This window comes from Oryctolagus cuniculus, chromosome 3 (genome assembly GCF_051225735.1).
Source record: "Oryctolagus cuniculus isolate XC-2025 breed Fujian yellow rabbit chromosome 3, ASM5122573v1, whole genome shotgun sequence".
NCBI lineage: Eukaryota > Metazoa > Chordata > Mammalia > Lagomorpha > Leporidae > Oryctolagus > Oryctolagus cuniculus.
The window spans coordinates 8,245,187-8,314,588 of NC_142869.1; the positions used below are offsets into that span (position 1 = coordinate 8,245,187).

At 55.5% G+C, this 69,402-nt stretch overlaps 2 protein-coding genes across 3 annotated transcripts; one reads left to right on the top strand and one right to left on the bottom strand.

Annotated features, from left to right (window-relative positions):
- Positions 1 to 1,674: 1,674 nt before the first annotated feature.
- On the top strand, positions 1,675 to 30,550 carry GPR55 (G protein-coupled receptor 55). 2 transcript variants are annotated; one of them, XM_089328909.1, is made up of 2 exons: positions 1,675 to 2,147; positions 26,393 to 30,550. In XM_089328909.1, the coding sequence occupies exon 2, from the start codon at positions 26,401 to 26,403 to the stop codon at positions 27,349 to 27,351; it is 951 nt and encodes a 316-aa protein (XP_089185035.1). In that variant the 5' UTR covers positions 1,675 to 2,147; positions 26,393 to 26,400; the 3' UTR covers positions 27,352 to 30,550. The 2 variants fall into 2 exon arrangements, with proteins under 2 accessions (XP_089185035.1, XP_051704065.3); XM_051848105.3 differs by lacking the exon at positions 1,675 to 2,147 and adding an exon at positions 2,184 to 2,711 and having other exon boundaries at positions 26,393 to 30,549.
- A 21,490-nt stretch (positions 30,551 to 52,040) lies between these two features.
- Positions 52,041 to 63,969, bottom strand: ITM2C (integral membrane protein 2C). Its single transcript, XM_051848107.3, has 6 exons — positions 63,345 to 63,969; positions 56,147 to 56,284; positions 54,712 to 54,900; positions 53,890 to 54,000; positions 53,522 to 53,672; positions 52,041 to 53,002 (listed from the first exon to the last, which is right to left on the bottom strand). Exons 1-6 carry the CDS (start codon positions 63,468 to 63,470, stop codon positions 52,911 to 52,913), a joined length of 807 nt encoding a protein of 268 aa, XP_051704067.1. The 5' UTR covers positions 63,471 to 63,969; the 3' UTR covers positions 52,041 to 52,910.
- Positions 63,970 to 69,402: the final 5,433 nt, after the last annotated feature.

The following is a 69,402-nucleotide window of genomic DNA, read 5'->3' on the forward strand; positions in this document are numbered from 1 at the left end:
GACTGGATGCCTGGCCACCTCCCGCCCCTACGCCTGCCTTCAAGGAGGCGGGACATTCTGGGCCCCCACAGGTGGCTGTAGGGCCTCTATGGGTCTCTGGCACGCAGGGTGGGGGCCATCCTGAGGGATGCGGCAGGCGCTCTGGGAACAGTCTCACTTGTGCCCACAGGAGCCATCAGGCTCAGGTGCACAGCTGGAGCTTGAGGACAGGTGTGACCGAGCCTGGAGGTGTGGGGCAGCCACTGCTGCGTGGGCTCGCAGGGTGCTCAGCCCCTCTTCCTTCCTGCCTGCCTCAGTTTCCCCTGGCCACCCCTCTCTGTCAAGGCTTTCTCTTGTCTGGGATTCCTGCTCCCTTTGATCAGAGAGCCCCCATCATCCATGTGGCTCCTTTTGTTGTCTCCAAATAGAGCGTTAGGGGAGACAAAGGCACACATAAAGCCAGTGTCTAGGTGTGTATGGTGGGGCGGGGGGTCCACAGTCAGCCACAGAGACCAGGCACCTGCTGGACACAATGCCTACGCCTCCACCTGTTCCTCCCAGTTTCTGAGACAGGTGTCAAGTCCACCAGCCCGCTTGGAGGATGACCCTCAAGACTGGCTGAGCGCTCTTAAAATCAGGCTGCTGCAGGGGGCTCCCAACACCCCTTTCCTGTCCTGAGTCCCTTGTGTGACTGCTGCTTTCTCACTCCAACCTGACCCCGTGGGAGTCTGTCCAGAATCCAGCCTTGGAGCTACCCTACCCCACTGGAGCAGGTCTTGGTTTGGGTCCGAGGTTTCTTTTATGGGACAGTTTCCTGTATGCCATTGCTCTTCAGTGTGCATGTTCCTGGGGACCCCAGTGGCCCCTGCCCCTATTCCTGCTCCACCAGCTTGTAGCCCCAGCTCTTGCCATCCCTGGGCCCCGGCTGCCCAGGGAGACCTCTGAACCCCACAAGATGCCACATCCTGCGTGTGTCTACATTGCATATGTCCTCGTCCTCCGGCATCTTCCCCGTCACCTTGTCCTTGTGCCCCTGGCTGGCTGGTGGCATCTCATTCTGCAGCAGAGAACAGGGCCGGGCCTGCTGGACTCCCCAGCTGTGAGGCGGCAGGAACCTGCTGGCTGGTGGCATCTCATTCTGCAGCAGAGAACAGGGCCGGGCCTGCTGGGCTCCCCAGCTGTGAGGCGGCAGGAACCTGAAGGTAGCCAGCTAGGAGGGGAGCGAGGCACCGCCTGAGGAGGGGCTGAGCCGGCTGACACGGCTCCCTGCTGGCTTCTGGCCATGGGTGCCTTCCCCGGGGCAGGTGAGCCCAGACACCCATGAGCCCCCACAGTTCATGGCCCCCTGTGTCCAGGAGGCCCTGGTCCTGGCTGACCCCACACACAGCCCCTCTGACATCAGGAGCCTGCAGGGGCCTTGCTGGGAGAGGCCAGGTCTGCCAGGGCCCTGTCCCGGTGCCTACGCCCGCGGGGGGCCCTGTGGCCTGGTGCGGGGTGGACTTGGTACTGCCTGTGTCTTGCGCGTGGGTGTGATCGCGGGCTTGAAGCGCTGGCCCAGGCCGGGAGTGCACGTCTTGAGGGGAGCTCGGGGCTGGGGCCCCCGCAGCTTCCCCGCAGACACACATGAGCCGAGCCACTCTTCTGAGTCACCAGACCCACCTCAGGTGGTTTCTCTTCCTGTAGAGACCTGCGAGCCATGGCGCACACGCTTGGCAAAAATAGCCCCGGCCTTGTCCTGCGCCCGGGGCCCGGGAGCTCACTCTCCAGCCGCGTCTCAGCACCAGGTCTCTGGATGGCCAGGGATCCCAGCTGAGGGCCAAGTGGGAAGCGCGGGGGAGGCTCAGCAGTGCCAGCCCCTACAGAGGCCGAGAGGCCCCAGGGGAATCAGCAGCTGTGAGGTCCAGGCTGGCCCGGCTCGCTGTAGGGGTGCAGGGCGGTGCGTGGACCCAGCCACGCTGAGACGCGTGTGGGGCCTGCCGGGCATGGACACCTCCTGAGGGTGTGGGTGATCGGCACCAAATCCTAAACCCCAGGAGTCTGCAGACCACAGCCGCCTTCCTCTGCTTGCAGCGTGGTGCCCTCGTTAGACGTCAGGCCTACATCAGACACTTCCAGAAAGACTCCTAGGCCTTGTCGCTCCTGGAAACTCTTTTGAGTTTTGTTTCTGGGTGAGTGTGTGACCGCTCTTCTGGGACTTCTAGGAAACTTGCTCTCCCTGCCCCTTGGAGGGGAGGGGACCCCCCCCCCCCCGTCCCTTGGAGGGGAGGGACCCCCCTCTCCCAGAGCCCTGCTCCAGACCCCAGGGGAAGGGCCCTGGCCCTGAAGCGCCCTTCGCCTGTAGGCTGCCCTGGAGCTACTTGAAGAGCACCTGGTCCCACCCCCTCGGTTCACCAGCAAGAAAGTTGAGACCCAGAGAGGGGAAGCACCTCTCCCTGGAGCAGGCTGGCGGCCAGCGCTGCTGGAGGGGAAGCGGCAGCTCACAGTCGCTCAGCTGCACCAGACCCCCAGCATGTAACAGGCTCCGGGCCGGGGAGGGAAACCGAGGCATGGAGCCTCTGACCTGACCTTGCTCTCATGGGACACACAGCGAGACTCCCGTGGGCCTGCGTGCTGCCCGCACCTGACGCGGCTCCGTGGGCTGGGCCAGGTAGCGGGGCTGGCGGCAGTCCCGGGCTGGCGGCCTCTCAGACGCAGCAGCTGCAGCAGGCGGACCCGGTCTGTCTCGATGACGGGTGAGATTTTTCCACGAGCCCTCAGCTTCCTCCTGTTCTGAGTCAGCCCAGAGTCGGGTGGGGAAACCTCCCCGGAGCCTTCCCCGGTGGACCGGGCTTGCGTGCCACCACCCTCCACCAGGCCACGGCCGCTGCCCCAGCTTCCCATGGGGAAAGCACCGGGGGCCAGAGATGACGCACTGTTGGGAATCATCCCGTGGCCCCTGAGCAAGGCATGAGTGGCAGCCACGGGTGGGCGTGGGAACCCGTATTCCTAGCATCAGTTTACACCTCTGGGTCTCGTGCTGAGGGAGCTGCCGGCCCCTGGGGAGCACGGGGACCTCTGACTGCGCTCCGTAGTTTAACCGGATGGTTCTCCACCCAGCCTAGCGTCTCTTGGAGAGGCTGGGAGAGACGACACACTGAACATTCTCGACTCTTCTCTGAGCGAGAGATTACGAGGTCAGGAGCTGTCTGCAGGCCTGGCCTGGCCCGGGGCTGGGCTCTGGGCTGCCCCGGAGCAGTGGGGATGGAGGCAGGGTGGGAATGGGCTGCCTGATGACCCATGAAGGGCTGGGCTCTCCTCTGCCTCTTCAGCTTTGTCCCAGCCCCGGGGGGAGCACAGCTTTTCTGCAGCCGAAGCAGACTGAGCTATTCATTCATTCATCCATCCATCAATCCATTCATTCATTCATTCACTCCCTCTTTCATCCAACAAAAACTCTCCCAAGGACCTGTCTCATATGAGGCTCCGGAAACAGCATCTACAAGGCACCATCCTTGTCATGGGGTGCTCCGGACTTCAGGGACAATCCCCTGCTGCACACAGATGACCCCGAACGGCCCCCACTCTGCCACGCTGGCCAAATCCCATGGAGTGAAGCAGGCAGATCAGAGATCAGGGAAGGCACGGGTGGGATTTGCAGCAGTAAGGGAGCGTCTACGGGGAAAGAGGCGGCAGTTGGGTGGAGCAAGGCGGACCGAGGAGTGAGGAGGGGGCCGCATACTGCAGGTGGTCTTGCTGGTTTTGCTGGTGGGGGCTGGGCTGGGAGACCAGGAAGGAGAGGCTCAGATCAACTTCCAGCAAAATCCTACGGCTACATGCTCTGTCCCTGTCGTGTCTTGTCGCTCCTGGCACTGTGGCTCAGGCACAGACTGATGCCTGGGCACTGTGAGGGTGGACGTCCACGCCGCTCACTGTGGCCCACGGGGACTGGAGTTTCAGGCATGGAACCCAGGTAGGACGCCACTGGCCTTGGGGACATTCCAGGGCCTCCTGGAACCGCACCCCTGCAGACTGCTCCCCCCGGCGTCTGGCCCCGAGGTGGCTGGGACTCCAGGGCTCTGAGCAGAGGAGGAGGAGGAGGAGGAGGGCTTGCAGCAGGGGAAAAGGGACTCCCTTGGCGCCTGCAAACCTCCACCAGGCTGCGCTCTTCCTGCTGCCCGAGTGCTCTGGAAAATCCAGGCCGAGGCGGGAGGAAGGTTGGTTTGGTGTTGAGCCACACAGCTCCGTGTGGGCCCTCAGCTGTGCAGAGGCAGCTGCGGGGCTGCCCCACAGGGGCCGCTGGCTCCTGGAAGTTGTGGGCAGCTGGGGACACGCAGGGCACAGGAGCTGTAGGAATCTGCATCCAGGAGGAGGCAGACCTGGGGGCAGGAACCAGCACACAGAGGCCGGGCTGCAGGTGCCCAGGGCCGAGCCTGAAGAACTGAAACACGGCCTGGGGCTGGAGGGAGCTCCCAGGCCCTTTGCACACACCGGGGCATTCCCTCTTCCTTAAACCTGAGAAAGCAGTAATACTGAAAGAGGCGTTCATTTCAGGGTTTAAAACATACAAACCAACCACCTCCATAAGACATTGGGATGTGTGTGTGTGTGTGTGTGTGTGTGTGTGAGAGAGAGAGAGAGAGAGAGAATTGCCTCTACAGTGTTGTAGATAAGCACATCTCCTGCCTTGGCTTGCATACCTCTGGCGACAGAGGGCTCACTACCCAGCAAGGCCGCTTTGCCTGCTTTCGGACAATCCGGTTGCAGGATAGATCTCTTGGCAGCTCTGGGATCCGTGTGAAGTCACACCACGGACCTCAGGCTTGGGCAGGTGCGTCGCGGGTTCCCTCTGCGGCTTAGGAGCAGCTGTTCTTTCTATAATTCCTCCTGGTTGTGGCCCTGGCTGCCTGCCACGTGCAGCCCCTGCAGGCAACAGCCAGCAGCCCCTGCGGTGGGGGGGATCAGAGCCCAGCGATGGGAGAAGTCGTCACCCCACCGCACGCCCGTTCAGTGTCCCAGGTTCTCGGGAGAGGCTCTGAGGCCTCCCCTCATTTTCCACTGTCCTTTTTTTGGAAGGGTGGCCGATTTTGTTTCAGCCGTAACTGCATCTGTAGTTCCTGAATCCACATCTGTCCCTGCCGGTGCCTGGGCCGCCACCTCCCACCGCGTCTCTGACTCACGCGTTGTTTGAGAGACCATGTGCGGGAAGGCGCAGCGATGTCACTGACGCAGAAGCCCTGCGGCCCCCCGGGCAGCACCAAGCACCAGCTGTGTTCTTGGTGGCCGGAAGTGTGGCCCTGGCCTTTGCACACCTGTGTGGACAGGGGGGTGGCAGACTCTGGGAGAGACACTGCTCTTCTGAACCCAGCGTACCCCCCTACTGACCCGCCGAGTCTCCTCGTTTTGGGGGGCTGTTCAGAACTCTAATTTCTCCCTCACCCTCGCGAGTGATATTCTAAGAGGGGAGTCCTAGGGTCTTTGCCTCTTCCTCTCTGCTCGTGGCTTCCTGCATTCCCAGCAGGTCCCTGTTACAAACAACCGCTGTCTTACCCTCTCGGTTCTTTTTACTAAAAAAAAAAAAAAAAAGCACCAAAGTTATGCTCTTTCGTGTGTGTCATCCTCCTCTAAGTGTGCCTTTTGGTCTTCTCCTTGTTTCCGATGGACAAAAGGTGCGTGGGTTTTGTTTCTTCAAAGCAATGAGCGAGGCTGATGTTATCGTCGCTCAGAGCATGCGGGTGAGCCCCCGCGGACTTGGCTCTCTCTCTCTTCTATATTGAGACATTGCAGTGTTTCGCTTCCAGTTTCTATTGTAAATTGTCTTTCTTTCGTCCTTTTAAAATAGACAAGAAAATTGCATCAAATATCCAATTTGAAAAATATTGAAGTTTTAACCTCTGTGCTTGCTTCTGTTACTAGTTGGTCAAACTTTGGGGAAATCAAGTCTTAGCCATCTTCTGCTGCCCTCCCCCCTTCCTTGTTAAGGGGTGTTTCGAGTCTCTTTTACGTTGTTCCTCGAGCCTTGTGATCTGATGGCTGACCCATGCACAGATGAAACTTTTTGGTTTTTATGTAAAACAGAAGAAACCATAGATTGGCTGCCTATTTCTGCTCTCTCACCCATTTTTTGCCTCGACCCATTATCTGTGACTGCTGTCTATACAGTGTCTTCATAATGGAAATTTCCATGAACTTTCTGGAAGGTTCCGCACTTGTGTCAGTTTCCAATTTTTTTTTTTTACACCAAAACAAACTTATCTCTCAATTCCACTTCCATTAATCTTGTAGTCCCTTCGTGAAAAGGAAAGTCAAAAATTAGACCTGGCGAGTCTCCTTCCCCCCCTCCCCAGCATTTAATGTAATTTTTAAAAACTCCAGTTGTTTACATAGTAATAGTAAATAACTAGAAAAATACACCAAAGCCAACAAGAAGAGAGAGAGTGATAAAAAGAAAAGATTTGAAAACCCCCTGTGCTCTAACAGTAACTACTTTGACATATGGATATGTTGTTCTAGGTTTTTTTTTCCCCTCTATGCGTGGGTTTTTAATAACCATAGCTGAAATCATTCTGAATGCATAATTCTACACTTTGTGGGTTTCACCTAACCTAGTCAGCATAAACATGGCACAGACAGAAACATTTTCCATTGAGTAGATTCACCGCAGTGAAATTAAAACTCTTGCTGATGTTTGAATGTGTCTGTGTTGTTTGCTTTGAGGGAAAAAAAATGCCGAGGTGAATGTATTTCTGAACATGGTTTTTCCTTGTGTTGCATAATTTACTTAGGGCAAATTCTCAGAACCACCAGATAAACGAGTAATACGGTTTTTTTTAGTTTGTCATATAAATTACCGAACCCTGCAAATTGGCTGCGAATCTGTCTCCTCAGTGACTTTCTCACCCAAGCCTTGCCAGCTGCCTGTTAAGTTGCATAAGCAAAAATGTTATCTCTTGATAAAATAAACCTTCTTCTGGGAACTGTGTCCTTTGTCCGTTTATCGATTGTGCAGTCTTGAGAGCCTGCATTTTTGCATACTCTTCGTAAAGGATGGACGCCGTTTATCTCACCTACCGGTTACATTTTGTTCCCTCCAGTGTATTATTTGGTGTTATAATCTGTTTTAAAGGTTTATTTACTTATTTGAAATCTAGAGTGATAGAGAAGAGGCAGAGACAGAAAGAGAGAGCAAGTGATCTTCCATCTACTGGTTCACTCGCTGAATGCCCACAGTCGCCAGAGCTGGCCAGGCCAAAGCCGGGAGTGGGGAGCTATATCCAGATCTCCTACATGGGTAGCAGGGACCCAAGTATTTGGGTCATCAAATTCTGCCCCCAACAGCATCGCAGGAAGCTGGATCAGAACCAGTAGAGGGAGTTGAGCCCAGGCACTCGATGTAGGATACAGGCATCTCCAGTGGTGGCTTAACCTACAGTACTGTAACACCCACACCTGACATTTTTTAACAAAATGTTTTCTATTTTTGTGCTGTAAAACCTGTTCCATTTATTTTCCACTTCTGTTGCTTTTCAGTCATTCTAAGTTGACAAAGAGCGTTCCCCTCCAATGACTTTTGCTGGGTATCAAATTTTCATCTAGTTTTCCTATGGTTTCATTAAAAAAAAACTTATTTCCAGATTGAGTTTAGAATTTCTCTCTTGTCCTTTTCTTTTTTGGAATTTCTTTATCTATAGAGTGTGAGATGCAGATCTAAATTGGGGTTTGCCTGCAACATAAATTATTGGCTAAGCTCCCTTCTGGGTTGCTGATTTTGCTTTTCTTATTTCTCCTCTGTGTTTTAGTGCATTCTCTGGGATTTTGGGGGTGTTTAGCAAGTGTCTGACTTCAACAAGACCCCCTTTGCTACCTCACCATGGAAGACCAAGTGCAAAGACTTTTCTTAAAACCTATTGATGCAATCTGATGCCTTCTCATTTTTGCTTTACTGGTGTGTTGCAAAACATTCCTAGATTTCCTCCCATTTAAACCATCTTGCTTTTCCACAGGCAGTCCGATTTGGTCGTGATGGGTTATAATCTTAATATACTGAATTCTACCTGGGAATATTTTATGTATAATATATAATGTTTTATATAGAGATTTTCCTAAATGAACTTAAGCCGTTTTTTTTTTTTCTCTTGTGCTACATTTGCCAAGTTCTAGAATTTGGGCAAATTTAATAGTGGAAACTGATTAATATTGCTATACGTTGTGAAATAGTTTCTAGAGGGTGAGAATTGTCTGGTGCTTGGAAATCTGAAGTAAGCTCAAGCCTGTTTTCAGAACGGTTCTTGGATCACAGCCTCAGTTTCTTGCACAGTCACGGGTCTAATCAACACTTTGACCTCTTCCCTGTGCCAGTCACACAATTGTGGTTATTTATGTTCTGCCCCAAATCATCAGCTCCGCTGAGGCTTTCCGATGGATCTGCACACAAGTCATAGGACGGCTTCTGGCTCTTTCTGATCTCTTCGCCCTCCCAGCTTGATGTCTTCCTATTTCTGGTTATGATGTTAAGACCAGTTGAGGTCTTGCCTTGATCTTGGTTGTTCCAGAAGTACTGCTTCGTTTGCTGTTTATGGTCCCAGGGAACAACGGAGCCGATGGGTTCATTCTGGCATTTTCTCTTCTCCAATTCATTTGGTTCTGCTTGTATAGGATTTTTTTCTTCTGCTTCCCCTAAGGTTTTTTGCTCTGTTTTTTTCCCCTAAGTGTTCATGTTGAGTGCCTAATTCATTTATTTAGCACCCCCCCCCCTTTTTTTCCTCCTAAGAAACTGAATGAAAGCAGTTAGGGCAATGTGTTTCTCTCTGAATAGTTTTGGCTGCATCTTGAGAATTTTTTTTAACACCCAATCCAAAAAGTTCTTCCAGGCTTAATTACATCTCACACGTTTTGTTTTGTAGTTTTGCTTTATTTTTCAATAGCCAATTATATCTCTTTTATTTCCCAGACTTTTGTGCTTGTGGTCAGAGGATATAGCCACATAACTTCTGTCTTTTCTTTATTTTTTAATGGAAGATTTTGTTTTTACTGGGCTAGATAACTCACTCTGCCAAATGTTTCTCAGACGCATGAGAAAAAAATGGATTACCTGTTAGCAAACTCAAGTAAACTATAATAATTAGATTATTTTTATAATTCTAGGTTCTAAGCTATATTTTGTCTACTTGATCTGCCCTAGTCTACAATGAATTGATGTCCACAATTAGGATTTACCTTTGCCGGTGTTATTTTGAATTCTAACACATATACTTTCATGCTGTGTCATCCAGAACGCTGTACCATGTTTGCATCACAGCTACGTGTTTATTTTACTAAAATAAAGTTACCTTCTTAATCCCTCGGCTGTCTTGCACCTTGCTAGTTAGGACTATTGACACTGATTTGCTTCTGTGTCTACACTATCATCTAACCACTCGATGGAAGTGTGCCCTTGATGAGAACGGAGTGGAATTTTATTTCTCAGTTGAACTGAAGGTCGGGGAGAACGATGCTTCACACTGACTGCTGTAATTTCTACGCTGAGCTGCTTTTTCCGTTGTGTTTCTCCTTTGCTTTGTTTCTTTTTATCTTTCTTAGTGACTTTGAAGACAGCCATCCTATATTTAGTAGTCGGTGGTTCCTTAAAAGTTTTCAAAAAAAAAAAAAAAACTTACCCATGTATTTCTGTAATTATCAAAGCAAAAGAACAAAGCCATAACTTGGGTTCACCTTGTGAACCCGTTCGCTCGGCCTCACGGATGCTGCTCCTCATCGTCCTCGCCCCCTTCGGCCGGCTTCCCGCGGGCTCACTTGTCCGAGGATTACGGCAGTCCCTCTTCACCGCCATTACGGTAGCGAGGGTGGGACAGGAGGCAGGACCCTCCTGAAACCGCGGGTGGTGCCGCGCCCGGCGCGGGCCGCCTTTCTGGTGGACGGCGTCCTGTTTCGCCTGTGCGTTTAAGGGCACAGGTGCTGGTCTCTTTCAGAGAGCCCGTTCTGGGCTCTTCCACCTGCAGGCGCCATGGCCGTTGTCTTGGGGGCTCCAAACCTTGGAGACGTCTCTCCCGCGCCGGCCAGGCTTCTGCGCGCTCCGCCCGGGAGAGGAACGTAGTGCGTGATCCCGCGATTCTGGCCAGGTTTCCTCCCTCAAACCACTTCCCGTGTGGGTGATCGCTCAGAGGGGCTTCCCAGGGACTTGGTTCCTTCGTGGGCGCCAGGCTCTGCGGGAATGGGGCTTCCAGACGGAAGCAGAGCGTCTGGGAGTGGCTTTTCCCACGCCTCTGACCAGGAGCGCGGCTCCTCTCTTCCCCGAGGCAGCCGCACCTCCTGGGCACCTCGCTGCTGGTGAGCCGCCAAGTCGCCGAGGGTCACATCTGCTTGCCCTTCCCCCATTCCGTTCTGTTTCTTTCCTGGCTGCAGGTTCGAATCCTCCAAGGAGGCAGAGGCGCCTCCTGCAGAAAAGTAGCTGTTTGTTGTGGCTGGCGGCGCCCCTGCCACAGGGCAGAGCCGCGGGGGGCGGGGGCGGAAGGCCCTCCCGGTGCACGGGGCACTCGGGGTCCTCTCCCAAATCTCATGGACGCTCGACACTGCCTTAGCTTCTCAGAGGACCTGAAGGGACGCAGCCCCCACCCAGCCCCCTGCAGCAGCAGCTGCCTCTGGCCCCGGGTGGCCCCAGGATGAGCCCTGCACGGACTGGCTTTTGTTAGCAGCTCCTCTTGGAGCAAGTTGGCTGTTGCATCTCCTGCTGCAGCCTGGAGCGTGTTTATGTCTTTTAATCTTATTCCGGTGAAGTGTCTGATCATCATTTTTCTGAAAGTTCTTAAGAAGATGGCTTCCTTGAACTTCCAGATTAACTTTTCAGATGTTCTGCTCACTCTGCCATTAGCTGAGAGTTTTTGCAAACTAATCTCTCTCCCCCCCCCCCCTTCCTTCCTTCTTTCCTTCCTTCCTGCCATCCTTTCTCTGGCTTCAAAGGTTTCCATTGGAGAACTGTCTCAGGTCTCTGGTAACTCCAATGTGCCCTTGGTGAACTAGGCAGGTATATAAGCTAAAACTGATTAGATTTGTGAGCTGGAAGACCACGCCTTCGCCACGCCCCTGTGTGACCCATGCCCCTACCTGATACCTTCACCACACCTCTGGTGGCCTCATGACCTTACCTGGCCACACCTGGGTGCCCACCAGCCAATCAGGTTAATTAACCACTCCCCTTTGGAAGTGGGTTAAAAGCTGGGACACGGTGTGGCCTGGCCCTTCTCTTTTCCCTGGCCTCTTGCCAGGAGGGGTCTTGCTGTAGCCCTGCGCCTCCAGGGAGCATGGCCTTTGGGCCACCTGCCCTAGACTTCCTGGCCTAGATGCTCCTCCACGTGGCTGGTTCCTGCTGCTCGGTATGAACCCAGATTCACCTCTCTCTTAAATAAAGCTCTCTGCCTCTGCTTTGCTGCCGGTGATAAGCAGTGGACAGCAGCTCAAGGCACTGGCTGCACGTGGCTTTGGCCTGCTCTCTGCTTGGTATGGACGCTACCCCGGTTCCCAGACTTTCCCCTCTCTCCAACCTGAACTAAAGCCCTCACTTTCCTAGATACTAAATAAAAGTCTAAACTGTACCATGCTGCCTCGTTTATCTGTGCCGGTATTTAGAATTCTTCTCTAAATATTAGACAAGAACCCTCTTGGGCTGATTAACATTGGGGATTTATTAATAAGCATATGGTGAAATCGAATGGCACCCCAAATTCCAGTAGCACATGTGGCACTCCAGATAGCACTTCTGGGGAACTTTAAAGGACCACATTTTTATATAAATTTTAGGGGGTCATGTCGATTTCATTGGGACGGTCCTGCCGGACCTGCTGAGAGCCGAGCCCTGTGTGGACTCTGCGGTGTACCTGTCAACTCAACGGCTGCCGCCACACGCCAGCACCTTCGGTTGTGTGCTGCTTTTGAGATTAGTTTTTTCCTTTGCTAACTAAATTTTAAACAATTCAGCCAGAGTTTGAGTTCATTTCTGTGCTAGTCTTAGACCCACCAGCAATAGGGTGGACTCAATCTGTGAAATCTGAGCATGACTCAGCAAAATCACTGTGCGGTGTGTCTGAGCATGACTCAGCAAGATCACACCCTGACCTTTTTTTTTTTTTTTTTTTTGCAGTCTTGTTGGATCGCTTGATTTTATTTGAATTTTTTACTATCTATTTTCATTTATTTGAGAGACATGGAGAAAGAGAGAGACAGAGAAAGCCACAGATCTCTCATCCCCTGGTTCATAGACCCCTATGCCCACAAGAGCTGAGGCTGAAGCCAGGAGCCTGGAACTCAATCCAACTCTCCCATGTGGGTGGCAGGGACCCAACTACTTGAGCCATCCTTGCTGCTTCCCAGGGTGTGCATGAGCTGGGACCGGAACCCAGGCGCTCCAATATGGGATTCTGTGTCAAATACCACCCCTTGTTGGAGCTCTTTGAACACCGGCTTGTGTTTGTCTGCGTGGGTCTTGGTTTTCCGCTGCCTCTGCTCTGCCGTCTTTCTCGCCCTTTGGAGTTGCAGCTCTTCTCATTCAGACCTGGCCTGGGCTTTGGCCCACTTTCCTATCACTTTTGGAATTTTTCGTATTGGTTCCAGATTACGTGAGCCTTTTTAAAGAGAGGCCTGTGGCTGTGACTCATGGCACGTGAGTCAGGGGCAGGCTGCCCGCCAGCTGGCACTGATTTGGGGAAAGCATAGAATCTGTAAGGCCACCAAATCAGGTCATCTAGAGTCCAATGGATGACATGTCTACCTATCTATGAATATATATATATAGTATTCCATATGGGATCCTTTTTTAAAAAATGTATTTTACTTACTTACTTTTATCTAGTTGAAAGGCAGAGCAAGAGAGAGAGATTGAGTGAGAGAGAGACAGAGACAGAGAGACCCTCTAATCCACTAGTTCAGTACCCAAATGGCTGCAACAGCTAGGGCTGGACCAGGCCAAAGTCAGAAGCCAGAAGCTCCATCGGGGTCTCCTACATGGACGGCAGGGGCTCAAGCACTCTGAGCCATCCTCTGCTTCCTGCCAGGTGTGCATTAGGAGAGAGCTGGATCAGAAGTGGAGCAGCAAGGACTTGAACTGAGGCTCCGATGTGCGATGCAGGCATCCCCAGAGTCAGCAGGATCCACCGTGCCACAATGCCTGCCCTCCCATAGGGTCTTAACAATATCCAAACCGTGGGGGCGGCCGTTGTGTTGCAGCCGGTTACGCCTCAGTTCAGAACTCCCACGTCCCATGTCCAGGTTCCAGTACCAGCCAGTACACGATGGCCTGTCGGGGACCAGCCAGCGACAGTAGGAGAAGAGAAAGAATGACAGGAAACACAAAGTAAAAAGAACAGCAGGATCCCCGAGTCTTCCCTATCTTGGTATCTTTGTGCTTCTTGTCTTTTTATTTGGCTCAGAGTGGTTCATCAGTAACTCATGGTGTCGTGGGTGACAATAACATCACAGCTACAAATCTACAAACATGCTAGCACAGAACGTTCTGTGTGTAAACACGAGTGACAAGCTTGTGGCCAACCACGGGGTGCTGTGGTGCCCGTGCAGAGGACGCAGGTGTGCCTAGTGCCCAAGACCGCGGCACGCGGGCCACCATAAACTTGGTTTCTCTGAAGACTTTCCAGAACCGTCTAGGAGGTCAGCCCAGGGCAGTCACAGCCTGTCTCAGACACTCGCAATGTTCCACAGAACAAGGAGAACCCAACAGTTCCCCCTTTTTCTTTGTTCATCTTTTTAATCTTATGCTTTTCTTTCAAGATTTATTTATTTACTTGAAACTCAGAGTTAACAGAGAGAGGAGGAGAGGCAAAGAGAGAGAGAGATTGTCCATCCACTGGTTCACTCCCCAGATGGCCTCAACGACAGGAACCAGGAGCTTCCACGTGGGTGCAGGGGCCCAAGGATTTGGGCCATCTCTACTGCTTTCCCAGGCCATAGCAGAGAGCTGGATTGGAAGTGGAGCAGCCAGGACTTGAACTGGTGCCCATATGAGATGCCGGCACAGCAGGGAGCGGCTCTGCCTGCTACGCCGCAGCACCGACCCCTTAATTTTACATTTTTGATATCTGAGTGCATATCCTTTGCCCACATTAGGTTTTGCCTTAGCATTCAGATGAATCTGAATTTGCTTTATATTCAGCCTAACAATCTAGAAAGGCAGGACAGAATGCAAGGTCCAAACAATAAGTGTAAGATAATAATCAGAATAGGTCCTAGGAACATAAGAGCCACACCAACAACGAACTCTTTACATTCCAAGTTTCGGTAGATTTATGTGGATTACTAACCTTATTTTAATCTATCGATTTCCTTTTGTGTTACATGGGAATTATCGGTTATGTTAAAACAATACGGGCCAGGAAATTTCCAACATCCGATATTTTCTTTTAGCAATGAATAATCTGTTAGGTAGGAAGTCAGAAATTAGCTCATGTGTGTGTGACAAAGGCCTGAGGAATTGATATCTACAGGGGTCCAGCATCCGCATCTCAGAGTCATCCCGATAACCTTCCAGGTGCAGCCCAGTATCTGCACTTCAAAGTCCCGCCTGGACCCTGAGGACCTTCCAGGGGGTCCTGCCCCTTCTACCTGGCCTGACAAGCATCCTTCCTCTAAGGTGGGCACCCTGGAGAGAAGCCCCCTTGGCGGATGCCAGCCAGGCTTCCCCTGTCTGACAACTTCAGGGGGGAAACTCAGAAAGGAATGTTTCGTATTTACACCCAACAAGTCCTTTGTTGCAGGAGGAGAACAAGGAGAGGGGGAGGGAAGGCAAGACCCACCCCCTTAAAAGCCCCAGCCTAAATGTGAATTGCGCACGCTCTCTCAGGTCCTGTCTGGAGAGGTGCCCATCGGTTCTTAGGATGTCCCTACCCTAAGAAACCTTTGCTATGTTGCTTTCCCCTGCTCTCTGTCTCATGCCTGAATTCTTTCTTGAGTGAAAACAAGGACCCTTTGCTTCTCCGGCAACAAATCTATGGCAGTCCTATTTGGTAATACTCCTTCTTGAATCTGAGTCATTTCAGTGTTGAGATAAGATAATGCCGTAGCCATAACATTAGCGGTTTTTGATAGAATACAAGCCAATTGTCCCAGTGCTCTGTGAACTCCCGCCACCATACCTGGTACAGGCAAAATACAGGTTTCCCTAATAACTGCAGTGGAGATGCTCATTAAGTTAAAGTGATCATCGTATCTGGGGGACAGAGATCGGGAGCTCCGAACTCTGTTTATGGGAGATGCTTGTGAAGAGGGGAAAGGAGTAAAGGAACAGCCCCTCCCACAGAACAAAGGCTGGGAAGAAGCAGCAGAAGCCAGCCTGCAGTAGTTCAGGAGCATGGAGAATGCAGAGACGTTCATTCTGTAAAGTGAAAGAGAGGCAGATAGGGGACAGGGAACACGGATGTCCCAGGAGACAGGCTGGTGACTTGATGTCCTGTTGATGGCTGGAAATACTCTGCAGGAGCTCCCAGTCCAATTAAATTATTCATTAATTTGTGCAAAAACCACTGAGTACCATAGTAACTGTAATCCTCCAGTTTTCCCTTGGAATAACTAAGAATCCCATTCTCTTCCATATTCACTTAGGATTTCCCACAGAGAACTCATTGACGCCCCATGACCCTAAGCTTGTGTCAGTCCAATCACACCAAGCTTTTTCTTGATAGGTAGAATATAACCCTTTCCCTTTTTATACCACTCCACTCTCCCCAGTGTATAGTTAGGACAGTTAAGTACACACAATAACACTGATGGTGCCCCTTCCGCTACTGCAACAGCTACTAAAGTACATGCAGAAGCCGAAGTGACCATAGCCAGCATTGCCAAGAGCAGCAGCAGCAGTATGAGGTGGTTGTTTTTGTTGAACCAAAGTCAGTTTTTCTAGCTGTCCCCTTGTGGGGGTGTCACTTTGTTGGTGTTAGCAGACCCCGCATCATCTTGGGTGTCAAACCTTCTCCTCAGAGGCTCCTAGACATCGAATCTCGCCCTCTTGGCCATATCTGGGCTGTTTAGTCCAGCAAGCAGGTAATGGCTTGTGATCTGATTCTATGGAAACACAAGCATACCGTCTTCTCCACGTTACAACCTCTCCAGCTTCCCACTGTCCCACGAGTAGATCCTTCCACCATAGTGGCTGGGCAGCCATCTTGTCCAGGGGAGAAGGCCATTGCCTGTCAGCTGCAGGAAGCCCTGCCTCATCTACATCTTTGTATTTTGTCATTTGCAGAGCTCGGGATGGTTATGCACGAGGGGATCTATGAAGTCCCCCTTTTTGTTTGACCAATTGTCGTTTTGGAGTTAAATGAGCTCTTCCATTGATAGGTCGACCTTGAGGATTGTAGGGAAGACCAGTAACGTGTTGTATGTTCCATGCAGTAAAAAAGTTTTGCAGCTTATGACCAAGAAAGGGAGGCCCATTATTGGTTTTAATCTTGCAAGGTTTTCCCAAGACAAAAAGCAGACGACAAATGGGAACTAACATGACATGCTGAGAGGTTTCGCCAGGAGAGGCTGTAGCCCAAATGAACCTAGAAAACGTATCTACAGAGATACAAAGAACGCCCAGCTTCTCAAATGAAGCAGCTTGCGTGACATCCACTTGCCATAGCTCATTAGGGTGTTAACCACAGGGCTTGACACCTTCAGAGAAAGGAGGAGTGGTGATTTGTGAACAAGAGGGATGCAGAGAAAGAATCAACCTTGCTTGGGCACGAGAAATAGGACATGATTCTAAATGACCATCAACATTAATATGAGTTAATCAATGCCAATGTTGGGCATCAAGAAACTTATTTGCAACCAATTTATCTACTTTAGCATTGGCTCTGGAGAAAAGAGCCCTGGAAGCCATGGGGGTCTTGTCTTCACGCAAGAATTTAGGCATGAGACAGAGTTAAGTGGTAAGGTTTTCTTGGGGACAGGGCATCTGTCAGAACGGGAGGCACAGATAGACAGTGCCCAGTCACTCGGACTTGGGGAGAGTGAGGTAACACGGCTGAATGGAGAGAATACACCTGCGCAGGCCGGGAGGGTGGCTCCCAGAGAGCAGAGAGCAGAGAGCTGAGCACAGTCTAGTTTAGACTCTTGGTTTTTAAGGGAGTCTCTTCACCCCCTCCCCTTCCCCTCCAGGACAAAGGGTGGGGGGTCCAGGAAAAGGGTTTGTTGGGTGAAAATTAGCAAATTCCTCCCCAGATTTGCGGGTGCAGGGCAGAGTAGAGGGGCTTCCCGTAGGGCATCTGTGAAAGTTTTATTGCCTGTGTTATCAGGTCAGATAACCCTGAGAGAGAATTCTCCTGGCAGCTTTCCTTAGGGGTGGGCGGAGGTTGTCAGGGTCTGAGCAGGACTTTGAAGTGCAAGATGCTGAGTTTTTGGGGCTTCCAAAGCAGATGCTGGTCCTTTAGGCCCTTCCCACCTACACACAGGCTAATTCTTTTTTTTTTTTTTTTTTTTTTTTTTTTTAAGCGAAAGAGTTTATTGGGGGAAACCAAGACTGGAGGGAAGGGGCGAAGAAGGAGAAAGAGGGGGAAGGAGAGTGTAAAAGGGAGAGAGAGAGAGAGAGAGAGAGAGAGAGAGGTCAGGAGACAGGAAGAGAGAGCAGGAGAGAGACACATGTTGAGGAACAGGTCCTTTTAAACTGTTGCCAGGGGGCGGGCAGGGAAGTAGGAGCAGCGAATTCCATTAGGATGGGAGTGGAGCTGACACCAGTGGTTGGGCCCTGTGGCCACCTGGCTTCCAGCCCTCAGGGGGCTAGAGCCTAGGCTAGTTCTTAACTTTCTACCTAACAGCATGACCTTCAGCTAAAGGACCAGGTGATTGAGAATGAGAATATGCTAATGTAGCTAGAATGAGTAAGTTTGCAAGTATTTGTAGACTAGTAAATAATTGTATCATTGTGGAAGTATCATTGATAGGATAGGATACTGTTTATTTTATTTATTTATTTTTTTGACAGGCAGAGTTAGTGAGAGAGAGAGACAGAGAGAAAGGTCTTCCTTCTGTTGGTTCACCCCCCAAATGGCCGCTACGGCCAGCGCACTGTGCCGATCTGAAGCCAGGAGCCACGTGCCTCCTCCTGGTCTCCCTTGCAGGTGCAGGGCCCAAGCACTTGGGCCATCCTCCACTGCATTCCCGGGCCACAGCAGAGAGCTGGACTGGAAGAGGAGCAACCGGGACAGAATCTGGCGCCCCAACCAGGACTAGAACCGGGGTGCTGGCACCGCACCGCGGAGGATTAGCCAAGTGAGCCACAGCGCCGGCCTACTGCTTCTACTTTTTGCACAATTTTCAACACCTATTGAGAATCAGTAACAATATTAAGATGTCCTGTTTGGTCTTGAAGGAAAATAATAATTACCATTAATTCCACCTGTTGTGCTGAAGTATAATTAGCCTGAATACTTTCAGAAACTGGATGGTAACAAGCCACTTTTCTATCACTACTAACATCTGAAATAGATTGGAGGGGTAAGAAGGGGTTCATCTTTAATGACAGGGGTAATATCCAATACGTTGTCTTTAAGAAATTAAATAATTGCAGAGACTGGAGCTGTGGCAGAACAGGTTAAAGCCCCAGCCTGCAGCGCCAGCATCCCATATGGGCACTGGTTTGAGTCTTGGCTGCTCCTCTTCCAATCCAGTTCTCTTCAGTGGCCTGGGAAAGCAGAAGATGGCCCAAGTCCTTGGGCCCCAGAACCCACATGGGAGACCTGGAAGAAGCTCCTGGCTCCTGGCTTCGGATCAGCTCAGCTCTGGGTGCTGTGGTCATTTGGGGGGTGAACCAGTGGATGGAAGACCTCTCTCTCTCTCTCTCTCTCTCTCTCTCTCTCTTGGCTCTACCTCTCCCTGTTATCTCTGTCTTTAAAAAATAAAAAAAGAAGAAAGAAAGAAATTAAATAATTTTGCAGAGTGAAAGTGACAATCTAGCGTACCAAAGAAACTTGATAAAGCTATAATTTGCCACCCAAGAGACTGTCGGAAAGCTGGTTCAGTTTGTTTTTTAGACAAAGGAAGTTTAATATGATTAGGATCCTGTCCAGCTAAAATTCTTAGTATTTTATGTCCTTTTTCTATAATCAATCTTATTTTTTTCTAAATAACTTTCCATTCTTTTTTGTCATTGATTGGGCAAGAATATCCATTCCATACATTTTTCCTGTTAGATAAATAACCAAGTGGAAAGATGAGAAGGGAATATTAGCGGCAAATTTTTTTCAGAAGGATTGACACGAATAGCCATTGATGAACGTGATTTTGTATCCATTCTGATTCTTGTTTTGCAAGTGGAGTTAGCTTTCTAGGACTATTTAAATATAGGTTGCCCTTTAAGATATCAAATAAATGCCGTACTTTTTAGGTAAGGATTCTAAGAGAAGGTTGTAGCTAATTAATGGTTCCCAACAGTTTTTGAAAATCGTTTAAGATCTGTGATGAGTCTGTGTGAATTTGACCCTTCTGTGGAATGTTACCGGTGAATGGCAGGGTTCTTGTCTTCGCGCAAGAAATAATTCAGGCGTGAGACAGAGAGTAGTGGAAAGTAAAATAGCAAGGTTTATTAAGGAACGGACATGTGTAAGGGCGGATGGGCACCTCTCCAGACAGGACCTGGGAGAGAGTGCGCAGTCGCTCGGACTGGGGGAGAGCGGGGTTCCATGGTTGAGCTGAGAGAGTACACCTGGGCAGGCAGGCGGGCGGCTCAGCAGAGAGGCAGAGGGCTGAGCGCGCAGTCCAGTTGAGGTCGGGGGTTTTTAAGGAGATGGGTCTTTGTCTTCACACATCTCCTCCTGAAACAAAAGACTTTATGGGTGTAAATACCAAAAACTCCTATCTCAGTTTTCCCTCTGAAGGTATCAGACAGGAGGAAGCCTGGCTGTCACTGCCCTGGGTTTAGAGGAAGGGTGAGCAAGACCCCTGGAGGATCAGGATCCGGAGCAGGGTATTTGAAATGCAGATCCTGGGCTGCATCTGGAAGATTATCAGGCAGAAGGGGCGGGGACCCCCACCTGGCAGGTTATCCAGTAGAAGAGGGCAGGGCAGGATGCAAACACGGGGCTGCCCCTGAAACTTATCGGGATGACTTTGAGATGCGTATGCTGGACATAGACTTCTTCTCTTTAGGCCTTTGTCACACACACAGTAATCTCATATCTGACTTCCTACCTAACAGAATCATTTCATTAACCATTTTAGTTCCTAGATAGTCGTACGGAGAGGATCTCTGAGTGTTTTCTACTGCAATGTGTAACTGAGCTCTGGTTAAGCATCATTTAGCGGAATCAATAATTAATGCAATTGAATAGAACCCTGGGTTTGCTATCAAAATGTCATCCAAATAATGGATAAAATAAGCTTTTGGATGTTCTGGCAAACAGGAGCTAACACTTGGCCCACAGAAGTTTGACATATAGTGGGGCTACTTGGCATACCCTGGGGCAACATTTCCCATTGATATAGAAAAGTGGCTTCCTTCATATTAAGGGCAGGAATGGTAAGTGCAACTGCTTCACAATCAGTAGAATCTAATGGAACATTTTAAAGAAACCTTTTAAATCAATTATGGCTGGCGCCGTGGCTCAACAGGCTAATCCTCCGTCTACCGGCGCCGGCACACCGGGTTCTAGTTCCGGTCGGGGCGCCGGATTCTGTCCCGGTTGCCCCTCTTCCAGGCCAGCTCTCTGCTGTGGCCAGGGAGTGCAGTGGAGGATGGCCCAAGTCCTTGGGCCCTGCACCCCATGGGAGACCAGGAGAAGCACCTGGCTCCTGCCATCGGATCAGCACAGTGCGCCGGCCGCAGCGCGCTGGCCGTGGCGGCCATTGGGGGGGTGAGCCAACGGCAAAGGAAGACCTTTCTCTCTGTCTCTCTCTCTCTCACTGTCCACTCTGCCTGTCAAATAAATAAATAAATAAATAAAATGAATCAACTATGACCAGAGGCCAGTTTCCAGGGATCAGAGTAGGAGACAGAAGACCTGGCTGCAAAGCCCCCATGGGCTGAATTACTGCACTGATTCTTCTTCAAGCCACTAACATTGACATTTACCTGATCTTTTTCTTTGTGACAAATACTGGACTATTCCAAGACCAGTGGAAAGTTCAACGGGACCAGCTTTGAGCTGTTCAGCTGCCAGTTGAAGTAACGCGTCCGGTTTCCCTGCTCTGCCCACACCAGCTTTGCAGTCGCTGCTTCAGCGGAATGGGCTGAGGACGTGTAACAGCAGCCCAGTGAAAGAGACTGGTTAAATGAATTTAATTTTCTTTTGGGGACATATCCCATATTAAACACAATGTTTTCACCTTGAGTGTGTAACGGGTGAAACGGTGGTGGAGAAAAGATTATGTCGGTCCTTTTGCCTCATGCAAAAGAAGAATTTCCAAGCCAACAAGGCAGAGAGAATAGCAAGACCTTAATAATTTTCCCTTGTAGACATACAATATGTACACACATAGAACATAGAACATACATTACAGGATAAAGCAATAAAACCGTTTCAGTAATGGCTTCTTCAAATCTTTAACATTAAAAAAAAAACTTGCCATAAATTAATTAGAATTACTTCCTGCTCTTAATAACCTGAAGTTACATATATACATTTGCCTCAGTTGGCACCTGTAGTCCCATATTGGCTTTATCTGCTTACAGAACTGTCCCAAAGTATTGAACACAGTAGAAGTCAGGGAAAAAGAAGTCCTTTGGGACTTAAAAGAGAACACATTTAAACACAGAACCAACAATGTTTTAACTTCCATGAGCAATAATCTGATTTTTAGTGTTTGGAGAATACAAAATGTGGATGACAAAAGGCTTTAAATAGCCATGTTTAAAATTATAAACTCATTAACCAACAAGAGGCACTGGCTTTCTCCACACAGTATTTTTGAAAGCACCTGTAAGATTTTATAAAAACATTTATTCCTTTTAGGCCTCTGGGCCTTTTTAATTAAAATAAGCATCATGTCTGATAACAAGATCATTAGACTTTTGTAACTTTTGGGCATTTGTATCAGTAGCATTTTGCATTGTCATAACTTAAAATTTAGCACCACTTCACATCTTGACAGTAGCTTTAATTTAATCCACATAGCCTGATTAGCTGGTGTCTCTACAAGATGAGAGATATATCCTTTGACATTTCCAAGAACCCAACAGGAAATACCAAAGTCCAAGAAATTTGGAACTTTGATTTTTTTTTGAATGCCTGTCAAAGATGCCAAGAAGGCTTAAAATATCTGGTAGAAACAGCATCCCTTAGCATCATGGCATAACATAGACCAGATACGATCATTACTGTAAAGGGATCGCTCAAATGCTTTAGAGTAAGTATATACTCAAATAAAACTTTAATACAAACTCAGCTGTTTTGAAACAGAACTTAACAGAGACAGTAGAGAGCATAACACATTCAAAAAATAAAACCAATAAATCCAAAAAGTAAAACCTTAAACATAAGGGTTAACACATGGAATCCTTTGGAAATCAGTACTTGGAAAATGTTAACAGAATCAGAAGTGGGGAAGAGAAGAGAGCTTACTGGAGCTGGTTAGAAAACCGTCACCAATTAAACAACAACTATTCAAAGGAGGTGCTGCAGTTTGTAAACAGATTGTGGTGTTTTGTTTTGTTTTGTTTTGTTTTGTTTTGTTTTGTTTTGTTTTGTTTTTGTTTTTGTTTTTGTTTTTGACAGGCAGAGTGGACAGTGAGAGAGAGAGACAGAGAGAAAGGTCTTCCTTTGCTGTTGGTTCACCCTCCAATGGCTGCTGCTGCAGGCGCACTGTGGCCGGTGCACTGCGCTGATCCGAAGGCAGGAGCCAGGAGCCAGGTGCCTCTCCTGGTCTCCCATGGGGTGCAGGGCCCAAGCACTTGGGCCATCCTCCACTGCACTCCCGGGCCACAGCAGAGAGCTGGACTGGAAGAGGAGCAACCAGGACAGAATCCGGCGCCCTGACCGGGACTAGAACCTGGTGTGCCAGAGCCGCAGGCAGAGGATTAGCCTAGTGAGCCGTGGCGCCGACCTGTAAACAGATTTTGAAAACAGATTTAGGGCTGTTTCCAAATGTTTCTGCTGATCTCCTTGACTTACATTTTGAAATAATGCCTTAAAAATCTCCAAATTAAGACATTTTCTAAATAAGATAACATAGTTATTCTTTTTTTTTTTTTTAAGATTTATTTATTTTATTTGAAAGGCAGAGTTACGAGAGGAGAGAGAGAGAGAGAGAGAGAGAGTCTTCCATTCGCTGGTCACTCCCCAGATGGCCACAATGGCCGGAGCTGAGCCGACCTGAAATCAGGAGCCAGGAGCTTCTTCTGGGTCTGCCAGATGGGTGCAGGGACCCAAGGACTTGGGCCATCTTCTACTGCTTTCCCAGGACATAGCAGAGAGCTGGATCAGAAGTGGAGCAGCCAGGACTCAAACTGGTGCCCATGTGGGATGCCAGCACATGCCCACTACGTCACAGCGCCAGCCCCCACATTGAATTCTAACTTTAGGTACTTTCAAGCAGTTTTGAATTAGTTTTCATAAATGATAGTTTATGAAAACATATGTTAGCAAACCCAAATAGTTTTTCCATAGACTGTAAGATGAAAAGAGTACCAATGTTTACATTTAGACACATTTATCTCATTTACTTTTACCCAATGTACATTTATCAATTACACCTTGATGATTTAAGATGCTGATATTATGTCATATCTTTATCTGAATTAAGATCAAAATTACATTTATATGGAAGTCTGCTCCTTTTTATAAAACTCTAGCTGGAAATCAGAGATTGCAAAGTCTGCTTTAGGGGGCATATAGCAAGAGCTGATTTCCCATGGCTATTTTATCCAGATCTGTTTATCCACACCTTTTATCCGCTTCCAAAAGGGGAGTGGTTGCATAATCTAATCAACAGGTGGGTGTGTACAGGTAAGATCAGGTAGGGACATAAGATCTCACAGGGGGCAGGAGGGGGCATGGTTTTCCAGCTCATGAGTCTAATTGATTTAATCCTATCTGCCTGCCTGTATCATAAATACTTGGATTCCTGCCACGCATGTGGAGGACCCAGATGGAGTTCTTGGCTCCTGGCTTCAGGAGCCAAGCTCTTCCCACAGCTCCAGGTGTGACGCAACAGCAGGGCAAGAATGCTCTTGGCCACCGCCGTGGAGCAAGGAAATAAGTCATGGGGTGGTCACTGTGGGCTTTGGGACATTTTCATCAACAGGCCCCTGGCTGGGCGAGCTGTGGTTTATCCACACACCGGGATGCAATCATGCTCTTAGAGATAAACGGCTGACTCACACCTGACGTAGGACAAGTTCCAGGAAACACTGTTCAGTAAAAAAGGCAAGAGACACAGCCATAGGCATATTTTCCACATTTTACGTGTATGTCTATGCATACGCTTGGCAAATTTCTAGGAAAAAAATACAGGAAACTGTTAACCGTGAAAGTACCATGAGGCCCTGGGGTTCCACGGAGGCTGGCGTTCAGTTGCGTGTTCTTTTGTACTGTTGGGTATCTTACTGAGTGGGATGCCTTTTCAATTAAAAAAAAAAAAAAGAGCATAGGATAACCACATAGACAGAAAGATGTGGCGGCACTGGTCACCGGTGAGAGACTGTCAGTGCCAGCTGTATCTTGGGACCTCGGCCCAGCTAGCCAGGAAGTCATGGGGGTGCCAGAGGCTCAGAGGTGCACAGTAGCTTGGCCTCACTGGCAGGGAGTGGGGAGATAGCAAAGGAGGAGAGCGGTGGGCGGTGGGTACACAGGGGAGGGTGATCATTGTGGCTTATTTGAATTCTCGCTTCTCCGGGAGGCCTGGGTGGGACATGCTGGCCTTGAGCTGCTCCACGGCCACCTCCTGGATATGAGTCCGCACAGCAAGGATGCATCCCCCCTTGCCTCCCAGGCCTGCCTCCGACTCCATCCCTGTGCGGTCAGAGCCTGGGAGTCTTGGTCCTCCCGTCCCTGAGGCCAGCTCTGATTTCCTGCCTGCCTAAGCGCCTGTGTTTGCCCTGTGGGGACTTCAAGCCCTCGCTTGGTTCCAGACACCAAGTCCTTCCGAACTTTGAATCCCGCAGAAGGAGTGTGGAGACTCTGCCTGGAAACCCCAGCGAGAGTTTTACTGCTTTTCTTGCCTCTGGGTGAGTCAAATGTTCCTCCTGAGCCAATGAAAGGGGAAATAAATCCGAGTCCAGGGAAATCCGATGCGATGATTGCCTGATTCCTATGCTCAGGGAAGCCGTCAGTTCTGTCCAAGCACGGGAAGGCGGGCGGGGGAGGGCAGGGGGCAGAATGAGAGCGTGGTTGGGTCCTGGAGACGGCGTTCCAACCCGTCCTCAAGCTGCACCTGAAGCCAGCCCTACCGTGGTTTTCATCTTCCATTATGGGGAATTCTTTTCTGGTTAAACCAGTTTGGGTCAAGATTTTGTGTTATCATCATGACATTCAACAGAAGGATTCCAATCACAAGAAAAAAAAAAAAAAGGAGTACGTTTGCATGTTCGTACGAAGTACGGTCCACTTTTGTAAAAGAAAGACGTGTGTGTGTGTGTGTGTGTGTGTGTGGTGCAGAAAGAAGGAGGCCGCGAGTCTGGAGTGACGTCCAGAACGTGCCTCACCGAACCGTCTCTTGGCTTTCTCGTGGTCCAGTAGCACATCCGGGCATCCACTCTGATTCCCACTGCAGGCACAGCATGCAGTCCTTGGTGGTGCCATTGAGCACGCTGCTTGCAAACCTACTTGATGATCTGGCCCAACAGCAGGCTGACAGGAGTGCTCTGAGCATGTCTGAGGTAGCAAGGCTGAGCTAGGGTGGACACAGCAAACGCAGTTCCATCTTACCCTGGGCTTATGTGACCCCACCGTCCATGCAGAAGCAGCCACACACGGGTCACAGTGGTTCTGTCTGGGTGCCGTGCCTAGAGGGCATTTTCCTTTTCTGTGTTTTGTAATTGGGATTCCATTCATACCAATAGCTGTGTGGACGTGTTTATTATCCTTGACAAAATCACTTGAGGGGCTGGCGCAGTGGTGTAGCGGGTAAAGCCACCACCTACAGTGCCGGCATCCCGTATGGGCGCCGGTTCAAGTCCTGGCTGCTCGACTTCCAATCCAGCTCTCTACTATGTCCTGGGAAAGCAGTAGAAGATGGCCCAAGTCCTTGGGCCCCTGCACCCACGTGGGAGACCTGGAAGAAGCTCCTGGCTCCTGACTTTGGATTGGCTCAGCTCCGGCCACTGTGGTCATCTGGGGAGTGAGCCAGCGGATGGAAGACTCTCTCTCTCTCTCTCTCTCTCTCTCTTTCTCTCTCTGTCTGCCTCTTCCTCTCTGTGGCTCTGCCTTTCAAATAAATCAATATTTAAAGAAAAAAAATCACTTGGGTCCGTGACTTGAGGAGGGCGAGAGGAAGGCCCTCTAACCTGTGGCTCGTGTTGCAGGTGAGAACATGACCCAGCTGAACGCGAGCCAGAGCTGCTCGTTCGAGGACGTGGACCAGCTGATGTACACCCTGCAGCTGGCAGTCCACATCCCCACCTTCCTGCTGGGCCTCCTGCTCAACGTGCTGGCCATCCGCGGCTTCAGCTCCTTCCTGAAGAGGAGGTGGCCGGACTACAAGGCCACCTCCATCTACATGATCAACCTGGCCATCTTCGACCTGCTGCTGGTGCTCTCGCTCCCCTTCAAGATGGTCCTGTCGCAGGTGCGGCCCCCGGTGCCGGCCTTCTGCACGCTGGTGGAGTGCCTCTACTTCGTCAGCATGTACGGGAGCGTCTTCACCATCTGCTTCATCAGCCTGGACAGGTACCTGGCCATCCGGTACCCATTCCTGGTCAGCCACCTGCGGTCCCCCGGCAAGATCTTTGGCATCTGCTGCACCATCTGGGGCCTGGTGTGGGCCGGGAGCATTCCCATCTACAGCTTCCACGGCGAGGTGGAAAAGTACACGTGCTTCCACAACATGTCGGACGGCACGTGGAGCGCCAAGGTCTTCTTCCCTCTGGAGGTGTTCGGCTTCCTCCTGCCCTTGGCCGTGATGGGCTTCTGCTCCTCGTGCAGCATCCACCTCCTGCGGCGCCGCAGGGACTACACCCAGGACTGGGTGCAGCAGAGGGCCTGCATCCGCAGCATCGCCGCCAGCCTGGCTGTCTTCGTGGTCTCCTTTCTGCCCGTGCACTTGGCCTTCTTCCTGCAGTTCCTGGTGAGGAACGGCTTCATCGTGCAGTGCAGGGCCAGGCAGAACATCAGCTTGTTCCTGCAGCTGGCCTTGTGCTTCTCCAACGTCAACTGCTGCCTGGATGTCTTCTGCTACTACTCTGTCATCAAAGAGTTCCGCATGGACGTCAGTGCCCGCCGGCCTTCCAGGGTGCAGCTGGACACCGTGACTACCAGGGGCTAAGGGGGGAGGGCCCTGCTTGGAGGAAGGAGACCCCAGCCCCGAATCCTGGTCTCGGCTGTCCTGTGGCCGAGGCTGCGATGTGGCGGTGTGACTGCAGCCCGCCCACGGCTGCGCTTCCCCCCCGCCCACCGGACACCATTTCCACTTGTCATTCCCCAGAGCCCTTTCCCCAGCACCCAGACGGCGCAGCACAAATCACCCCGTGGTGGGGGCGCTCTGAGGATCCAGAGGCATTCCCGATGTCTGTGCCCAAGACTGGAGAAGGAGAGTGAGATCAATCCCAGCACGCCCTGTTGGTCTGTTAGAGGAGAAGATTCCGGAAAGAAAGAGGCGAGGAGGGAGGGACTCGGCTGAGCTGCTTGCAGAGGGGAGTGTCTTGGGCAGAGACGGAGTGGGAGTGGTAGGGCCGGCTCAGGCCCGTTTGCAGCTGGGGACCCCAGGGGAGGCAGACTTTTGAGCCTTCTGGTCCCATCCGGAGCTCTGGAAGAGAGGAGAGCAGGTGGGCGTGCCCGAGGAGGCTGCAGAGGATGAGGCCACGGGGAAGCGGTGGACACTTGGTGGCCACAGTGGGAAGACGGTGCAAAGGCACTGGTGACTCCTGAGAGCCAGGAGGGACAGGAGACCCATGGGGAAGGCAGGAGACAGGCCAGGGGCTGGCACGGACAGCTCCTCTGCCGTGGTCACGCTTCAGGGCGTCCACTGCATGGAGGGTCAGTGCCTCTCAGGGCGGGGGGGGGGGGACTGAGGGCAATGGCCCTGGGAGAGGGGTCCTCCTGAACACCAGCTTTCTGTCCCCAGCAAGTTGGGGAGGGGCTCTTCATGCATCCTCAAAAACGCTGAGCAAAGCATCGGGCTTGAGAGAAAGTGAGGCGCTGCATCTCTTGCTTGCTGGGCAGGTGGCAGGGATGGCGCGGCCCACAGAGCTGCTCCTCTCCAGCAGGGAATGGGGGACCGCGTCCTCAGAGGCCAGAGCAAGGGGCTCTGGGGCGCTGGGAACTAGAAACAAGTGTCAGGGCTCTGCTGGCCTAAGGACAGCCAGAGTGACAGTGACTCAGCAGCGAGTGGGCAGGGCGAGGAGTGCTGATGCCTCACCACGTGAGCCAAGCAGGGGAGAGAAGCAGCCTCCGCCCACCTGCCCTGGAGGCCTGGGTGGGGGAGGGGCAGCAGTGTGGGGAGGACTGGGACCAGGAGTGGGAGAAGGAAGGAGGGAGAGGGAAGAGGAGGAGGAGAGGAGGGAGAGGAGGGGATGGAAGAGGAGGCGGTCCTGTCACTGCCCTGGAGGGGAGGGGGATGAGTGGGGGCCTGGCAGGGAGGTGGAAGGCAGAGCTTCGTCCTGAGAGTCTGGCTCCCCAGCCAAGGGGCAGGCTCCCGCTGCCTCGTGCAGGGAAGGGTGTGGGACAGTGTCCCTAATGCTGGAGTCGCTGCACTGGGAGGGGAGCCAGAATCTGCTGGGGCTCTGCAGACCACAGAGGAGGCTCCGTGCAGCCTGGCTGCCTCCCCTCCCCCTGCCCTGGACACTCCTCTCCCTGCCTGTGGGCTGCACTGCCCCCACCCCCACCCCCGCTGTCCTCCTATGGCTCTCTCTGCATTGCCACGGGGAGCCCGGCTGGTGGCACCGACAGGGCAGCCTGCAGGTGCATGTGTGCCCATCGTCACTCAGGGCTAGCAGCTTCTTAAGAGGAGAAGCTCAGTGGGCCCCGACACCACCCCCTTCCCCAGCGACGTTCAAAGCTAGAATCTTGACTGTGGCCGCTGGGCCCCATCCGGGACAGAGCCGTTGCCCGTGAGCTGTGTGATGTCAGGGACCAGGCTTTGGAGGGGTGGCATCTTGTGTCGGTGGGCATGGTGCCCAAGGACCCTGTGGGGAGGAGGGGCCTTCTCCCTCTGTCTCTGGGGACCCACCCTGGCTGCAGGGCCTGGTGAGCAGGCATGGATCCCGTGCAGCAGGCCGGGGTGGGGGGCTGTCTTACACGAAGGTCCAGTCTCTGAGTAGCCATAGCCTGAGTGGCCCAGCACCAGCTGGGGCCCTGTGGCTGCAGCCCAGGGTGGATGGGGCGGCCCTAGTATTAACAGGCTCAGGCCTGGGGTGTAGCCTAGGGTGACTCCCCAGCAAGGGGCAGCCGGTGAGTTGGGGAAAGCCAGAACATGGTTCTGGCAAAGGGCAGAGGTGCTGGGCGCCACTGTTGGGCCATTAATGCGACCCTACTTGTGCTTCTAGTCTGAATGAACCAGAGACACACCTGCTGTATGTGCGCTTGGGAAACCAGCACAATTAATTGCAAAAGCCTTGACTGCTCTGATTTGCCAAATAAACAAATCCACACGATGCTGGGTGTCTCATCTTGGCCTACCTTTGTGGACACCCAGCAGGGTAACCCAACAATCTCCGTCCCTTCAGTGGCCAAGCAGACGCGTGAGGCTCCAGGGAGCGGCCCCCAAGCCCCCACCAGGAGCTCAGCTGGTCTGAAGCGAATGGTAAGAGGCAGGCCCTGCTGAGTCCAGCGTCTCCTCCCCACCCGCTGCAGGTGCTCTGCTCCCCGTGGCAGCAACTGGGCACCACAGACCCCACACGTCCACCACGGTGCCCCCGCCCTGCTCCTGCCGCCTGTCCCAGGAGGTCCAGCCTAAGAGGCCTGCTGGCCAGGGAAGGTTGCAGTGCCCGAGAGGGCCAGCCTCCGACGGCCCCCTTCTCCCACCTCCTGCAACGTGCATCCAGCTCTCTCAGGTCGGGTCAGCACTTTTCAGTTCCCCACATGGGAGTCTTGCGATTGGGAGCTCCTGGCCAGTGTGAGCTCCTAGACTCTGGCCTGCGCTGCCCCTTGCTCTGAATTCCCACAACCCCAGCACAGCCCAGTTGCTGCCGGGGTGCCCAGGGCTGGCTGGGGACAGCCTCGCTCCTGGACAGTCATCTCCGACCACCCCGGGAGCTGCCTCGCAAGTAGGCCACGTCCCCGGGGAAGATGTGACTTGGAGAATGTGTCCTCAACGGCGTTCGCCAGCTCTGTACCACTGGCGTCATCGCTCTCAGCAGCTGGGGGATGCTAAGGACATTTGGGATAGTGAGATCGACTCCAGCCTCAGGCATCCTGGTACCTCGTTGCTGCAAATAAACAGGAATTGTGTCCTGCTAGACAACCGCAGAGACTCCTGGAGGTTAAAAAGGATGAGTGAGGGAGACCCTGGGCGTTGTGTTATGTGGGTTAAGTCCTGGCTTGCGGCCCCTGCATCCCATAGCCAAGTGCTGGTTCAAGACCTGGTTACTCTGCTTCTGCTAATGTACCTGGGAGGAGCAGAAGACAACCCAAGTACTTGGGTCCCTGCCACCCTTGTGGGAGACCCAGAGAGTGTTCCTGGCTCCTGATTTTGGCCTGGCTATGGTGGACATATAGAAGGGGTATGAACCAGTGGGATGTAAGATTTCTCTTTCTGTCTCTCCCTCTCTCTCTGGCACTCTGCCTTCTGACTCAGTGTGCAAATAAAGCTTTAAGAAACTGGGCGAAGGGGCCGTGCTGTGGCGCAGTGGGTGAAGCTGCCGCCTGCAGCGCCGGCATCCCATATGGGTGCCGGTTTGAGTCCTGGCAGCTCCACTTCCAATCCAGCTCTCTGCTATGGCCTGGGAAAGCAGTAGAAGATGGTTCGAGGCCTTGGGCCCCTGCACCCACGTGGGAGACCTGGAAGAAGTTCCTGGCTCCTGGCTTCAGATTGGGGAGTGAACCAGTAGATAGAAGACCTCTCTCTCTCTCTCTCTCTCTCTCTCTCTTTCTCTCTCTCCTTCTCTCTTTGTGTAACTCTGACTTTCAAATAAATAAACACATCTTATATTTAAAAAAAGAAAAAAGGAAACTGGGCAGAGCCAGCGGTGTGGCGATGAGGAGAGACGGAACTGCATGGAGCTCCCCCCACCAGAGTGTGCTCAGCTGTGCCATGGGTGGCAGCCTTCCAGGGCCAAGGAGAAGCTGGCTGGGCCCTGGTAAGAAACCCATGGTTAAGGACAGGGGGCCCAAGGATCCCCAAGCCCCGCCCCCAAAATTGTACCTGCAGCTGCCTCTCAGGGAGCCCCAGACACAGAGCCCTGAACTGTTGCTGTGGATTCGTTCTGAGAAGAGGAGCACGGTGGGGGCAAGAGGCGCGGAGTCACCACACAGACCCCAGGAGTTGGGTGAAAGCAGGCCAGAGGTGAGCAGCCTGCAGACTCGTTTGTTTCAGTTGGTATAGCAGCTTATATAGCCGAGGCAGCCAACCTGGTCAAGGGGCAGTTTATGCCCTAACCAATCACAGCCTGTTGCCAGGCAGGCTCTGTTGCCAGGGGGTTTCCCAGGGGGTTTCCAAAGCCACTCCTGAGTAACTGATGCTTGCTTGCCAGCGGCCATCTTGGCATGGCCTTCTCATTCCACCACATTTCCCCCTTTTCATTTATTTTTGAGCAATGGGAGGCATGATTCTTGGCCATACCATTGTTGACCCCATTTCCATGTGGTTTCCATATGCAACTGTGCCTGTCTTAGGTTGTCCCCCAGGGGATCTTACCCATCATTGACTAACCAGCGCTCAAAACGGGAGACCACAGGAGTGCTTGCTCAGATACGGGTAGGAATGAGGAACAATGGTAATCAGGAATGGCATGACTGCACGCAGGCTGTGGGCCATTTGAGTGGCTGACCAGAGCTAAGTGGGGTATAAAGCAGTAGTGGATGTGGCTGTGAGCAGTTCCTCAGGGTAGGATGATAGGGCAGGTGCGTGGGCTAACAAGGCGGGCTCTCAGTTTTCTTCAGCTGGTCTGGTTGGCTGTCAGTTGCAGGCTTGATGTTTCTGGCTGGGACCCAAATGGGCTGTCCCGCATTCTCTGGAAAGACACAAGCATATCCTTGGCTCTTGGTTAGCAGAAGCCTTTTTACGGGCGATGGAATCCAGGGCCTAAATTCTGTGTCTGCTCCTACATTAACGGCAAACATACGGGTGGGATGGGGTCTAGCAGCTGCGCTGAGAGCCTGGGGTGCCTGGGGACTGCCACAAACATGAGGATCCTCACTGGGTGCGGATGGGATGGCCTCACATGAGTTACTGTCTCGAGGTCGTCTAAGTTCATCCCACAGGTATTTTGGGGGTAGCTGACCAGGCATTGCTGCGTTGTCTGCTGTCATGTCATTTTCACTGTCGGAGCTCTCTCTCCCTAAGTCATCAACTGTTGTCTGTGAGACAGGGACCTGGAGTGTCAGGCTCTTATCACTCACAGATTCATTATGTTTGGTAATCTGCGTGGGATTCTGAGAGGGAGGTATCTTTCCCATGTTTGAGTGCTTAAGAGCAGTACGCCACACCAACTCTAGCCAAAGGAAAGACACGCACAGCACTGCTGCCAGAATAAAGCAAATTCCTAGCACCTCAGCAGCTGATGGCATTCTGCAAGGGTTCCCTACGTTAGATGAACAGACAGGGGTGTATCAGATCGTATGTATGTCCTGTGCTTAGTGGGGGGACTTCCTTGATTTGTTAGGTCAAGGCCGTATGCCCACACAGTGTCTCAGGAGTGTCACCTCTCTCGAGTGAGGGAAGATGACTTGGTTCCGAATTCCGGGATGATCAGTCCCTTATGTGAATTCGCTGGGCGAACTGAAAGTAAAAGGAGGAGCTGAGAAGAGTTGTTACGCTTCTGGTTGGTGTGTGCTTAATCTGGGGTCACTTAGACCGAGGACAAGGACAAGGAAAGGGGTGTAGGAGGGGGTCCTGTGCTCACCCTCACAGAACCGAACAGCACACAAAACACCGAGGGGCCTACCTGCCGAAATCAAGGGGGGGACCGCGCCGAGTCTGACACGCTCGCTCTCTGTCACATTGGGTGCCAGGTGTTCGTTCTGAGAGGAGGAGCATGGTGGGGGCCAGAGGTGTGGAATAACCACACAGACCCTGGGAGTTGGGTGAAAGCAGACCAGAGGCGAGCAGCCTGCAGACTCGTTTGTTTCAGTTGGTACAGCAGCTTATATAGTGGAGGCAGCCAATCTGGTCAAGGGGCGGTCTATGCCCTAACCAATCACACCCTGCTGCCAGGCAGGCTCCATTGCCAGGTGGTTTCCCAGGGGGTTTCCAAAGCCACTCTGGAGTAACTGATACTCCCTTGCCAGCGGCTATCTTGGCATAACCGTCTCATTCCATCACACTGAACGGCTGTTTGAGGAAGCGTGGACTTTTACACAGATCAAGGGGGCTCTGGCAGCTTGCAGTGGAGGACTCGGCCCTCGCGTTGGGTCTGAGCCGCCCCTCCCAGGCCAGCAGCCTGCCTGCTGGGGTGCTGCTGAGGGAGGTGTCTTTCTCCCGAGCCATGATGGAAGCAGAAGCGTGGGCTCTGCATTGCAAAGTCTCGCCTCCTCCAGGAGGCAGGATCAGACTGGAAGAGCTGTCAATCCAAAGTGGCCTGGGCTCTGTGTGAGGGAGGGGCCCCAAGCGCACCTTTGGGGGTTCAGACCGCACCTTCATTCTGGGGGCTCTTGTGTAACCAAGATGCTCCCTGCAGGGCCGGAGACCCACACTGCAGAGGGCACGGCCACACAGAGGCCATCAGAGCGCTGTGCCAGGAGTGGTGCTGCACGTTCCTACTGACAACAGCCCTCAGACACACTCGTGTGTGTTTCTTGCTCGAGCTCTGTCTTTTTTTTTATTTTAAAGATTTATTTGTTTATTTGAAAGGTAGAGTTACAGAGAGGCAGAGGCAGTCAGAGAGAGAAAGTCTTCCCTCTGCTGGTTCACTCCCCAGTTGGCTGCAACGGCCAGAGCTTTGCCGATCTGAAGCAAAGAGCCAGGAGCTTCTTCTGGATCTCCCATGGGGGCGGGGGGGTCTAGGGGCCCAAAGACTTGGGCCATCCTCCATTGCTTTCCCAGGCCATAGCAGAGAGCTGGATTGGAAGAGGAGTAGCCGGGTCTTGAACTGGTGCCCATATGGGATGCCGGCACTGCAGGTGGTGGCTTTATCCGCTATGCCACAGCGCCAGCTCCTCAAGCTGTGTCTTGTGGAAGAGAGAGTAGGCACCACAGAGAATTTAGGACAGGTGCACAGGAACCCAACCCTACCCGGCCCAACCCCAGATGGCCCCACGTAGCTGACCCCCCCCTCGCCGGGCGCTGCATGTCAGCTGACCAACCACATGCCCCTTGTGGTCACCTGTTTTTCACTGTGGTAACAAAACGCAAAGGGCAGGCTACTTGCTAAAGAAAACAGCTTTATGTTGGCTATTGGCTTTGGAGGTGCGGGTTGAGAGGTCTCACCTGGCCGTGGCTTTCTTACTGAGAGTCCCCGGGCAGCCCAGAGCATCACAGAAGAGACAGGTGTGTGTGTGTGTGTGTGTGTGTGTGTGTGTGTCTGCTGGCCTCTCATGACGGGGTCACAGCTCACAGAGAGAGAGAAAAAGAGAGAGAGAGAGCGAGTGCACGGGCTCCTAACTGCTGGTTCATTCCCTAAATACCCGGAACAGCCAGGCTGGGCAGGAACCCAAATACCTGAGCCATCCCTGCTGTTCCCAGGGTCTGCGTTAGCAGGAAGCAGGTGCAGAACCCAGGCTCTCCCATGTGGGATGCAGGTGGACGCCGGCCCCTCACTTGGCCTTTGAGTCAGGGGCCCACAGCAGTCTGACAGGTAAGAGGCCAAGAGGAGCAGCCGTGGTGGGAGGTCCCGAGCCCCCACCCCGCATCCCTCTACTCACGCCCCCTCCCATGCTGGCAGCTGCACTAACCGGGGCTCCTAAGGAGTCTCCCCAGGCCTGCAGTGCGAGTGGCCGGGACTGTGGGGGTCCTGGCCCCTGCCCAAGCCCCACCCCCTGACGCCTCCTCTGACATGGGGCTCAGCGGTTAAGCAGTGTCCTGGAGCTAACCTCGGGAGGACGGCACGGGAGGGCGGGGATGCAGCCGTCAGAGCTTGGGAGCCTGGTGCCCATCCGCACTCAGTTCGAGTTATTCTGGGGGCCAGTGTGGGCCGTGGTGGGGGCATGCTTGGGGGCCTGAGGATGCAGTGTGGCCAATCAGGGCGGTGTGGGGGCCACCAGGGGGCAGAGCGAGACATCTTGTTCCAGGAGGATCACAGATGGGGGGCTGCATGGAGACAGTCGGGGAGGGCAGGCAGCTGGAGGCAGGGTGCCCAGGGTGCGGGTCCTTGGGACAGTCAGGCCGGGTGTCTGCCTCGCAGGGCCTCGGCCACTGCCCAGGCTGGCTCCAGCCTTCCTGGCTGCCGGCATCTCCCTCTGCTTCAGACAGCTACAGAGGCCCCCAGGGCCAGTGCAGGGGACTTGTTAGGAAGGAGCAGCTCAAGGACGGGGTTGGGGGGGTCTTCCCTGGCAGGGGGGCTTCCCTAGCCCTGTGACTGGTGCTCCACGGCTCCCAGGAGAGCGACGTGCAGGGGACAGGCCGAGAAGGCTGCAGGGACACCAGGGACACCAGGGAGTGATGCCCTACTCCAGGCGCCAATGCACACATCGCAACCCAGGGCTCCTCTCCTGTCTCGGCCGGGGTCCTCGGACCCAGCTTAGTACTTAGTTGTTAATGAGATTGAGAAAATAGTATGCAGGGGCTAGTGTTACAGCACAGAGGGTTAAGCCGCCATTTGTGACACCAGCGTCCCCTATAAGAGTGCTGGTTCGAATCCGGGCTACTCTCCTTCTGATCCAGTTCCCTGTTAATATGCCTGGGAAGCCGGTGGGTGATGGCCCAAGTATTTGGGCCCCTGCCACCTACGTGACAGTCCCAGCTGTTTCTGCCACTTGGGGAGTGAGCCAGCAAATGGAAGATCTCTCTGTCTCTGTGTCTCTCTTTCTCTGTCACACTTAATAAAGCACTCTTATAGAAGGCAAGTATTATTTACCATGCTTGCGTGGTGCCTGGGACATCAGGGCAGACCATACAGGCCAAGGCTGCCCCCTGCAGGCTGAGTGAGGGACTCCCAAGACCACGGCCCTCCCCTGGCCTGATCTGGCCGAGGCCCTGGGGGAGGCAGCCACAATCGTCAGACTCCTGCCCTCCTGGGGCCTGAGAATGTGGAAAGTCGGCCCTGGGCCAGAAGGTCAAGGCTGCATCCTGGCTCCAGGCTGCCGGCCTTTGGGCACAACGGTGCCGCCATGGCCTGTGACGTCGGGACGTCCCCACATGAAGCTGGTTCCAGTCCTGGCTGCTTCCAATCCAGCTCCCTGCTAAGGTGCCTGGGAAGGCGGTCGAAGGTGCTCCGAGTGCTTGGGTGCCTGCCACCCACGTGGGAGACCTCAACAGAGTCCTTGACTCCTGTATAGCCTGGCCCAGCTCCAGCTGTTGCAGCCACCTGGGGAGTGAACCATTGGATGGAAGATATGTGTGTGTGTGTGTGTGTGTCTCCCTCTCTCTCTGTAACTCTGCCTTTCAAATAAATAAATCTTAAAAAACAAAAACAAAACCCTGTCTCCAGCACTGGCCACAGTGTGAGCACAGCTGAGTGTCTTGGCTTTAACTGGGAAACAGCTCTACCCACGCAGGCGACGCCCGGCACACAGAGAGGGTTCCAAAATCACTAGCTCTCAGATTCTCAGAGCTGCAGCGGGCTACTCTGAAAGCTCCTCTCTCTGGGGGCCCCGGGGTCTCCGCCCCTTTCCTGCGTGGAGCCCCTCCTGCGGTCTGGCGAGCCCTGGCCGTCCCAGGAAATCAGAACGCACGGCCTCACCAAGGACCCCAACCGTGCCAAACTCCGGTCACCAAATATTTGCAGATGCCTGCCGCGAGTGTAGCGCGACACGAAAATCCCCGCGAGCAGTCCAGGGAGGCGGCAGGTCCCAGGCTTTGGGCTGGGGCCCGCGGGCTTAGGGGAAAGGAGTGTAGCGCCCCCTAGTGAGGACTGGCAGTAAGTGTGCGGTGGTTTCTGCTACAGATCCCCAGGCTGAGAACTTCCGGTTTGGGGGTACCTGGGCACAGGAGTTCTTTCAGGTGTGCTCTCTTGATTATGCAAATGCGGGCCGCTAGGCTCCCATCCTCTCACTCTTGAGATTTGGGCAGACCCAGGACTTGTGCTAGCGGGGCTTGGCAGAAGCTGGGGCGTCGCCCTGTGGGTGAGGGTCCCTGCGGCTCTCTGAAAGCAACTCTCCATCTCTAAGGTGTAAAGTCAGGGATGCCTGTCCAGGTGTGCTAGGGTGACCCGAAGATCCGCGGCAGGGCAGGGCAAAGAGTCCCCAAAAGGAAACCACCTGGATGAACAGGCTTGGCCGATGTAGAATCGACCACGCAGATGGGCAGCGGCTGAGGGCAGCCTGGGGCGTGGCTGATGCTGGACAGTCTTCCACTCCCGGCCGCCTGCCCCAGAGCCCGTGCTTTGGGAAGCGATGGCTGAGTCGGGAAGCATGTGGACTGGCAGGAGCTCCAGACCCGAACCGAGACCAGCACGGCACCCCGGCCTCTGGGGGCGGCAGCATCCTCCGAGCTTCCACAGCGACACCTGGCGACGGCAGCGAGAAACAGCAGCCGGGGGCTGAGGGAGCCCTCGTCCACCTTCCTGACTCCCTCGCAGGGGCCAGAAAGCAAAGCTGACCTCCACGTGGGACTACCGAGGAGCCCTGGTGTATCTCATTATCAGGGGCCACGGCAACGAATTAAGAAGATAAAAGATCCGAGTTAAGAGGGGGTCACAGCACTGGCAGCCTCACCACCCTCGTTCTGTGTCCACTTTCATCACCAGCCACTGTCTTCCCGCACCTGTGCTGTAACAAGAGCCCCTCTCAGAGGGGACCTTACTCAGCCTTATGTCAAAGCCTTTGGGGCTCCTGTCTCCCCAGAAAGCAGCTCCGCGGCCCAGCTGCTCCCTCCCAGCAGATCCTGCCTTTGGCATGGCTGGGATTTCCCTCCTTTCCACCCGCCTGTCTCTTCCTGCTGTTTTGCACCTGCTCTTAGGTGGGAAGAGGCGGCCCCTGGTTTAAGTGCTTGGCCACAGCTGATCTTCTTCCCAGGACTCTTTGCCTGGGGACCGGGAGCAGAGCTGTAGTTCAAAGAAATAACCATGGGAGGGACAGCTCCAGAAGCACCTCTATGCCTTTGCAAGTGCACCAGGAGGCACAGGTGAACTGCATTTGGAATCTGCAAACGGGCAAGGGGCAAGGTGGGGTGGACAGGCAGAGCGGGGGCTGGGGCGCCTCTATGTTGCTGCGCTTGGAGTCCACCTCGCTGGCCCCTGCCTTCAGTGAGGTCACCCCTCCCTACCCAGATCAGCCTGTGTCACTTGCCCTGTCTGGGAGAAAAGACTTGCTGGGGTGCTCCGTGTAGGGGGAGGCCAGAAAGTGAGCCCCCAAGATTGGTGCTGAGCTTCCCACGTGTCTCCCACTCTTTGTGCATGGAGAGGCTTTGGGCCAATTCCCGTGTCCACACCGAGTCCGGAGCACCACTGGTCCCTCCCCTGGGCTCTCCCAAACTAAACTCATGGTAGGAAGAAGAAAGACTGACTGGCGTCTGTGCCCACACCCGGAGACAACTCTGCCACACTCCATTGTCTTCCACCGAGGAGCCAAGGAGGATCATTGCCATCTGCTGTCCCTTCTGCTGGGTCAGAGTGATGGAGACCCAGGCCATTGTGTGCCACGCAAGCCCAGTGCGCTCCTCGTAAGACTGCGCTTTTTTTTTTTTTTTAAGATTTATTTATTTAGTTGAAAGGCAGAGATACAGAGAGAGAACAGGAAAGAGAGGTCTTCCATCCCCTGGTTCACTCCTCAAATAGCTGCAATGGCTGGAGCTGGGCCACACTGAAGCCAGCAGCCAGGAGCTTTTTCCAGGTCTTCCACATGGGTGCAGGGGCCCAAGCACTTGGGCCACCTTCTACTGCTTTCCCAGATGCATCAGCAGGGAGCTGGATGGGAAGAGGAGCAGTCGGGACTTGAACCAGCTCCCATATGGGATGTGGGCACTGCAGGCTGTGGGCTGTGGGCAGGACATGGGGATGCTCTCTTTAGGGGGGCAGGGAGGGAGGTTGTCAGGCTAGACCCTGCCCCTGAGCTTCAGAACCCTCAGAACGGCAGGTACAGAGCTCCGGGACCTTCCCACCTGGGCTCCTTGGGACGCCCTGGGCAGTCGGTTCTTGGACAAGACGTCTGCGGTGGTGTGACCAGCAAAGCCCTGTCACCCTGCCCCAGCCATGGAGCGCATGTTCCTCCCTTTCTGTGGTGGGGCTTGGAAGACCATGCAGCTGGCCTCTGGGGCCCAGTCCAGGGACTTGACCGTGGGCTGAGGCTGCGGCAGGAGGGCACGGAGGGGCAGGGGTGGGTGCTGGCGGGCACAGCGGATGGCCTGTGGCAGCGGGCACCTGGCCCAGCTGCTGTGGACTCGCCCCCCACTTCTCCCACGGGATTCTCACCTGTGCCGAAGTGTCTCCAGAAAGTCCCCTGACACCCGCCCCCAAGTCCCAGGTTGGGTGGGGGTGGGGTGGTCCCTGCTCTGTGTTCCCACAATGCATTGAGTGAGTGAGGGTCTTTGTTGCAGGGAACTCACTTGGGTCCCTTCGAGAAAAGCAGGTTTGTTATACAGAATGGATGGGACAATGGTTGCCAGCTTTATAAGTTTACTAAAAATTATAGGATTGGAGAGGGAGAAGGAGAGAGGGAGGGGTGGGGAGAGAACGCTTTATCGTAAGGGGAACACGCACATAAAGAGGCTGGGACTCTCAGCTCCAGGGCAAGGCTGCGTGGGAGCCCAGGTCAGGTCCACAGTGCGGCCTCCCCGGGCTGGGCCTCCAGGCGCAGGGAAGTTGGCTCAGGTCCAGGAGGGTGGAGAGGACTCCCGGGCGTCTGGGGCTCTACTCCGCCCTCTCTGTGTCCGGCCACCCCTGTTGCAGCTGATGGCCTGTGTGTCATTGGCAGGTGGCCTGTGCACCCCGTCCAGTGGTGGCCGCCTGAGGATGGGCTGCACCTGGGTTTCGGACTGGCGGCTGACCCAGCCAAGATGGCAGGAGAGATGGGGCCATGGGACGCACCACGAGACTGCCTGTGGGGCCGCCTGGCGCTGGTGCCTCCAGAGGGCCCTGGCAGGAGCGCGGAGGCTTCGTGTGTCTGTCCCCACCTCTCTCCTGGAGCTGCTGGCCGGGAAGACTTCCTGGCGCACAGTCAGGCTCATGGGTGCCATCCATGCAGCGCTCGCGCCACAGCGGCAGAGCTGGGTGGTCCTGGCCGAGACTGTGCGGCTCAGAGAGGACCGATGACTTTGGCCCTTTGCAAAAACAAATCTCCCCCAAGCCCTGCTCTGAACAGCTCCGGAGTGGGGGGAACTGGGTCCTATTCTGGATCCCTCAGCTTGCACAGAGAGCTTGACACATAGCAGGAGCTCCATCTACTGCGGAGACGGGACCTGGGCTGACTCTGTGCAGCCAACGTCCCTTGCTTGCTGCAGAAGGGGTGTCACTGACAGCACCCTCCTCTCTCCTGGCTGCTGAGCGGGGTGACCGGCTGTCCCAGGTTGCTTTCTCAGGACGCGTGACACTCGGTGCTAAAGCTCAGACAGTCCCAGGCGAGCTGGGACAGTGTGGTCACCTTCTGTGGGACCCCTGGCCTCACAACACTGGAGCACCTGCCTGCCCGGTTGATGCGCCCTGGGTCGCTGAGCTGAATTGCACGCCCAGCAGAATGAGGTGCACACCTCGCCAGCTCCAGAGGTGTGCAGAGTGAGCCAGTGCCTGGCAGTGGCGGGGGGCTGAGGAGGCACTGCGCTGGGAATTCTGGAGGTGCCAAGGAAAGCAGCAATCATCTCCCTGGACCCAGACCGTGGAGGAGGCTTCCCCGGGGGAGCCGGAAGCCATCTGGGCCTTGATGGGGTGAGGAGAAACCCATCACTAACCGAGAAGCAGGGAGGTGGTGATGCCACCGATGCGGCAGGCCCCCAGTGTCCACGCTGGGGCCCTTCCTGGGCAGCCTGGGCCATGTGCCCATGTCGGGGGGACCGTGAGGTGCCGATGGTGGCACCAAGAGGCCCCCGTGGAGTGGAAGGCGCACCTGCTAGGTGCCTGATGTTTTGGTAGGGACATGGCCGCCACACAAAACTGGGGGAGCACAGCCCTCCCGAGCCAGGGCGTGGCTTCCCTGGGCCCTGACTGCCCGCGTGGGGCCTGGCACAACTCTCCCCACGCCGCATTTGCTGTGATTCTGATAGCCGCGAGGTTCATTACCAGCAACAAAAAGACCAAGCCGGAGGCGATCCAACCGGAAGCTGTCCTAGGCTCTGCTCGGTAAGGCCTGGCCGGGAGCCCTGGGGACCAGAGTAGGAGCTGGGGCCCTGCTGGGGGGGTGTGCAGCTCTGCTTGTGAAGGGACCTCCCAGGGTGGGCCTGGGTCTCCCAGGGTCACAGGGCCTGAGAGGCGCCAGGGCTTGATGCCCCCCGTGGTGCCTGGGACCAGCGGCACACCTGAGAGGGTGGGCATCCCACCTCCCCCAACCACCACACAGCCCCCACCTCAGCACCTGAGGCCCCCAGGCCTTCCCTGGCCCCATTAACCGGGCATTTCTGAACACCTGGAGCTGCCCCATGGCCCAGGTTATGGGGGACTCCCTCAGAGAGGCCTGGGGAGCACCTAGGCTGGGGGGTTCGTTCTGACTGCCCCCCTGCAGGCCCACAGAATCCTCGAGGCCCCGGCGCTGTGACCCACCCGGTGGGGTGACATGGGGTGGGGACGGCTCTCCTCTGAAATACCGCCGACTCCCCACCTGTCACCTTCTCTTCCCTCTCCCCTCCCAGCTGATTTCGCCCAGAAAGGGATGCCTGTGTAGGTGCCTGGGAGGTCAGCTGCGGCTACACAGACCACAGGGGGTGCTGGCTGCTCCTGCCCCCATCCCCTGAGGGGAGCTCCAGCGAGAAGAGGGGTTGTGCCCACGGGTCCCACCTTCCGCAATGCACGGCTGCCCAGGGCCGTAACTCCAAGCCCATCCTGCAGCTCTGGCCAAACCCCGCCTCCCAGCTCTCACTGAGGCTAAGGGGGGAGAAATTAATTCGTGCTCCACGGCCCACCCCTCGGCCTCATGTCTAGCCAGCGGGGCTTCAAATAGACGTCCGGAGACCTCAGCACGTGCCCTGGCTGCTGGGCAGGAGGGCCTTGTGGATGGACAGGAGTGTGACTGTGACAAGCTCCTGGGGAAGCTACGGGAGACAGGGCAGGGACCACCTGCTGGCAGCCCAGAGCAAGGCGCGCGTGCACTTGGACCAGGCTGTGCTGCTGGCGCGGCCAAGGGCGTGTGCACAGCTCAGAGGCTGGGCCGAGTGCCTTAGACACTAAGGCCGAGTGCCTTAGCTGGAGGGGAGCGGGAGGGTCAAAGTCTCCCCAGGGAGGCGGACTGGTGCCAGGTATTGCCAGTGACCTTCCCGGCCTCTCCTCTCCCCACTGGCCTGCCCCAAACGTGGAGCAGCCCAGGAGCCTGGTGCAGGGGAACAGGCGTGGAGCAGGAGGCAGGGGCGTGGGCGAGCAGCTGGCCCCGTGTGGGTTTCCTGCGTGGTGCAGGTCTGCACCCAGGCAGCGGAGCCGTTCTGGCTTCCGGCGGCATCTGAAGTCTCACTGCTTTTCATAACTAGAAATCGCAGTCACTGAAATTGGATCTCTGTGGCTAAAAGTGACTCAAGGAATTTTAATTATCTTGGCTGGGCCAGAAAACACAACCTTTGATTTTCTCCAGGGTTAAGGAGGAGCCGATCTCACGGAACAGGTTTTAAAAGGAAGTGAGTGGGGAAGGAAGAATTAAGCTGTTTTTAGATTATACCCATGAATCAGATATAATACCCTTCAATTAAACTGTTATACAAGCAACAGGAAAAATTCTGGCTAATACTGGCAGCAAGGAGTTTACTGACAGGACACTGGGTGGCTGAGACTCGCTGGGGACACGGCTTCTACCACTGGGTGGCCACCAAGGGACAACAGAACCTGGAGGGGGATGCCCCTGCTGAACTGGAGCTCTTGGTGCCCCGGGGCCCCTCTCCTGGGATCCAGGATGCTCTCTCTCTGTCTCTCTGATTTATTTATTTGAAAGAGTTACAGAGAGAGAGGTCTTCCATCCCAAATGGCCACAATGACTGGGGTTGGGTCAGGCTGAAGCCAGGAACCTGGAACCCCATCCGGGTCTCCCTCATGGGTTCAGGGTCCCAAGCACGTGGGCCATCTTCCACTGCCTTCCCTGGTGCATTACCAGGGAGCTGGTTTGGGAGCAGAGCAGCCAGGACTAGTGCACATTCAGGATGCCAGTGTCACAGGCGGCGGCTTAACCCGCTGTGCCACAGCGCCAGCCCCAGGACGCCTTCTTTACTTTCCTGCTTCCCGAATCGCTTGGCCAAGGTGGAAGCCTCTGATCACTTGAGCCTGCTCACAGACCTGACTCCAGCTGCAAAGGGTGCTGGGAAAGCCAGACTCACGCCAGCCATCAGTATAGAAGGGGCTCGCTGTCTCCAGTCAAAGCTGTTTTCATGGGAAGACCCCAAACACGAACCCTGATCCAGGGGATCAGCCCTGGGAAGAGGGGCAAATATGACTCTGCAGAGTAGTGACTCAGTTTACCCAGAATCAGCAAGACCCACTTTCTGCAGCCCTACCCAATGGGCCTTTGAGTCCCAGAATGTTCTACAAAATCAACTACTGCAGAAAAACAGGGCTTCTTTTTGCACACCTGCGTTGTGGCTAGGAAATCCATACTCACCCCACAGATAATGCAAGCAGCAAGCTCAAGAAATCGATGCAAGGCGCAGGCACGTGGTGAGCACTCGGTCACTACTGCTGGACGAGGGTGTTGGTCAAGGTCATTGCTCCCCCTCTCCTTCCCGGGAGCTCACGGCTGCCCTCTCCCCCTGTGCTGTTAGGCACAGCCTGGCCCCCTGGGCACTTAGCTTCCAGCGGCAGGGCCCTCTCAGACAGGAGGGGCACAATGACCCCTCTGCCCTCTGGCAACACACGGGCAGCGGTGCCAGGTCCGCCCTCCTAGGACAGCAGCACCCAGTCCTGCTGCCCTCTCTCCTTGCCCCACCACTGAGCCCTGTTCTCAAGTCACCCTCCTGGTCCTGAGCCCACCCTCAGGAAACTCGGCCTGCACCCACGGCCCCTGGTCTATACAGGGCGAGCTCCTGTTCTCTGGGGCCCCTCCTCCACCCCCTGCCCTTCCTCCTCCCCACCCTTCCACCCTCAGGTGAGTCCTCACAAAGCCTGTTCTGGTCACTGACGGCTCCTTCCCTCCTCTGCACCCCCTGTGCAGGCCACGTGGAAGCCACGTGTCGTTAAAGTTGGACAAGACCCTCGGCTACTACAGGGCCCGACCCCCCCCCCCTTTTACAGAAGAGCAGGTGGGAACCCAGAGGGGACGTTAGGTCGCCCTAGCTCTTCAGCTACACCGTGGCCAATGGCAGAGTCCAGCCCCCTGGATCTCAGGAGACAGGTCCCCCTCCTCCCCCTGGGGACACTCCCTGCACAGCCTTGGGGTCTGCTGCATTCCGGGGGCGGGGGGGGGCATGTCCAGGTGGACAGTGGCCTGAGCCCCACAGCAGGCCGGGCCAGGCTGGGCAGGGGCCAGCCTGCCATCATTCATCATTCTCTGAGCAGTTTATCAGAGCCCCGAGGTCCCGGACGGATGAGACTCCAGCACGGGTGGGTGGTATCTGCTTCAGGCAGAAGGCTGAGGCCGGTTTCCATGGAGACCGCCCAGGCTCTGGTTTCCAAGGCAACACCTTGCACGAGGTTACAGAGCTTCCTATTTATGTCAACTTAACATTTCCAACCACTCGATTCTTCCGGCCAAAACCGAGCCGCATGCAGGGCTTCCTCCCTAGGACAGTGAGAGACCTCGAGGGCCGCAGGGGGAAGTGGGTGAGACGGCGCAGGTGGCTGTGAGCACAGCTCAGCCAGCAAGTGCAGGCCACGCGTGCTGTGACAGACGTGCACGCACGCCCTCAAGTCAAGAGCAAGGGGAGGATGTGGAGTCTGCAGCTCCTGCCATCCCTGCTGCCGAGGTGACCAGTCCTGGGAGGCTTTGAGCACCCTTCCAGAAACAACAGACGCACACCCATCTAGCTGACTTTTTAAAAAGCCACAGATGAGTTGAGCTGTGCATCTACGTTTGCGTGCACCTATAGCCTTGCTCTGCTACCTGCCTTTTCCGAGTAATAGATTTTGGAAAACCCAGCAGCACCAAGAGATCAACCTCCCCTTCGTAAACCAAATCTCCCCTTTGAGGGATGTTTCCTTTTTGGTTTCTTGCGAGTACAACAGTGAATGGCTCGAATCATGTATGCTCATTTGGGCAGACCCAGAAGATAAATTCCTAGCAGTGAAATTTCTAGGTCAAAGATATTGCAGTTTAAAATTTGATATTGTCAAACCAACTTACTCTCATTTTTGGTACAAGAGGGTTTTGCACCCTTGAGAAAACTGGGAATTACTAAATTTTTTTTTTAAAGCAAAAAAGCATAAAGCTAATTTCCCCAGCTCTTCCTAAGAGATCAGCAAAACTTTAGCACAAAAAACCCAGAGGGACAGAGTGAGATAGAAAACTGCAGGCCAATGTTGCTGATAAACACAAATCTAAAACTCATAAATAAAATATAGCACATGGGAGCCACAAGAAAATCCACCCTGACTGAATCAGCCGATATTCACATTATTCACCCCATTGAGAGATTCAGTCATACAAATGGATGTGAAAATACAAGCACTCTTCAAAAAGTTCATGGCAAATGCATGCTTTGAAAAAATCTGGGGCCAGCCACTTAGGCTGCTGTGTGGGATGCTGGCATCCTATGTGGTCGCTGGTTTGAGACCAGGCTGCCCCACTTCTGATCCAACTCCCTGTTAATGCGCCTGGAAAAACAGCAGAGGATGGACGAAGTGCTTGGGCCCCCACATGCGTGTGGGAGACCTGGAAGAAGCTCCAGGCTCCTGGCTTCTGCCTGGCCCAGCTCCAGCCAGTGTGGCCATTTGGGGAGTGAACCAGAGGATGGACAATCTCTCCCTGTCTTGGTCTCTCACACTCTCTCTCTGTAACTGTCTTTCAAATGAATAAAATAGATTTCAAAAAGAAAAAAAATTAGAAAAAACTATGCAAGGATTTTGATTCTTTTGGCACCAAAATAAACACCTTTAATTTCGTTTCCCACAAACTTTTGAATATGAATAGATGCACAAAAAATTTTGATAAAAGAATTCATCATCAGTCCCTGATTAAAAACACTTTGAAAATTAAAAATAGAGGAGGACTTCTTTAGTCTCCAAAAGTCTCCTGCAGTCAGCAGACCAAGATTCCCGGCTCTCACTGCGGAAACGGAGCTCCCAGCTAGTGAGGGAGGACAAGCAAAACACACGAAAGCTTTAATTACTTGAATGGAAGAAATCAGACATTTTTTTCATTGTCAATAGGGTTGGTTATACAGAACGCACAGAAGCATTCTTAGACAACATTTTCAAATAAGAAAGACAGCTTGAGGGCCGGCACCGGCATCCGGCACGGGCGCTGGTTAGGGTCCCAGCTGCTCCACTTCCAATCCAGCTCCCTGCAGGGCACCTGGGAAAGCAGTGGAGGACGGCCCAAGTGCTTGGATCCCTGCACTCACATGGGAGACCTGGAAGAAGTCCTGGCTCCTGGCCTCAGCTCTGGCCTTTGTGCCTTTTGGGGAGTGAACTAGCAGATGGAAGACCTCTCTCTCTCTCTGTCTCTTTCTCTTTTTGTAATTCTTTCAAATAAGTAAAATAAATCTTTAAAAGAAAGGACAGCTTGACAAATTTGCTGTCAGTATTTAAAAATTATATTTCTATATACTAGCAACCAAGTTATAATTATTAATGATAATAACAACAAATATAAGGAACTTTGGAATCAACCTAACCAAAGATTTGTGAGCATTCTGGTGAGAAAATATAAAACTGTGTTGAGAGATAGTAAAGTGCCAATAAAAACTTTGAACACCATGTTCATGGATTGGAGCACTAAGTATCAAATGATTTCAATTCTCTCAAAAGTTGACCTAAAGATTTAATGCAGGCCGGCGCCACAGCTCAATAAGCTAGTCCTCTGCCTGCGGCGCCGGCACACTGGGTTCTAGTCCCGGTCAGGGCGCTGGATTCTGTCCCGGTTGCCCCTCTTCCAGTCCAGCTCTCTGCTGTGGCCCGGGAGTGCAGTGGAGGATGGCCCAAGTGCCACCCCATGGGAGACCAGGAGAAGCACCTGGCTCCTGCCATCGGATCAGCGTGGTGCGCCAGCGGTGGTGGCCATTGGAGGGTGAACCAACGGCAAAGGAAGACCTTTCTCTCTGTCTCTCTCTATCACTATCCACTCTGCCTGTCAAAAAAAAAAAAAAAAAAAAAAAAAAAAAAAAAAAAAGAAAAGAAAAAGACTTCTCAGTAGTGAAGCTTTAGCCCTGAGAATACACATGACAGAGAGGCCTGACACATACAGAGACTTGACTGTAGCTCAGTGGAGAAGGAAAATACCCCCCCCCCCCCATAAAAACAGAACAAATGGTGATCTCTACCTTACACCATCCCAAGGAATAAATTCTGGGGGACTAAAAAATGTAAAACTCAAAATAATGATTATAAGAAATTATAGGATAATGTCTCTTCAGCACTGGGATAGGAAGGATTTCTTAAAATACATTTATTTCTTTGAAAGGCAGAGGGACAAAGAGAAAGGGAGTGAAAGAGAGAGAGAGTGAGAGAGAGAGAGAGAATCTACCATCTGTTAGGTTTGCTCCCCAAATGGCCACAGCAGCTGGGACTGGGCTGGGCCAGGCCAAAGCCAGGAGCCCAGGACTCCATCCAGGTCTCCCATATGGGTGGCAGGGGCCCTAGCACTTGCACCATCCTCCACTGGTCTCCTAGGCACATTAGCAGGAAGCTGGATTGGAAGGCTGGTACTCATATGAGATGCCGTCACTGCAGGCGGTGGCTTAGCCTTTTGTGCCATAATGCTGGCTCCTAAGAAGGATTTCTAAAACAAGATGTGAAAAGCTCTAACTATAAAGAAAAAGTTGAATAAATGTGACCATATTAAAGTCAATAATTTCTTTTCATCAAGGAGAGAGACCAGGGAGAAAGTTAGAGGACAAGGCAGAAACTTGGGTAGGGTATTTGTCATCCATCAATGACATAATAAAAATTATGCAGATATAGGGGCAGGTGTGTGAGCAGTAGATAAGCTGCTGCTTAGAATGCCTGCATCCCATATGGGAGTGCTGGTTTGAGTCCTGGCTGCTCCACTGCTAACCTAGCTCCCTGCGAGTGCACCTGGGAAAGCAGTGGATGATGGACAACTTGGGTCCCTGCCACCTGCATGGGAGACCAGATGGAGTTCCAGGCTCCTGACTTTGGCCTGGCTTAACCCTGGCAGTTGTGACCCTGTGGGGAGTGAATCAGATCTCTCTTTTTCTGTCATTCTGCCTTTTTTTTTTTTTTTTTTTTTGGACAGGTAGAGTTATAGACAGTGAGAGAGAGAGACAGAGAGAAAGGTCTTCCTTCCACTGGTTCACTCCCCAAATGGCTGTTATGGCCAGAACTACGCCGATCTGAAGCGAGCCAGGTGCTTCCTCCTGGTCTCCCATGCAGGTGCAGGGCCCTAGCAACTTGGGCCATCCTCCACTGCCCTCCTGGGCCACAGCAGAGAGCTGGACAGGAAGAGGAGCAACGGGATAGTATCTGGCGCCCCGACCGGGACTAGAACCTGGTGTGCCGGCGCCACAGGCAGAGGATTAGCCTATTGAGCACAGCACCGGCCCCATTCTGCCTTTCAAATAGATAAATATTTTTAAATATACAAAAAGTAATTATATAAATTATAAGAAAAAGAGTCAAATAGAAAAGTAGGCCAAAGAACACAGATCTTTTATAGAAAAGGAAATTTGAGGGTCCAATAAGCTTATGAAACTCACCCACTTTCTTAATAATTACAGCAATGAAATTAAAACCATAATGAAATGCCACTTAAAATATTTGAAAGGCATACACATGCATACACACATCCAGAGAGAGAGAGAGAGAGAGAGGGAGAGGGAGGGAGGGAGGGAGGTCTCCTAGTCTCCTACCCACTGTTTCACTCACCAAATGCCAGGCCAAACTGGAACTCCATTCAGATCTCCTACGTGGGTGACAGGGACCCGAGTACTTGGGCGTCACCCAGAGTGTGTGTGGGCAGGAAACCGGACTGGAGGCGGAGGAGCTGGGACTTGAACCAGATGCTCTGATATGCAGGTGTCCCAAGCAGTGACTTTGCTGTCTTGAACGCTCCACCCATGAAATACCACTTTGCACCTAATCCTAAGGGTTGTTAACACTATGCGTTGGCAAGGCTGTGGGGTAAAAAGAACGCCTGGGCAGTGCCCGTGGCCCCGTGGACTGGTTCTGCTTCTTACAGAAACCAAGCTCGGAGGCTCTGTGTGCTGCACACGTGCACGCCTCTAGGTATACAATGCAGAGAAAATCTCAGGTGTCCCAGCAGTGCTCATGAAAGTGCTGTAACTGAAGTCGGAAGGAGCCCTGGTTCAAGTCCCAGCTCCTCCGTCTCCGATCCGACTTGATGCCCACACACACTCTGGGTGATGCTCAGGTACTCGGGTCCCTGTCACCCACATGGATCTGAATGGCGTTCCGGTTTGGTCTGGCACTTGGTGAGTGAAATGGTGGCTAGATCTCTCTCTCTCCTCTCTCTCTCTCCTTCTTTCTCTGCGTGTACGCCTTTTAAAAGAGCTCAAATCGTCATTGGTAGTCAATAGGCCGTTCATTCACAGAATAGACCGACACACTGAATGAGCTGTTATCTCATAGACGGATCTTCAGGCAAAAGCAAGTCAGAGAACGATGCGTGTATTTCGTTACCACTCTTATGATCTCCAGATCCAAGTGAAACTGCCTTAGGTGTTCTCAGCTACCCAGTGCAATAGCAGGGCAGAGACTCAGGGCTGGAATGACCCGAGTCCCGAATTGGCTTCGCGCCATCACCCGGGCTGACACACGGAAGCTGGCAAATTCTCCAGGCTGCTTGGGATCTAAGAATAGACGTCTGTGTCTGCACCAGCTCGGGGCTTTCATGCCCCTCACAGGAAATTGAAGTGGAGCAGGCTCGCTCTCCATCCCTGCCCCACCCCCGGGCTGCCACAGTGCCACAGTCACCTCCCAGACCGGGCTGATGTGTGCACTGCTTTCATCAACAGAACGCCCCCCAAGCGATGTTCTGGGACGCGTGACTTCTGCTTCTGCTTCTCTCCCTGGAGCTCTGCTGGCTGCCGCGAAGCTGCCTCAGCCAAGCTCCCAGGAACACAAAGCAGGTGCGAGCCGCTGCCCCAGGGGCTGCAGCCCCCAGCCAGGAAAGCAATAAAGAAACCACGGCTGCTTCTGGGGCACGGGAACAGAGGGAGCCCCGGACACAAGGTCATTACCCTGACAAGGGCCTCCAGATAGTATTTTGTGAGGAATGCTTTACAATACGAAATATGTTAAAAAAAAAAAAAAAAAAAAAAAAGAAGAAGAAGAAGAAGAAGAAAGAAGAAAGAAAGAAAGGAAAAGAAAAGAAAAGACAAGACAAGACCAGACCAGACCAGACCAGACCACGGACCCCAAGGAGATGTGCAGACACTTTGCCTTCATTTCCTCTGGGGCTGTAACATTTTCTCTGGGGAGGCCCTGGTGCACCTGCCGGCTCTCACCGTGAACAGCCTGTTCACGGACACTGCCCGCTTACCTGCAGGGCTGTTCACTTCTAATAGGATGCTGTATATTAGGAAAATAGCTCTTTTTCATACCCCACGTTTGAAACAGTGTCCCCTCGCTGGCTGCTAGAACACTTCTGACTGCGTGGCATTTTGCCCCGCACAATTCTCACTTCTTGGAGCCCTGGCTGGGGATCGTGTTTGCAAAGTCCTTTCCTCCTCCAAGGTCATTCTCTGGGTCACCTTGCCTTGCGTTCTATGGTTTCATTTCTTATTTCAGACATGACCCATTCAGAACTGTCCAGGAAGCAGGGCCCAGCTCCACCTCGCCAAAAGGGGCAGTGCTTCTGTGGAACGTGGCTCACGTGTCCCCATGAACTTGGCACCGTCACTCGAATTCTCATCCAACTTCCAGGCCCTCTGTTGTGCGCCACCAAACCCGACTTGGGATTTGTGATGACAAACACCTGAGGGCGGGGCTTCCCCTAGGCAGGAGCTACCTGGCTTACCTCCCCACGTGCGCAGACCGGAGCAGGGTTCAAAATAAACGTGACTGGCATCTTGTGCGTGTATGGCACTTAGGTCAGCAGAAGGCAGGCAAACTGGCATCACGCTTTGGATCCAAGAACGCGGCGAGTTTGCACAAATCGGGCTTTGGTGTTCTGTCTCCGGGGACTGAGATAAAATGGCAGGTGCCTGTCCTCGCTGCTTCTGGGGCCACACAGTCAGGGCTCTGGCCAGCTCTCCTGCAGCTCACGACGCTGTCCCCGATGTCCCCGGCCACGGGATCTAACAGGGTGGTCCACAGGCGCTCACACAACTGGACCGGCTGCGGAAGCTGGGCTCTTTCCTCCCACTCCTCACCTGTGACGTGCGAGCTCCACCTGTCCCCAGAAGCCATCAGAGGGACAGGGGAGACAGCGAGGCGCACATCCTACTCTCTCTGGCTGAGCCAGGAACAGTCCCTCTCTTTAGGGGTCAGCTCTGCTGGCCTCCCCTTGCCTGCTGCCCCCTCCGATGCCCACCTCCACGCCTGTGCCCAGGCCCACTGGCCACACCCGAGCCAAGGTCAGAAGTAAAAGATCTTTATTATTCTGCAGACACTTCTGAAAAGAGATCTGAGAAAATATACAAAGCGAGTGAGTCTCCTCCCCAGAGAGCACCCAAGTCTGGCCGGAGGCTCAGGGCTGTCGGCATCAGCGAATCCCAGGTCAGGAAAAACATGCAAAAGTGAGGGGGGAGGGGCGGGCGCTGCACTCGCCCGGAGCAGGGGGCATGGAGTCGGGACGGGGCGCAGGGCGGGCAAGGAGGAGGCTCTCTCTTCCCTGCGGGGTCCCTGCGGGGTCTCTGGAACCAGCCCTGGGCTCGCAGGAAGCAATGACCCCACTGCTCCTCCCCGGCCTCGGCCACCTGCTCCTGCCCCCGCTGCTGCGGGGGCCCCACTTGTGCTGCTGGGGCCAGGTTGGGGCCCTGGCTCCCGGCTTCTTTGGTTCCACTCAGGAAACAATTGTGCTTGACAGACATCCCCACCCCAAACCCCAGGGTCCCGCTGGGGGGCTCAAGGCACTCACAGGAGTCCTGGGGAGACGCCGGGACAGCCACCTCCCCTTGTGCTCGGGGGGGGGGGGTTCCCACCCGTGCAAACCCCATCTCTCCCCTCCCCCACCCACACCCTCACTGGAGGGTTCCTCCTTCAGGGCCACCCCTGGGCCCCGGCCTGACTTGGAGGCGCCGCCCCTCCCTCCCCCACGCCCAGGGTCAGCAGGGGCGCCCCCAGAGGTCACCGCGAGGAATGCAGACAGGGCACATCTAGGGAAAGGCGTCCACAGTACACGCAAGCAAGGTAGCGAGGAGGGCAGGAGTGGCCCCGGAGGAGGGGGGGAGAGGAGGGGGAGGAAGAGGAGGAGGAGGGCAGGGCGGGAGGGTGGCCGGCCTCACGCCGCCCCACAGATGAGTGTCTCCACCACGAAGGTGTTCTCGAAGTGGCGGATGGCGTTGCAGTTCTTGGCCCCTCGCTTGCTGATGCCTGGGAGGAAAGACAAGGCCCGGTGAGGCCGGACCTGCCTGGACCAGCCGTGGGGCCTGGGGGGAGCAGCCCTGGGCGTGACTGCCAGGGTCGCTGGGAGCAGCCCAGCGCCATGGGGACAGAGCAGCAGCTCCAGTCACGGGTGGACACGGGGGCTCAGCCGGCCCAGCCACCGCGTGGGGCTCGTGCACCCCACACGGGAGCTCCAGTTCAAGTGCCCGCAGTTCCACTCCCGATCCGGCTCCCTGCTAATGCTGTGGGGGAGGCAGCGGACGGTGGCCCAGGTGCCTGGGCCCCTGCACTCACTGGGAGACCCAGATGGAGTTCCTGGCTCCTGGCTTCCGTCTGGCGCAGCCCTGGCTATTGTGGGCATTTAGGGAGTGACCCAGTGGATGGCCCTAGGGGTGTCGCGCGCTCTGAGCTGCCCTGTGACTTCAGCGCCAGCCAAGGCCAGACCCGGCCATGGTCTGGGGCCGGGGGCAGGGGTCCACGGGGGGAGGGGCGGGGCCGGCCACTCACGCCTGCGGGTGGCCCTGCGCCGCAGCCGGTAGGTGTCTTTGCCGTCGCACAGGTGGTAGATGAAGGAGCCCAGCGCCTCCTTGTCACTGACGTGCTCCGTCACCACCATTTCCTCCTGGATGATGTACGTCTGCGGGAGGTAGGTCCCCCTCTGCGAGGGGCGGCCCGGCGCCGGCTCAGCACCCTGGGCCTCCCTGCGCATGCCCAAACTCCACCCCGCCCGCCCTCACTCAGGGTTCCCACGCTGGCCTTTCCCACTCCCAGGGCAGGGGGCGGGGCATCCTCTCCGTCCACCCCAGGCCAGGACTCCATGGGGGCGGGGCTGGGGAGGATCAGCCCCCTCTGAGGACCCCCACCTCGCCCCCCACCTTTACGTTCATGAGGAGCTCCCAGAAGTTGCGAGGGGGCAGCACGATAGTGGTGTTGAGCTCTATGACGTAGCACTTGTCCAGAGAGATGTCGTGGTAGGCGGTGAGGCCCTGAGCGGGAGGGGGCGGCGTCAGGCCCCGCACAGGCCAGGGCGGGACCCAGAAGGCCTCTGGGCTTTGGGGGTGGGGGGTGGGTGCACCCTTCCTGGGCCCTGCTCCTCCTGGGCCCACATTTGTAGAAGGTACAAACTGCACTGCCTGCAAGCCACAGCGTCATGGCTCCAGGGGCCCCGCTTGGGGGCTGCAGGCTGAGGTGCCCAGGACCTCCAACGTGCACTCCATCTAACCTGTGCCGTCCCACCACCCTAGGGGACACCCTGTGCAGGCCTCCACGCGAGAACATCAAGGACCCCAGGGCAGGGCTGGCGCCGACAGCCCCTAGAGGAGCGGGGCTGCGGGTGCTGGCCAGGGAGGGTGGGAGCCTGCGTCCCGCTGGCCTCCAGCCACTGGCTATGCAGAGCACCGAATGGCCTGGGTCTCAGCCTGGGTGATGGCCGAGAATATGCACCTGTGCAGAGCTGCACACGCCGTGCACCTGGCACACGTGGGCAGAGACCGCCCGCATCTGCAGCCCAGGAAAAAACCAACCACGGCCGGTTCTCGCGCTCAGCTGGCCAGCCCACCCAAAGCAGCGTCTTCAAGGCCCCAGCAAGTGGAACCTGTGCAGTCTGCGTCCACAGCAAGCACCCGGGCTCCTCCTTGGGGTTCTGTATCCCCGGGAGACACCGCCGCCCACCCCCGCCGCCCGCAGGCCGGCCTCACCCGCTGGAAGTCGTGGATGATGTCTGCGGCGTCGCCGCCGCCAAACTGGGGCACGGGGACGTTGATGCGCTCGTAGTTGTCCTCGAGGTAGATTTTCACGTCCTCCTCCAGCTCCATCCGGGTGCGCGTCTGGGAGGACAGCGAGTCCTCGTAGAGCACGCCGCAGTGGAAGAAGCTGTCCCGGGCCAGCTGAGCAAGGGGCAGGCACACACACACACACAGGTCACATGTGCCGGCTACCCATCCCCTTCCTGGACTGGACAAGCAGGGCGGGTGGTGCTGTGAGGCCCATTTCACAGAGGGAGAAAGTGAGGCACGTGGGGACTCGGGTCAGAGCCCAGGACTGCTGGTGCTGGCACGCAGGTGCGCTGAGTCTCGGACAAGGCACTACAGTGTCACAACAGCAGGCTGAGTGGAGCCAGGTCTGCTGGGTCCTAGGTGGAGGGCCTCTCCCAGCCTCAGTTTCCCCATCTGTAAAGTATGATGATTCCTAAAGCTGCTTCTGCCTGAGAGTCTGTGAGACGGAGAGGGCGGCAGGAGGAGGACCCTGGCACCCCAGGCCCTGCAGAGGGAGCCTGGGCCCTGTGGGGGTACTCACCACTGCTGTTACGGCCTGCAGCCCCTGAGGACATGGGGAGGGGACCAGAGCTCCAAGGCCACCAGGGCCCCCTCCAAGCCCAGTGGCCGCTGGTCCCCGCGGGCGGGCCAGAGTGGGAGTTCAGGCAGTGCCAATGCAACTACCAGACCGGCTGGCCAGGCTCCTGCTTCTCTGGGGACCTCTAGAGTCCTGCTCGGGCCATCTTCACTGGCAGTCCCCTCCCCAACGGGGTGCACACTCTCCCGAGCTCCCCTGCGGCTGCCTGGCCAGCCCCAGCCAGAACCCCTGGGTCCCAGGACCCAGACCTATGGGCCGCCATGGTGTCTGGGCTGCCCAGGGACTGGATGGGCTGGGGAACCCCAGGAGGTGTGAGTGGGGGCTGGGAACAGGGGAGACCAGGAGGTGCCAGGGTGGAGAGGGGAGCGAGAGCCTGGAACACATGGGGAATGGGCCAGGGGGTGGGCGGAGGGCACTGGGGCCCTACATGACAGCAAATTCCAGCCCCTGTCCCTCGAGGGTCCTGAGACACACAGCTATCCTCTGCAAGGACTTTAACTGCACATCGCCACCACTGTTCCTGTTCTATACTGCAGACATCCATGCGCAAGATGCAATCAGTCACTTCACTGGCGTGACCTGTGGGCACAGGGTCTGAGCCCTGGTGCTACTGCCCCAGGGCGACACTGGACAGGAGCTGACCAGGGCCGGAGGAAGCCCCGGGAGGAGGGAGGCTGCGGGCGACCCAGGCTTCTCACTGTCCCCTCTCCACAAGCCGGGACACCTGTGTCTCTGCTGTTCCCACTCCTCTGTCACTGTCTCAGGCCCCGGGCCCCTCACCTGAGCAAGGAAGAAGTATCTGTAGATGTAGACGGAAGCAAAGGCCAGGCCCATGAGCAGGACGACCACGCCCATGGACAGGTAGCACACGCCGCCTGCCGAGCTCTTCTTGGCGCGGTGGTAGGGGGGCCGCTCCTCCTGTGGACGGCAGTGCCGGGGCTGGTCAGGCACCCCAAGGGGTGTGTGTTCACTCCCCTGACGACCCCCCCCCCCGCCCCAGGTGAGGCCTCTCTGTTGGCCAAGGCTCAGAGGACGCCTCTGGGAAGGAAGCATCCCTGGCCTCCTCTGGCTACAGAAACCGAGAGCCACCGGAAAGGCACCGAAGTGCCCCCGGGATCCAGCAGGTGTATTTTGAATGAGCCGGGCTTTGTCTCTTTCATGACATCAGCTGTACCCAGCATCTGTGCCCTAATATACCACAGGGAAGGACTGGGCTAGGGGCATGGGAGGCTACTGGACTCGCTCGGAAGACCAGGAGGGTAGGGGGCTCGCCTCCAGCCCCAGCAGGCCATCGGCGTGGCATCTATAGGGTAAAATCTGGAAGCAGCTCGGAGCCAGAGAGCTCCTGCCAGGAGGGAAACGTGGCTGTCACGAGGCCAGGCAGCTCCTGGGAAAAACTCTTCCAAGAACCAGGCCTGGGCTCAGGATCGTAGCTGCGGAGCAGCCAAGAGGCCAGCCAGACCCCGACTCCAGGCCGCAGTGGGCAGCTGGCGAAGGTGTGCATCACACAGCAAGTCCGACCCACTCGGAACACCGGGCTGCGTCAGCTGGTCGCCCTAACACAGGCGCTCGTTCCCCCCCCTCCCGGGGAGGCTGCAGAGGCCCTGTCTGTCTGCCACCGAACCCCTCCTCTGAGCGGTCCAGGCACAGCCATGGGTGAGGTCAGACATCAGTCCCCCGGGGAGCTGGCACAGGCTGGGAGGACAGCTGGCCCCGCCCCATCTGCCTGCTTAGCCCTCTCCTAGCCACAGTTTTCCCCATTGGCAAAACGGGCAGCCCAGCCAGAAGGAGCTCCACCAGGTGTCCTGGGGTCGCACGATGCTTGCTTGCTCCCTTCACCGGGCAGGCCAGGCCCGGAGCTCTCAGCACAGCAGGGGCCCTGGGCCTCAGGGAGCAGGGCTGAGCCCCACCAGAGGTTCCGAGTCCTCTCTGCCTGGCCCTGGCCCCTCTCCACGCCCAGGAAAAGCACTGGGGACGTGGAGGCTCCTATCCCTCACTCCCACACTGCCCGGGCCCCACCCATCTCCTCAGGACCTAGGGCCACTAACTAAGGTCACTGGTGAGTGGCACAGATGGCAGCGGCCCCAGGGAGGCGCTGGGGCTCTGCAATGGCCTTGACTTTCCCCACTGGGCTCCCAAGAGTAGCACCAGACAGGGTGACACTGCCAGCACCTCCCAAGAGACAAGCCATCAGGGAGTCCTGCAAACAAGGTGGCCTCTGTCTTGTCGTGGACACAATGGGCCAGAAGGTGAGGTGGCCCACCCAGGGACAGGCCAGGCCACCAGCACCTGCTGTGACTCCTGCCCCTGGGCCCAACATACCCCACAGCCTGCACCGCAGTTAGGGGCTCAGGAGAGACACGGCGGCTGCCCCGCCTCAGGTCCCCCCAGGTAGAACGGGATTAAGACAGACAACCGGGAGCCCTTGCAGAGGATAAAAGCAGCACCATCCTTATCAGCCTGGCTCATCCTTACTGGGGCTGCCACCCTGGTAGGCTGCTGACTGCACCATGGTCCTGCCTTTGCTCCTGGATTCTAGAAAAATTCTAAAGGCTGCTTGGGAGAACTGCTAAGAAAAAGACAGACAGACAGACAGACAGACAGAGGGAAGGAAGGAAGGAAGGAAGGAAGGAAGGAAGGAAGGAAGGAAGGAAGTCAACGGGCCATGAGGGGGAGCTCCACAAATTCACGGGCAAGGTGAGTCTGGATTCACGGCTGCCCTCTTTCCGATGGCCAGAGTGTGTGTGTGTGGGGGGGTGGTCAGGCATCTCCCTGTGTTGGGGGGGGCCGGGCCTGGAGGGCCCTGGGAGGGAGGTGGGGAGAGGAGGCCAGTGAGGACAGGGGACAGGGCGGGTGGGTGTCCGTGTGAGGCTGAGGAGGGCAGAGACTCCCAGGACTCCCACATCACCTAGCCAAGGCAGTAGGCAGACCTCTCTCCCGGCCAGGGCTACCGCAGGAGATTAAGATACCCAACCCCAAGTAGCTCTCTGGCAAATTTCCATTGGTTACTGTGAAACCGCAGACCTCTGCAGACACGGGGCGGGCTCTGACCTCTGCCTCCATCGGTAAACAGCAGATGCGGACAGAGGCTTTCTCTCTCAGATCTCCGCACCTGCCCAGGAAAGCCGACCCCTGGCCCAGGCGGAGGTCACCACACATGGTCATCTGGGGGTGGTTACCTGTGGGAGACTTGATCTGCACATAACACAACCCCTGCCCCTCCCCTAATCTGGGTGGCCACCGCCCCAGCAGCCTGGAGCCCTATTTCCTCCTGTGGCTAGAAATGCTATTTAAGCTTCAACCATCTGGCCCTTTGAGTCTCACACTTTGTTCTGGGGTCTACATGTGCAATAACACCTTTGTTTCCTGTTAATCTGCCTACCGTCAGTTCATTTCACAGACAGCCAGGATCAAACCGTCAGAGGGAAAAGAGAAAAGCTCAAACTTCCGTGACACTCAAACATGGCCCTCACGCTCACCTTCTATGGACAGCCAGACACACATCCGGGGCTCTGCCACCTGCTCTCTGCTGCAAACCCTCCAAAGCACAGAGACTGAGCAACAGGGCTGGCAGTGAGGCAGGGCCAGAGGCTGCCAGGAGACAGGGAAACACAGGGACGGCCCTGCCTGGAGGAAAAAGGCACTTTCGGGGAGAGCCCCTGGCTCCTGCCCCAGCCTCCTTTGCTGCTGGGCCCAAGCTCATATTCTGCAGCCCAGGACCCCAGCTGTGGCCGTGGATGGTGGCCTTCGGTTGACAGTGGTCAGCCTGGGCCCGACCCTGAGACCCCCACGACCTCACCTGTCACCCACCCAGAGAAATGCTGCTTCCCACACGGGGCAGCAACTGACAGCCAGGCGTCTGGGAGCCTTGCGTTGCGGAAGTAGAAAAATACTGCAGTTTCCAAGGCAACGGGACTCCCGGGCAGAGTGCCTCTCTGTGCACTCAGGCAGGCGCGTGAGCCAGACATCCGGAGACCTGAGAGGCGCCTGGGCCCACGATAGTGCTGGTGCAATGATTTAGCAAAGCCAGGGCCGAAAGGGACAGCGGGAAAGCAGCCCCCGCGGCCCGGGGGAAGGGCTCCCCGGCCTCCTTCCCTCAGCAACAGCATCCGAATTAACTGCACGCAGCTTCAGCTGCCAAAGGCCTGGGCTGAAGGCTGGGGTGGTCCCAGCTCACTGCCCTCACCCCGTTCCTGTCCTCAGCACCCTGAAGCTCCAGGCCCCGAGGCAAGGGCACCAATGGGTGTGCGTGCATGTGTGTGTGTGTGTGTGTGTGTGTGTGTGAGAGAGAGAGAGAGAGAGAGAGAGCGGGGAAGGCAGGCAGAGGCCCAGCCCGGGGGTGGGAGGCGTGGGCACCCCTGAGCACACGGGCCCAGCAGCACAGATGTCACTAGGAACACGCCACATGCTGCCAGGGCTCAGGGGTTCACCATCAGTGGCCCCCACCCCTTCTCCCTGGAGGCTCTGGGAGGAGCAGCCCCAGCAGCAGCTGGCAGAGCTCCCCAGGGAGAGCTCAGAGGGACTGAGGTAGGTAGGGGTGGGGGGACCTGGTTGTGTTTCTGTGACAACCTCCGAACAGCCCCCCTACCCCCGCCTCGACTTATCCTGGCTGGCAGTTTGTGGCAAGGCAGAGAGAACAGAAAATGAGGGAGATGCGGCAAAGCTGCCTTAGCACCCCGCTCCAACACCAAAGCCCCGGGACAGGCTAGGGACGGACGTCAGCGGCGACAGTCCCCACGCCTCCAGCCAGCAGGCACCAGGGGCCTTGGGGGGTGGGGGGGAGAGTCAGAGCTGGCCAGGCCGGCCTGCAGCACTGGCAGAGAACCCTTCCCTACAGCTCCTCCAGCCCAGGGCCCAGGGCCAGGACACACAAGGAAAGTGAAATCCGATCCCCAGGTATGCGGGCTGGGGGAGGGGGCGACACAGGGGCCGTTAATCAAAGGCAAATGCGAGGAGAAAATCACAGAGCCCAGTATTTAACCTGTTCCACTCCCCCATGGCCCCACAAGCCCACACCTACGAGCGTGCGAGTGTGTGCGTGTACACCCCAGCACCGGCAGCGGGCTGTGGGGCCAGGGCTGGCCACGGCCTCCACGGAGGACCCAGAGGGGCTGCTCCCCGCCCAGCCCCCTTCCCAAGCTGCAGTCACACCAGCAGCCTGCCCTTCTGTGCAGGTCTCTCAGGATCCCGGAGTCAAAATACCACGTAGGGGAGGCAGAGGCCAGGCAGCTGCCCCCTCCCGCCCCAGGCATATCCCTCCAGCCTCAGGTCTGTGGACAAAATCCTCCCTGGTTCCAGCCTCTGCCCTGAGGGTGTCGCGTGGCAGCCTCCTGGCCCTGCAGGCTCTGCAGGGAGCACGTGTGGACACCACGGAGGGGTCTGGGGTCAAGGCAGAAGCGACCTGCTAATGAGCTGTTCTGCATGAGCCCCGTCTGCCTGTCAGTGCCCTCACATCGGCAGATGCTCTGCCCTGGGGCCACCTGTGACACGGGCTGTCTGTTCTCACTGCTGGGGGCCAGAGGAGCTGGCTCCATGCCAGGTGCTAGGCCAGGGTTGGGGGTGGGGGTGGGGGGGACCACACCTGTCGCCCAGGTGAGGGCAACAAGAGGCTGGCAGCCGCGAGGTGTCCTCCAAGGCTCCAGGTCTGGCAGCGATGGGCAGAGCCAACACAGGACATCCAAGCTGCAGCTGCTGCAATGCCTCCTCCGGGCTGCCTCCCAAGCTCCCTGTGGAGGGTCAGAGCTGGAGGGGGACCCTGAGCAAGGAACCAGGTCTGCAGCAGGCGCCGGGCCATTACCAACAGCACGAAGGGAGATGTTGATGTTTCCATTTCATGCCGGGTCAGGGAGAAGAAACCCGGAGCAGGATGAAAAGCCAGGAGCCCGGGGCCCGTGCTGCTGGGAGGCACCCAGGCCACCCCCAAATGTATGTCCTGAGCGTATTTAAGACGGCTGCTGGCAGGAGCAGCTCTGAAAAGCCATCCTTGGGGGTGTGTGTGTGTGTGCGCGCGCGCAGAGATCAGCACCGGTGAACACCCACGGTCAGTGAAGTGCGTGGGCGCAAACACTGCTCCCTGCCCACCCAGGAAGCATCTTTCCACGGGAAGAGGAGGCGAGGGGTCCGTTCTACCTGGTTCAGACACCGATCGCCACGACAGGTGGTCTTCCAAGGTGGGCACCCGGGACACTGCATTAGCAACTTGGATTTGTGGTGACTCTCTTCCTTCTCATCCTTCCAGACTTGGGTCTCCCCCGTCTCTGCTTTGTACTGGATAATGAACTCCAGCCACTGGGACTCTCCTCTGGGTCCCATGTGTTGAGGTTCCCATGCTTACGTGCCCAAACACTGCTTTTCTTCCCTATTAATCTGTCAGTTTAGGGGACCGGTATGGTGGTGTAGTGGTACAGCTGCTGGCTGCAACGCAGGCATCTTGGAGAGGGGCCCAGGTCCCTGGGCTCCTGCAGGCGCGTGGGAGACCCACATGGAGCTCCTGGCTTCAGCCTGGCTCAGTCCCTGCAGTTGTGGCCATTTGGGGGGTGAACCAGTGGATGAAGGATCTCTCTCTCTCTCCCTTCCCCCACCCCCCAACTCTGCCTTTCAAATAAGTTTTTAAAAGAATCTGTCAGTTTACTTCCTAGACTAAAGTCATGGGATGTTCAGCTGGAAGAGAAACTGAACCGTCCTGGTATGAGACTCTGCCACCCTGCTCAGCAGGCTGCTGCGGGAGGAGGTGCCTGAGAAATACTGGGGGGGGGGGGGGGGGCTGTGGAGCTGGAGCCCCAGCCTTCCACTGTCCAGCCCAGGTCTCCTCCCCAGACGCAATGGCTCTCAGCAAGTCCCAGCTCCAGCTCTGGGCCAGGTGGCTGTCCAGGGAGAAGCAGTGGGCATGAGCACCACCTCCTGCCAACAGCCCTGCCCCTCCAAGAGCTGAGAGGAGAGGGCAGGTGGCCCTCGGTAAAGGGCTTTTAAGAGCTGCCTGCAAACTCTGGATGCAAACTTTGGAAGCTGAGCCCAACATCTCCAAGGCCTCTCCTCCCTGCTCTCAGACCAAGAAGCCACTGCAACCCACCAGGAGACAGGGTGGCTGCTGTGGTGGGCACCCCGGGGCAGGGAGCTCACCCCACGCTGGCTCTGATCAGGGCGACCCCCATCTCTGAGGCCTCTCTGCACCAGCCCCCTCCTCCAAGGCCCAGCTCATCCTCTGCGGGCCCCTAAATAACCCGGAGCAAGACCATGAACTTGGCCTGCAGAGAGCAGGGAGCCGACAGGCTTGCTCAGCTCGGCCTCCACGGTTGGCTGCGGCTTCGGGTCCCGGGGACACCTTTGCCGGGGTAAAGGTGTGGCACGGATCGGTCGCGCCCCGCAACTCCGGACCTGGGAGACCCGGGATGCGGAAGGCGGGGGGGGGGGGTGGCGGGGTGGCGGGGGAGCCCTTGCGGGGCTGCAGCGAGGGGTGGAGGCTGCTGGCCTCACGCCCCCCCCCCATGCGTTCCCGGGGCGCGGCCCGGCAGGTTCTGGTTCATTTTCAATCACTTTCCGGTCGATCAGTACCCCGGGAGACCAGACCCACACTTTCCGCCCCCAAGCAGGGGGCGACATCAACACCACCCACCCACCCATCCAACTCCCCATCCAATCGGGACCCACCGCCGCACTTCGGGGAACCTGCGGCCACCCTTCCTCCCATCCCCCACCCGAGGCCACGACTCGCGCCCCTCCCTCTTGATTGGAACCAGACGCTCCCCCTCCCCCTGCCCGCGGCCGGGCGCCAGGGTGCCCCCCACCCCCCACCCCGCCGCCACCATCACCACTCCGGAAGGGACCCGGAGCGCTTGCACCCGAGGACCGGCGCCTCGGACCCCAGCCCGCTCTTGTTCGGCTGCCGCTTTAGGACGCGCCCCGAGCCCCCTCCTCACTTGGAGAGGACGGCCCTTTGGGATCCCACCCCCCCAGCCCTGGGCGCCCCGGTCCCGCTCACCCTGGCCGGCGTCAGCAGGATCTCGGCAGCCGGGGCGGGCGCCGCTGCGGGGGCAGCCGCCGGACCCTTGTCGGCCTTGTCGGCCTTGACGCCGGCGACGGCGGGCTGGAAACTGATCTTCACCATGGCCGCACCGGCCCGCGCGTCCGCCCCGCAGCCTCTACCCGTGCAGCGTCTCCCGTGCGCCCGCCGCGCAGCGCTCCGCAGGCACCGGAAGTTTCGGCGGCGCTGGGTCCCTGTCGCTGGCGCCGCCCCCCGCCCGCGGGAGGGCCCCGGCGCCCACCGCGCCTGCGCCCCCTGCCCGCCCGCGGGGCGCGCAGTGGCCGCTGCCCGGGTCGGGGCTCGCCGGCGGCCGGGGCTGGGCTGTCCTCTGCCTCCCGCTCGCCGGCTCGCCTGGTGGTCACGCGTGGACCCAGTCCCCTCGCAGCCTGATCCCGTCCCGCGCGGTCTCCACGACGCAAACGCGGCAAGACCTCCCCCACCACCCTCTCCTTGGGGACGCTGGGGCGCCCTCCTCCTCCGGCCCGCGCTGGGCGGCGGCTTCAAGGCCAGGCGCCTGACCGCCCGCGCCTGGCGTGGCCCCTGGATCCCTCGCGCCTCCCGCGTTCTCCGCCAGGCTCCTTGCGCCCCTGGTTCCCGCAGAACCTGCCCGAGGAGCGGGAGGCCGCCCCTGCGCTTCGACGCCCGGTGGCAGCTGCGGCTCCAGTGTCTGAGGCATCGGCCCTGGCCCACGCGGGAAGATCCCCAGGGCAGGTGTCAGAGACTTGCTTTCCAGGCCGGGCCTTGCCCCTGCGGAGTGGCGAGGGCGCGGTTCTTGGCACCAAAGCCCTGCTCCCTGCCCCGCCACTGTCCCCGGTCCAGGCTGCGCCCAGCGGCCCACCCCCCAGCCTCGCCTCTGCCCTTGGGCTCAACAAAGACCTCCACCTCCCTCCCACGCAGGTCTCGAGGGGATTCCGGCGCCCGCGTCCTCCTGAACATCTTGGCTCAGATCTTGCACAACCAAGCAAGCTTGAGGACAAACCCATCAAGAAGGAAAGAAGCCAGCAGCCTCGGCCCCGGGCAGGGAATGGGGAGGTGGAGGAGGCGATTTGGAGATGCAGGGGGATCTGGTTTGGACCGGAGCCAGAGGGGAGGTGCATGGACCACACCCTGCAGCCCCAGTGCTGTCGGTTATTAGACACAGACTTTAGACAACAGATGCCTGGGGTTTTCCACACACCTGGGCAGGGCCTCTGAGCGCAAGGATCGTCTCACTTCCTTTCCTCCACCTTTGTACCTTTTCTTGCCTTTTCCTGCCCTACTGAGGGGGGCGCTAGCACCAGGCCCGAGAGAGAAGTGCTGAGCGAGGAGGTCCTCGCCTTGCTTCTGAGGCTGACGTCATTGACTTCACAGATACCCTTTGCGTTAGCAGCAGGAGCTGTACCCAGAGCAAGAGAAAAGCGTTCCTGGGTCCACAACCGACTCTCACTCTCCTCCCTCCCTCCACCTAGCACCCAAGGGTAGCCACTGCGCTCACTCTGCCTGTTTTTAAACACGTGTGCATGCACGTGGTGTGTTGTTTTCAGCCTGGTGCTCTTAGCTCCACACGTTGAGTGTGGGAGTTGATCCCTGCAGTATGTCAGCGGTCCATTCATTCTCCTGACTGTGAGGGGCTCCTGCGTGTACCCCAACGCTGCCACCCGCTGCGGGAGTGACATGGCTCTGCCGGCAGTCCGCAGTGGGACTGTCACCATCTGCTGCTGCCAACACGCTGGCACAAATGACATCTCAGTGTGGAACACATCCACGTCCCAGACAGGAGGTGAGACGGCTGTGTCCCACCCGGGACCTGGCGACGGGGGTGAGTGGACAGAGCGAGGACAAAGCCCCTCCTTGTCAGCTCAGAATCTGCAGGTTTTCGATTTCCGGCGCCAAGCCTCGTGCATGGTCTTAGGAGTGATCCTCAGTGCTGGGTTTGCGACGTGAGATGTTTTGGTGAAAAGTGCATCTTTGAAGAGCATCGGTGTGATGTCTCGCTCTGCGGATAGAGCCCTTGGGATTTGTACTGGTTACAACAGTACATTGTTACTAACTTTAGAAAGCTCTGGTTTTCTGGAGGGCCCCAGTCTGAGATCAGGCGTGGTTCAGCTTCCAGCAGTGGCACTGTTCCTGGCAGTGTCCAGAGGTGCCGCAGGCATCACCTTCAGCGGAATGCAATTGGAATGTGACGCCCCGTCCTGCCCTCACAACAGCGGCTGCTGATGTCGCATTCGATGTCGCATTCCCAGCAACAGGTCTTAGCACCTCCGTAAAGAGAGGCACAGAATTCTACGGAAGGAATGGAGCTTGAGTGAACGGAGTGCAGGTGCAAGGTCCTGGGTGGGAAGCTTATGAAAATGTCAGGTCTAAAATAAACAAATAATGAATAATTTTAAAAAATGAAAATGTCAGTCCCCTTGCAAATCAAAGCAACCCTAATGGGTTTCTGCAGACAAGTGGAGGAACTACCCTAAAACTGATGGGGCAAAGCTAACACCTTGAGCTGCTGAGGGCTTTAAAGGAAAAAAGGAAAGATGCCGAAAGAGCTCAACAAAGCAGAAATAACAGAAGGAAACCTTGGTGAACAGGAAGTTTGGAGTGAGGACTTCCTAAGTACATAGGCAGGACACCAGGATGGAGACATCGATGTATTTGCCTATCTGGAAATACCATGAAAAGGGGTGGGCACGTGGCTCACCAGGTAAGCTGCTGTTTGGGGCACGGGCATCCCATATGGGATTGCCGGGGTTCGAGTCCCGTCTCTGCTTCCTAGCCAGCGTTCTGTCCACGCACACCCCGGGAGGCAGCAGATGATGGCTCTAGTCCTTGGGTCCCTGACACCCACACGGGAGACCTGGATGGAGTTCCTGGCTCCTGGCTTTGATCCGCTCCACCCTCGCTGTTGGAGGCATTTGGGGAGGGCGCCTGTGGATGGGAGATATGGAAGACAGAGCTCTCTCTGTCTCTCCTTCTCTCTGTAACTCTGCCTTTCAAATAAGTAAATCAATCTTTAAAAAAAAAAAAAAAAGACCATGGGTAATACAGAGAGGCTGATATCAAACTGGAAAAATTCTAATGATTTCCAATGGATTCAGGGAAGGTTGAGGATCTTTTTTAAAACTAGGTAGCAATGAACTCAGAGAAGTGAGTTTTGATTACTAAAGAAGAAAGGGAAAATGCATATTGGGAATCAGTTAGCACAGTTTCACCTGGAGAAGGCAGAAGAAAGGACATAAATTAGTGAGAAAATAGGAAAACAGAAGAACAGATAAGTATTGAAGAGGCCATTCTTTCGGAAGAAATCAGTCAAGCAAAATAAGTCTCAAAGATATAATTATTAAGTAAGAATACTGATATGATAAGAATAATGTAACTATTAACATGGTGGGTTTGACAAATTACGAGATATTTTTACAGTCCTATGGACTCAATATTCTTTTTAAAAAGATTTACTTATTTGTAAGGCAGAGTGACAGGGGGAGAGAGAGAGAGAAAGAGAGAGGGAGAGAGTGAGAGAGCGAGAGAGCGAGCGAGAGTGAGAGCAAGCTTCCATCTGCTGACTTCCTCACCAAGTGCCCACAGCAGCCCACGCTGGGCCAGGCTGAGGCCCGGAGCCTGGGACTCCACGTTGGCCCCTGACATGGGTGGATGGCAGGGCCCAGGGGCCGTCAGCCACTGCATCCCAGGGCATTAGCAGGGAGCTGGATTGGGAGCAGAGGAACCAGGTGCTCTGATCTGGGATGCAGACGCCCCAAGCAGCGGCTGAGCCCTCTGAGCCACAGCGCCCACCCCAGAGAGATACTCTGAAATGATGCGCTTGGGGAGAGGTTCCAGTAGCCAAAACGGACTGGAGAAGTAGAGACTCACAAGGCCTTATAGTCAGGAGACTACTGAGAAAGGGTCTCGAGCAAAAATCTCCAAAAAACGGTTGTGAGCAGCGGGATCCTTTAGCAGGTGCTTTCTTTCAAAGAACCGATCAGCTATCTCTACTGATGTGTCAATTAATCTCAGGCACAGATTATATATTCTGACACGAATCTGACACATGAAAGAGAAAAACATCACTTCAGCTATGAGTGGGGGTGTGTGTGCAAAATCCAACGGAACACTGGAAGAACAGCGAGTAGCCGCCAAGTCAAACTTCTCCTAGGAAATAAAGACATAAATTTTGTGTTTGGAAAACCTATCCGGGGAGAAATTGCTTTATAAAATAATGCTGAAGAGAAAAAGCCATTCAAACTTAAAAAAGCAGAAAGGGGAAAAACAACTCTAAAGACAGAACCCACGATGAGCGCAATTAATGCTTTGTTATTTTTCCTCCCGTGTGTTTTACCCTCCAGATGCAGGCATGTGTGCGTGTGCTGAGCGTGTTTTGCAGAATAGGGACCACACCGTGTGAGTGCGTGCGTTCTCAGCAGGGGGCGTATGGGTCTCCCCCAGGTGGGACATCTGGCCACGCTGGGACATTGGCAGCCACCACAGAGCCTAGAGCTGCTACTGAACACCCAGCAGTGCCTGGGACAGTACCCACGATGAGAGTTGTCCAGGCTGAACTGTCAGTAGCTCCAAGGTTGGCAAACCCTGTCGCAGTCTGCTTCCCACCCCCCCTTCCCCCCGGGAAGGCAATTTCAGCGGCTGCTCGCGTTCCAGGGACACCCACACACCTCCTACTGAACCGCGGGCTCATTGCAAGGCCTCTGCAGGTGCAACTGAGGTGTGGAATTGTGGAGCGGTCCTCTGGCTGCGTCCCGTCGAATGCAGGAGCCCGTCAGCGAGGAGAGGCTGCCCTGGTGACAGGGAGAGGGGTCGCAGGAGGACTTGGTGAGGTTGGAGCAAGGGGACTTGTGGACAGTGTCGAGGCAGGGGAGGGGTGATGTGGCCGGGAACGTGCGCTCAGCAAGAAACGGAGACCTCAGCTCTGCCCCACTCGGAGCTGAGCGCCACCAACCGTGGGAATGAGCACCAGACAGGCTCTCCCCTTGGCCTTCCCAGCCAGAGTCAACACCTTGATGGTGGCCTTGGGAGACCAGGAACAGGGTGAGGGGAGGTGTTGGCCACAGACCTCCAAAGCTAACGTGTTTGTGTTGTTTAAAGCCACTCAACCTGTGGTCATGGCATCCGCAGAAGGCAAAATGTCTCTTGTTTTCATGGACATCTCTGTGTGCAAATCTTTGTCTCTAGCTCATGGCTTCTTATTGTTACTTTTAAATTTTGTATTTATTTCAAAGACACAGGGAGAGAGGGAGAGAGAGAGAGAGAGAGAGAGAGAGAGAGATTTCCCATCTGCTGGTTCACTCTCCATATGTGTGCAACAGCTGGGCCAGGCAGAAGTCAGGAGCTAGGAGCTCAGTCCCGGTCTCCCACGGGGGTGCCAGGGACCCGGCTGCTGGAGCCGTCCTCTGCTGCCTCGCAGGGTGCACACTGGCGGGAAGCCGGAATCGGGAGTGGAGCAGACTCTGGCACAGAACGCTGGTGTCCCGGCTGGCAGCCTAACCACGAGGCCAAAGCCTGCTCCGACCTAACGCTTGTAAGTGAATGTTTTTCTGAGGACTGAATGACACCTGGTGTGACATGCTGACACAGCTCAGGGTGGCCATAGCAGAGCACCCCCCGGGGTGGCTCAAACAACAGAGACTCCTCAAGTCCAAGTTCAGAGGCCCCTGCGGGAGAGCCTGCTGCCCGCCTGGTGCTGGCTTGGCATGGGCGGGTTTGCGGGTGGTCCTGGGTGTGCAGAGACACTCCCCCCCACACTTTCTTCCCCTCGATGCTGCTTGTTTGGGGGTCTGTGGCCGAGCCTCCCCCTTCCCAAGCTCACCGGGGCCCACCCTAATGCCTTCATCGAAACAAAGGGAGTCTGCGGTGGCCCTGTTTCCAGCATTCTGAGGCCCTGGGGGCTGGGACTTCAACAGGCAAACCCTGTGCTGGCCACACCTACATGCGTGTGCACACTTTAAAATTACTTTAAAAAAGGGGGATTATTCTATTTCCTGATTTTTTTTTGGTCACTCCACAAAACACTCTGCATGCCCTTCCACGTCAT

Excerpts from the sequence above, each read along its gene's own strand:
- ITM2C (XM_051848107.3), bottom strand. The coding sequence starts at position 63,470 with ATGGTGAAGATCAGTTTCCAGCCCGCCGTCGCCGGCGTCAAGGCCGAC. Across the intron at positions 56,285-63,344 it reads TCCTGCTGACGCCGGCCAGG|GAGGAGCGGCCCCCCTACCA; the intron begins GTGAGCGGGACC and ends TGCCGTCCACAG. Across the intron at positions 53,003-53,521 it reads GCGCAGGGCCACCCGCAGGC|GCATCAGCAAGCGAGGGGCC; the intron begins GTGAGTGGCCGG and ends CTTTCCTCCCAG.